We start from the raw sequence: 71,479 nt of genomic DNA, 5'->3' as shown, positions 1-71,479 counted from the left end.
GAACTCTGCTGTGTCGGATCTTTAGAGGAAGCAGTTGCCAGCTATAACTTTTTTCCTTTAGTCTTCAATATTGAGAACACGCCTGTGATATAGATAATTAGTAGTAAAAAGAAGTATTTTGAAAAGGGAGGAGGAAATCATTTTTGCCTGAAACAATTACAGATAATTTTTGCATGTTGAAATACATAAATTGCTGCTTGCTGTAGATACAGATTTATTGTGCATCTGAAGGTTTAGCAATTTGAACCAGAGGTGTGGCCGTGTCCCTCTTGGAGCGCCTTATATTCCCAGGTTAGAGTCCACAAACGCTCTAATCCTGGCCTGTGTGGGAACTCCAGCCCATTTTTCACTTTGTAGTCTCTAAACATTCTACATTCTGGTCCCTCTCCCAAGCTCTGGCTCCAATAGCTTCCCATCGGCCGTGCCCTGCCCTGCCTGGCATTCCTGCACCCCTTTTCTCCACCCCGTACACTCTCGTCCTGCCCCGTGAGAATGTTGCCTCCTTGTGAAACCTTCACAGGCACAGCCGTTGGGGTGGTTTCTTGTGAGCTTTTCAGTCTCTTGTTATCTCGTCTGCCCACGGGCAGGTACAGAGTAGGTGCTCATAGACACTTAATGAATGGATTAATTTATTAATCTCCAAGTTGTCAAGCTTAATAGTTTGTATTAGTTTTTCAAAATAAATCCACTTTAATGTTATTTACAAACATAATTATATTTTAAAAACTGAGCTGGAGAGTGAAGGGAATGTGGTAGATATTTCTTCAATAAGAGAGTAGGTTAGGGCTTGATTCTTTATCCATGATCATTTCCAAGTGCTCTCGCGCCTATATTTTCATCTGCCTTCCCAAACACCCTGAACTGCTCATGCGGTGAACTTTTCATTCTCACAGCAAATGCCAGGGGGCAGTACTGGGGAAGGTGGAGGTGGATGGAGGGTAGCGGACTCTGAGAGGGAGAGACGCGTGTGAAGGAAGTGTCCCAGTGTCTGCGTGTCTTTCAGCAGAGAGTTTGGTGGGTGGGGGATGTTGTTGGTGATTTTTCTCTTGAGTTATTTAAAAAGGAGGTTGAATCTGATTTTCCTTTACCTGATTATCAATTTGTGGGTTTATAGGGCCTAGGTTCGTGGCCAGGTTGTGTGATAAAGAGATTTGTGTGTGTGGCATCTAAGCAGCTCCCTGTCCACAGGAATGCCCTTCCCATGGCTTACAGAGCAAATCCTTTCAGATAAATCGCCGTGGTCGCATTATTTCGTGTTTCTGTGTACCATGTATGAGCTTTACTTTCTCTCCATTGGCAAAATCCTTCTCCGTGGTCAGGAGTTCCCCGACTATGTCAGCCCTAGAACGCTCTAATGGTTAAGAATCTTCCGCACACTTCTGACGGTAGGGACCATGTGTCCTCCCTCCGCTCCATCACCCTGTTAGCTACAATACTACATGTTAAGTAGTATTAGTTAAGCAGGGGGTGATCCATTATGTGTCTGGATGGGGTTAATTTGGGGCTAGCCGGTCTCTGAATGAGACAGACTTGAACACCAGGCCATCTTCTAGGGCTGTATGTCAAATGATGGCTGCTGTATAGAAGTGTAATTTTAGGAATAGTTGAAGGACCATGGAATAAGAATCAATACCATTCTCTGCTCTGTCACTGTTTGTATAAGTCATTGATAGGGCCTAGACTCCGTCTACAAAACGACTAAACCTCTGAGGTCACTTCCAATCCAAAATTATATTAATGCTTCATCTTTTACACTTCACTACCATCCTATTTTATCCTAATAATTATTTTAATCATATTTTGACGTCTCTCTAGTTCATCTGCATGTTTCATGTAGTTTTACCTCCTTTTTGGAAATGTCATTATGAGATAGTTAATCAGTTGGTTTTAGAATTGAGAGACTAGGGTATCAGTGCCCCCCCAAAGCTTGATTGGGGGCCTGTATGACTCCTACAATGCCAGTTGCATCTCTGTAAGCTGTCTTAGTTTGTCTGTTGTAATAGCACACTAAAGAAAACAGTGCCGGCCGGGCGCGGTGGCTCACGCCTGTAATCCCAGCACTTTGGGAGGCCGAGGCGGGTGGATCACAAGGTCAGGAGATTGAGACCATCCTGGCTAACACGGTGAAACCCCGTCTCTACTAAAAATACAAAAATTAGCCGGACGTGGTGGCGGGCGCCTGTAATTCCAGCTACTCCGGGGGCTGAGGCAGGAGAGTGGTGTGAACCCGGGAGGTGGAGGTTGCAGTGAGCAGAGATGGCTCCACTGCGCTCCAGCCTGGGCGACAGAGCGAGATTCCGTCTCTAAAAAAAAAAAAAGAAAGAAAGAAAGAAAAAAAAGAAAGAAAACAGTACCTAGATCCAGGGTTCATTTGCTGGTGATAAACCTCTAGGTGGTACACGTGGCTCAAGCACTGGAGTAAACCCCAGACTGCAGTTTAAAGATGAAGGTTTTAGACCCAGCCTTACCACTTAGTAGCACTTTGAGTTTAGGAAAGCAATTTGTTTCTAAGCTTTAGCCTCCTTGTTGTAGTGCTAATACCTGTTTCACCTGGTAGGGTTGCTGAGCTAGCGAATCCCGAGTCCTGCATGTTAGGGGAACGAGTAGAAACCGAATGCGTGTGTTCTGACACCTGTGTTTCTGCCTTGTGCCACCTTTATAGGAATGCCTGGTCAGCACATCTCTAATGGCACTCGGCTTGCCTCTCAGGCCTTACGCGAAAGGCCTCTTCAGTGAAGGGTCATTGTGCTTCCTAATCTGTGCTTTTCTACCCTGTTCTCAGGTAGCTTTTTTTTCCCCATATGCATCTGTTTGGTTTTCGTCCGTGACTCACGACTGATTTTCCTGAAAGTAGAAGCTCTCACGCGCCCTCTAGTGTTCCCTGGACATGACCAGTATTCCAGCACCACGAACAGTGCCTGGTAGCTCTGGGAAGTTCTTCATAAGTTTGTTGAAATGAGTGGATTCTAGGTCAGCTCGATGAATCGTTTTGCCTGTCTGATTTGTATAACAGGGTTGAAATGTCTGTTACATTTTAATGGTCTCTGAGGAGTATTTTTATTTTCGAGGAAATGTTTATGTTGCATCATATGGGGAAATAGATATTTTTAGTAAGAAAACCAGTCTGATTTTAGGAAGCTGGAGCTTTCCTCACTGAGTAGTAAAAGGGGGCTTGATCCTTCAGCCAGTGAGCCAGTGGCACCATAGGAAACCCCCCTTCTCTTTCCCCCTTGGAAAGGAAACAAAACCAGACGTCATTCAGGGTCCTGGAGGGTTTAAAGGAAATATTTGTTTGGTGCATATAAATAAGAACGAGGAGGGCTTTTGACCCAAAAAAGGTATTTTTTGTTTGTTTGTTTTTGAGACAGGGTCTTGTAGCCTCCCAGGCTGGAGAGCAGTGGCATAATCCCAGCTCACTGCAGCCTCAGTCTCCGGGGCTCAAGCAATCCTTTTGCCTTGGCCTCCCAAAGTGCTGGAATTATACGATGAGCTGCCATGTCTGGCCTCATTTTTATATTTGCAATTTTGATTTATTTTTCCCTGATCATCCCATCTCAAGTCCATTTTCACATTAGTCTCTCTCCTAACATCCTGTTTGTTTTTCTTACAGCTCACACCAGATTGATAATCACATACTTACTTACATCTCTTCCCACAGTATGCTCTGATCTCTATGCAGTCAGGAACAACCTCTATTTTGCTCTAGAGTTTTACTTTTCAAATACGGGGCAAAGTGGTTTGTTTGTTTGTTTGTTTTGAGACAGAGTCTCGCTCTGTTGCCCAGGCTGGAGTGCAGTGGTGCAATCTTGGCTCATTGCAACCTCCACCTCCCAGGTCTCGGTTCATGCAATTCTCCTGCCTCAGCCTCCCCAGTAGCTGGGATTACAGGCACGCTCCACCACACCTAGCTAACTTTTGTATTTTTAGTAGAGACGGGGTTTCACCATGTTGGCCAGGCTGGTCTTGAACTCCTGACCTCGTGACCCTCCTGCTTCGGCCTCCCAAAGTGCTGGGATTACAGGTGTGAGCCACCATGCCTGGCCTGGGCGAAGTGTGTTTAAAAATTTGTTTGGGGCCAGGCGCGATGGCTCACACCTGTAACCTCAGCAGCACTTTGGGAGGCCGAGATGGGTGAATCACGTGGTCAGGAGTTCAAGACCAGCCTGGTCAACATGGTGAAACTCTGTCTCTACTGAAAATACAAAAATCAGCTGGGCATGGTGGTGGGTACCTGTTATTCCTGCTACTCGGGAGGCTGAGACAGAATTCCTTGAACCCGGGAGGCGGAGATTGCGGTGAGCAGAGATTGTGCCACTGCACTCCAGCCTGAGCAACAGAGAGAGACAACGTCTAAAAAAATAAAAAATTTGTTTGGGTCATTATTGTGTGTTGCTTTTTTTTTTTTTTTTTTTTTTTGGGACGGAGTCTCGCTCTGTTGCCCAAGCTGGAGTGCAGTGGTGCAATCTTGGTTCACCACAACCTCTGCCTCCCAGGTTCAAGCGATTCTCCTGCCTCAGCCTCCCGAGTAGCTGGGACTACAGGCAGGTGCCACCATGCCTGGCTAGTTTTTGTATTTTTAGTAGAAATGGGTTTTCACTATGTTCACCAGGCCGGTCTCAATCTCCTGACCTTGCAATCCGCCCACCTCGACCTCCCAAAGTGCTGGGATTACAGGCGTGAGCCACCGTGCCCAGCCTGTGTTGCTTTTTTGTGTGATATTAAGAGTACACAGTCTCTCAGCCTGGACTTAGCTTCAGTTTTTTTTTTCTAATTCTCTAAGTTTTGTTCTTATTTGTAAAATGGAGATGTAGTACTGAGTGTGTGTTAAAGGGCTGTGATGTATTTTCTTTTATAGGATGTGAAGATAATCTGTTTGACCAGGTTTGACCTGTGTTGTAAGAGAGTCTGTAGTCCAGTCTGTAGTCCCTCTGAATGTTTAGGATGGGAGATGTAGCTTGGCATGATTTTTTTTTTTGAAACGGAGTCTCTCTCTGTCACCCAGGCTGGAGTGCAGTGGCGCGGTCTCGGCTCACTGCAAGCTCTGCCTTCTGGGTTCACACCATTCTCCTGCCTCAGCCGCCACCACGCCTGGCTAATTTTTTGTATTTTTAGTAGAGACGGGGTTTCACCGTGTTAGCCAGGATAGTCTTGATCTCCTGACCTCATGATCTGCCCGCCTCAGCCTCCCAAAGTGCTGGGATTACAGACGTGAGCCACCGTGCCTGGCTGCTTGGCATGATTTTTAATCATGTGTGTTGTAGCCAGAAGTTCCGTTCCTTCTCTTTGGGAACTGTAGGGAAAGCAGAACTGGTGCTCAGCCTTGTGTCATAATTATTCTCTTGCACATTTGTTCTTTGTTAAATGGGTGAGGTGATGAGATTTTTTTTTTCATGTGTGAGTTATTGTGGGGAATGGAAGGGAAATTTCTACTTGATTAAAGTTTTGTGAAGAATGTTTCTGGCCTGCCTTGCTTTTGCCTTAGTTACTTGGAAGGGGAGACCTTAATTTGTTAGCAGTTTGTGCTCATTTAAAATATCTTGTGCCAAACCTAGGGAGGCCCTCTTTTCATTGTACTGATGGGGCATCGGTGAAGTTAAATATCTCGCCTGCTCACACTGCTGGGGTAAGGATGAAGCTAGGGTGGGACAGGTGCTTTGACTGCAGAGCCACATCCTTAATCCCTGTGCAGGCTGCCTCTGCAAAGCCCACCAGCTGGCAAACTCAAAGCGGCCTCTAACGTCCAGCCCAAGAACCACCTTTTGGAAGTTTTTCCTCACACTTGTCCTTGCCCAGTAAAAATCTTTGATTTACTTCTTGTAACTTCTGACGGAAACTGTGGGCTGTAAAGGCTGTACTTACAGACATTTGACACTAGGTGGCATCTGTTTCCAGAAACGGGAATGGCTGTTTGAGTCCTAGAGAAAACAATAACAAAGAAAGCATCCTTGATTTTATTTCTAGGCACTGCTGGGTAAGCAGATGGATCAAATGTGGAGAGATGGGGAAGCAGGCATTTTTTGTTTTCTTCTGGAAGTTTTTTTGAGGACTTTCCCTCAACAACCCCATCAGTGAAAACCTTTGTTTTAAAATAACTACTGAGATGAAGACATGAAGTCTTTCTTACATGAAATCCCTCATCGTAAATCGTATTGAATGTGATACTTAAGAATGAAGCAGTATTTTCTGTGATAAGGCAATTCGGAGTTTCTTACATGTCTGGCTGTAGATCAGTAGCCAAATAAGTAAGTCTAAGAATTGCGAATGTCTGGCTGGGCGCGTTGGCTCACGCCTGTAATCCCAGCACTTTGGGAGGCCGAGGTGGGTGGATCTCGAGGTCAGGAGATTGAGACCATCCTGGCTAACACGGTGAAACCCCATCTGTACTAAAAATACAAAAAGTTAGCCAATCGTGGTGGCGGGTGCCTGTAGTCCCAGCTACTCAGGAGGCTGAGGCAGGAGAATGGCTTGAACCCGGGAGGCGGAGCTTGCAGTGATCTGAGATCATGCCTCTGCACTCCAGCCTGGAAGACAGAGCGAGACTCCATCTCAAAAAAAAAGAATTGCGAATGTCTGATCATAAACTTACCAGTAGTGGGTAGTCTGCTCCTTAAAATGTTTTGCTGAATGAGAAATTCTAATAGTTTCAGTTTTTATTGTAAGTTTTAATATAAATAGAAAAATGTTCAATTACAATGCTTTTCAGGAAGACCATGGTTATCTGGCCTAGCACAGTGTGTGAGTAATCAGAGGCGTAATTAAGGGGCTAGCTCTATTTTCAAAATCTATATAACTCAGTAGCTGTATTTTATACCTTCAGTTGAAGGATAGTGTATGATTTAAACTTTTTATTTGTGTTTTTAAAGGTGAGGTCTCACTGTGTCACCCAAGCTGGAGTGCAGTAGCATGATCATAGCTCACTGCAGCCTCTACCTCCTGGGCTCTCATGATCCTTCAGCCTTAGCCTCCTGAGTAGCAGGGACTGAAGTTGCGCACCAGCACAGCTGGCTGCTTTTTTTTTTTTTTTTTTTGGTAGAGATGAGGGTCTCACTTTGTTGCCCAGTCTTTAAAAACTTGTTTTAAATACACTGTTTTAAAAGTTGTTTAAAATCTTTTTTCCTGTGACATGTTGGAATTTTATGTATTTTTGGAGTGTGGTAACTGTAAAGCATTTCTACTTTGGTTTAGTTTTTCATAATCTCTGTTTTGTGGTCGCTGTAACAAATTCCGTAAACTTAGTGGCTTAAAACAACAGAAATGGGCTGGGCACGGTGGCTCACACCTGTAATCCCAGCACTTTGGGAGGCCAAGGTGGGTGGATCACTTGAGGTCAGGAGTTTGAGACCATCCTGGCCAACATGGTGAAACCCCATCTCTACTAAAAATATAAAAATTAGCCAGGCGTGGCAGCAGGTGCCTATAATCCCAGCTACTCAGGAGGCTGAGGCAGGAGGAATTGCTGGAATCCAGGAGGTGGAGGTTACAGTGAGCTGAGATCGCACCACTGCCTCCAGCCTAGGCAACACGTGAGACTCTGTGTCAAAAAACAAAAAAAAAACAAAAAAAAACCAGAAATGTATTCTCTCACAGTTCTCGAGGCCAGAAGTTCAACATCAGTTTCACTGGGCCAAAGTCAAGGCGTTGGCAGGGCTGTGGAGGGAAGTTGCTCTTTGCTTCTTCCAGCCTCTGGTGGGCTGCAGCATTCCCTCACCTGTGGCCACATCACTCCAGTCTGCTTCACCTTCTGTACTTTGTGAGGTGTCAAATCTCCTTCTGCCTCTTATAAAGTCATTTGAGTGGCATTTAAGGCTTACCCAGATAATCTAGGATAATCTCTTTTATCTCAAAATTTTTTATAACATCTTCAAAGACCATTTTCCTTGTAAGGTAGCATTCACAGGCTCCAGAGATTAGGAGCCGATGTCTTTGGGGGCCGTTTTCTACCATACTACAGTCTGCTTTAGCGCTGTTAGTTCAACAAGTTTAGTCTTTTTCAAAACTTAGTGATGGTGTCTGTGGCCATCGTTTTATTCTGAAAGGGCAGTAGGTGAAGCATTCTGCTTTGGTGGTAGGTAAACTGCTCAGCTTCAGACCCCATTCCCTTGGTGGCCTGAGTGAGGGCATTACCACCTGAGGGTACTTGGGAAAGCTGTTGAATTGGGTGAAGCAAAATGCATCCAAGCTTGACCCTATGAAAGCTAGAGAAGGAAAGTAGGAATGATAATATCATGAACATTTGTAATTATTTTATTTTACGAGTATAGAGATGTATTCTTTGCTATGGAGTTGATGGTTCTAGATACCTGATTAGCATTTGAATTAGCATGACACCTCTAGTTTTAAAGTAAAGGCTCTGCCTTAGGTAGAAGCATAATTGTGAATTCAGGGAAATGAAAACCCCAAGGCTTTTCTCTTTTCATAATACTAACACCAGTTGAACTACTCTGACAAGTCACCTAGCTTCTCAGGTCAGACAACAATGTTTATAGGAGCAAGTTTTAAGGTTACAGGTATGAACGTGAATTCATGATAGTTTTCTAACAAATTAGCAACTGAGAAATTGCCCTGTCAAGCAGTGTTATCGTGTTATGATGGAATATTGGTCACAAATGCTTCTGATAGCTTTGCAGGGCTTCTTTTATTGGCCTGATCGCTGGGATTGAGACCATAGAATTCCGTGGAGCCTTAGTTATTGCAATATTGATTGCAGATGGCTTTGGAATAGTTATTGATAAAGACCGATTTGGAATTCTTTGATGTCAAATCCTTTTGTGGTTTCACATTTAGGAGAAAGAACTAAAAACTGATTCTGCTTATGTGTAGCAGTTGGTTTGAGAATAGAAAGGGAAGGTGATATGAATGGACCTATGTCTGGTCTTGTGCTGGATTCTAATCATATGAAAGTGTATAGGGCCGGGTGCAGTGCCTCATGCCTGTAATCCCAGCACTTTGGGAGGCCGAGGCAGGCAGATCACGAAGTCAGGAGTTCTAGGCCAGCCTGACCAACATGGTGAAACCTTGTCTCTACTAAAAATACAAAAATTAGCTGGGCATGATGGCACCCACCTGTAATCCCAGCTACTCAGGAGGCTGAGGCAGGAGAATCCCTTGAACCCAGGAGGCGGAGGTTGCAGTGAGCTGAGATCGTGCCACCGCACTACAGCCTGGGTGACAGAGCAAGATTCCATCTAAAAAGAAAAAGTTTAGCATAGAATTACCATATGACCCGGTAATTCTACTTCTGGGTATATCGTCAAAAGAATTAAAGCAGGTACTGGAACAGGTATTTTGTATACCCACGTTCACAGCAGGATTGTTCAGACAAAACATGGAAATAAGGCCGGGTGCAGTGGCTCATGCCTGTAATCCCAGCACTTTGGGAGGCCAAGGCGGGCAAATCACAAGGTCAGGAGTTCAAGACAAGCCCGACCAACATGGTGAAACCCTGTCTCTACTAAAAATACAAAAATTAGCCAGGCGTAGTGGTGCGCTCCTGTAATCCCAGCTACTCAGGAGGCTGAGGCAGGAGAATCGCTTGAACCCGGGAGGCAGGGGTTGCAGTGAGCTGAGATTGAGCCACTGCACTCCAGCCTGGGCAACAGAGCGAGAGTTTGTCTCAAAAAAAAAAAAAAAAAAAAAGTGTGTCTTAGCTAGTAGGGAAGGCAGATGTTACCAGATAATTACACAGAGTAGTGAGTATGGTTGTAATAAGCACCATGCTGAAACGTTAAGGGTTAAAATGTATAACAAGGAAATCCATGTAGCTGGAGAAGTGGGGTTGGGCAGGGGCTGATGAGCAGTTTGGCAGCACCCGAAGTGCAAAGGCCCTGTGGTGGGAAGCTGCCAAGCTGTTTCCCTTTCTTTTGTGTATATCTTCAATATTTTGTTACAAAAGTCACACATGTTTATTTTGAAAAGTTGAACATATAGCAGGTAAATATTGCTTGTGATGTCATTCTCCATTGTAATCTCAGTCACTGTTAACCAGTGGTGTACTGGATTGTTTTCTTACCAAATTATAACTGAATCACTTGAAAAATGTTTTCTTTGCTTTTCTAAATAAAGATTTATGAAAGTCCTCTAACAGGCTAGAACCTGCTTTTTATTATTTCTTTGAGACAGAGTCTTGCTGTCGCCTAGGCTGGAGTGCAGTGGTGCAATCTCCTGGGCTCAAGCCATCCTCCCACCTCAGCCTCCTGAGTACCTGGGACTACAAGCACACACCACCACACCCGACTAATTTTTTTTTTTTTTTTTTTTGGGGTAGAGACTGGGGTCTGACCATGTTGCGCAGGCTGGTCTTGAACTCCTAGGCTCAAGGAATCCACCTGCTTCGGCCTCCCTAAGTGCTGGGATTACAGGTGTGAGCCACCACACCCAGCCAGAACCTACTTTTTAAAAATGTGTATTGACTTTTCTTTTTCAACCACGTGGGGATTGTTTCCCTGCCACTGGATAATTTCTCTAAGATAAACTGTCTGCAGACAAGTTCAGCGTGTCAGCTGGCTAGAGGGTTCTCGGTAATGTCACAGGAATTATGTTAAAATTCTTTCTAGTCATTCAGAATCAGTGTTTTAACTTTTTTGACAGATTTTTTTTTTTTTTTTAATCTTGGTTTGTTTTTAGGATGTTAAGCAAAAAATGCCTGTGTTTAAGTAAAAATGGATTGGAATCAGAGTTCTCAAATTGGACACAATTTCTCAAAAGTCACTCAACAATTTATAATCTCATAAAGAGACTGGAAAGAGAAGGGCATTGACATTTGTTGAGGGGCCATCACTGGCATAGAACAGACATGGTTATGTGAACTTAGCCCATTTCCTATGAATCAATGCTGCTTTCTTTTGAAACGTGTTAAAGTATTAAGGTTTTCGTTTTTTTTTTCTGATTTTAAGTAAATACGTTCACTGTAAACGTTTGGGGAAAAAATATTTTTAAAAGTTATCCCTCCCCCCACCAACGGTAGCACTGGTGATTTGGAATGCATTGTGGTGGTGCTGGTGGTGGTGGGTGTCGCACTTCTCACCTTAGTGGCATTATGTTATGATTAGGAGTTTCTGCTTTAAATACAACCGGAAATCATTCTTGAAATATTTTCCCCTTTAAATACATTTCTTATTTTAGCAGTTTTCCAGTATATTTTATCTTGATCATAAATTGTCCCCTCACCCCCCACCTCCTTATTTATGTTTGGTACCAGAATCTGCAGTAAGTGCTGCTTTTCCCATCTGTTGATCCATTGAAACCACGTAAGGTGACTCTTCCTGTTGATTTCAGTGTTGGGTAAATCCCTTGGGGAAGTGATACTGCCCATCTTGGAGCAGAATCCCAATTGCATTTTCTTGGAGCCTAATTGCATCATTTCTGTGAATACTCACAAAAGTAGAAGGCGCAAAGCCTTGCACAGTAGTCCTCAGGAATTCCGCCTCATTCTCCTATTCAGATCATCTGTATTACTCCAATCCAGAGATTTAACTAACCTATTAGTTTTAAAAAATTTTTTAACACAGATCCTATAAGCGCTGTGAAGGCTTGCCTTCTCGAATTAACTAACCTATTCCCATCACCTCCCACTCCATAATTTTAATTTACATTTGTCTTTTCTGGCCTGTGAGTCAATCAGTCAATCTCTCTTTCTCTCTCTCTCTCTGTCTGTCTGTCTCTCTCTCATTCCTTATATTGCCCTCTGCCATCTGTTTCTTAAAGCAGAACCCCCTGTCTTCCCCACAAGTGCATGTTTAAGACATTATGTCCGTTTTAGAAGTTCTCTGTTGTTTCCGAGCAAGGCTCACAGATCAGCGATAGCCCATCCTTTCCATGAGTTTAGACTCATAAAATAAAAGTATTTGCTTTCTGGGCACCTACAGTCCTTGCCTGAGTTGGTAATTCTCTTTGCGGAGTGGTCCCTGTCATGCTTGGCTCTGCTTCTCACTCGCTGCTCCTTTTATGATCCTGTGCTGCTTCTCCTCCTCTTGACCTGTACATGTTAAAGTGCCCCCGATACCCAGTCCTTGGACTTCTTTGATCTACACTGATTCCTAGATTTCATCTGATTCCATGGCTTGAAATGCCATTAATACTTTGACTCCAGATTTTTATCTTCAGCTTGGAGCTGGACTCCAGACCCTGGTATCCAGCTGCCGACTCCAGTTGAATCTGTAGTGGGCATCTCAAAAGTGACTAAAACCAAAAAAGACCTCCAAAAAGGAAGAAAAAATGACCAAAACCAAATTCCCACACCGCAGTCTTTGTGAAAACCAATCTTCCTATAGTCTTTGTCACATCCCTAAATATTAATTCCATTCTTCATTTGCAGGTATATTTGAGTGCTCTTTCTCTCACACCCGCATTCAATCTGTCAGCAATTCCTGACTATCAGCAGAACCTTCAGAAAAGATCTCAAAGCCAACCACTTCTTGCCACGTCTGCTGCTGCAGCCACTAATTCTCCTCTGGTTTTATAGCAGTAGTCAGTAAATAGACTGCTACTACTAATAATGTCTCCCTGCATTCTCTTGTCCTAGAAATTATTAGTAGCTTCATTAGAACTGCTTTTTTAAAGTACCATGTAGCAAGCTGCCAGCATGGTCCTTTAAAACTGTGGGTTGGATCGTGTCGCTCCTCTGCTTTCCCTCTCACTGGGAGTAAAGACCCAAGTCTCAGCAGCGGCTTTGAAGCCCTTCTTCCCTGTGGCAGCCTCTCTGACCTCATCCTCCCACTCTCCCCCCATATTTGCCCCAGCCACACCAGCCTCTGGGCCTTGTGTTCGCCCTTCCCTTTGTCTACTGCGTGCTTCTTGCCTGATGCCTGGCTGTCCCCTCACATCCCTTGCTCTCTTAGAAAATAGCCACTATCACCCTCCTTCTCCACCTGAAACACTCCCTGCCACCATAAATGGCTTATTCCCCCCAAAAGGTGCCAACATTTATTTGTTAATTTATTATTTCCTAGTGCTTTTTTCCATTAGAATATAAGCACAGATGAGGGCAGAAGCCTTATTTTGTTCCATGCTGTATCCTCAGTGCCTGCAACAGTGTCTGGAATATAGTAGATGTCTAATTTTCCTGACATTTTTATATTGGGAAATCAGAACACGATTTGTAACTAAAAAAAAAAGCAAAAACCGCAATTACTTTTACACCAAGCTAATACGCCATTTAAGAAGTGGTCAGTAATGGCTGCGCGTGGTGTCTCATGCCTGTAATCCCAGCACTTTGGGAAGCCAAGGCGGGCAGATCACAAGGTCAGGAGATCGAGACCAGCCTGGCTAACATGGTGAAACCCCATCTGTACTAAAAATACAAAAAATCAGCCGGGCGTGATGGCGTGCATCTGCAGTTCCAGCTACTCAGGAGGTTGAGACAGGAGAATGGCTTGAACCCGGGAGGTGGAGGTTGCAGTGAGCCAAGATCGTGCCACTGTCCTCCAGCCTGGACAACAGAGCGAGACTCCGTCTCAAAAAAAAAAAAGAAGCAGTCAGTACTTTCTTGAAATGTTTTTCCCTACAATTTGGGACAAAATTGAGGCAATTTTTACTTCTAAATGTAGTCAGTGGCTAATTAGCTCAAGAGTGTGTCAGCCAAACCATGACCGTGGGAACATTTCCATGTGAGCCAGCTATGTTCCATGGGAGTCTGCACCCTTGTTTGTTTGTTGGGAGGGGGCACCTCTGTGGTAGCGTGAAGCATTTAGGCTTTGCTAGCCACCCCGTCTTGTCTTGTCTTTTTTCCTTTCCTTTCCTTTTGTCTTCTTTCCTCTTCTTTTCTTTTCACAGTCTTGCTATGTCGCCCAGGCTGGATGGAGTGCAGTGGCACAATCTTAGCTCAGTGCAACCTCTGCCTCCTGGGTTGAAGCTATTCTCCTGCCTCAGCCTCCCGAGTAGCTGGGATTACAGGCACGTGACACCACGCCTGGCTAATTTTTGTATTTTTAGCAGGGATGGGGTTTCACCTTGTTGTCCAGGCTGGTCTCGAACTCCTGACCTCAGGTGATCCGCCCGCCTTGGCATCCCAAAGTGCTGGGATGTTTTCAACCCCTATTTGTCTATACTCTACTACAGTGTCGACGTGCTTTTTAAAATCCCATCACTACCTTTAATGTGTAAGCGTGTGATCTTAGAGGAAAGATCATGCCAGCAAGAACAGATTCCACACTTAGGAGGGCAGAACAAATGATGACCTGATCATTAGTAGAACATATATTCATTTTGAGCTAAAAAATTTTTTAAATAGCCCCCAAATTATTGATAGCTTCATTAGAATTGTTTTTACAAATGTTTCACTTATCAGTTTAAGAAAGATCTTTTGATAGCTTTTATCATATGGACATGTGGAGAATCTCTCTCTGCTAGGCTATATCCAGACATGTGCAGTGCATTCATACTAGTGAAATTTAGCCATGTTCTGTGATTGACAGAAGTACCTGTTACATTAAATTACCTTGAGTTCAAATAATATCAGTTGACCACAATATAAATGAGATCTGAGGACACAGATTTTTTCCAGTTTGGATCATTAACCCACATTCAGTTTAAATTATGTACACATTAGAGTGGATCTCAGTCTGTGTTCCATGAATTGAACCAAAGTTTGCTATTACTAAAGTGATTTGTTGGTGAATTTTCATAATTCTCAGAAAAATGTTTGGTTGTTATTATAATTTCCTTAATTTTTTATTCCATAATTTTTCTTAAAATTTTGTATCCTTTGCCCTAACATGATAAAATGAATGAATAAGTAAATTAGAGCAATTGCTCTTACACTGGAGCTTGCATCACCTGGGGGTCTTATTACAACACGGATTGCTGGGCCTCATCCCCAGATTTTCTGCTTTCTATCTCTCGAGTAGACATCTTGGTTGGGACTTAAAGACTTTCCATGTCTGGGCATAGTGGCTCACGCCTGTAATCCCAGCACTTTGGGAGGCCGAGACAGGCAGATAATGAGGTCAGGAGATCGAGACTTTCCTCGCCAACATGGTGAAACCCTGTCTCTACTGAAATAGCAAAAAAAATTAGCCAGGTGTGGTGGTGCGCACCTGTAGTCCTAGCTACTTGGGAGGCTGAGGCAGGAGAATCACTTGAACCCAGGAAGCAGAGGTTGTAGTGAGCCAAGTTCGGGCCACTGCACTCTAACTTGGGGACAGTGCAAGACTCCGTCTCAAAAAAAAAAAAAAAAAAAAAGAAGACTGTCCATGGATAGCCTTTCTATTCCATATATTTTATTTCTATTTCATATAATTATGCTTTACATCTTACTTTTGAGGTATATTAGGACTCCTGAGAAGCCTAAAAGTACATTGTTCCGTGATTATCCATAAGTTGTGTGTTAAACATAGGCATTCTAGAGATGATTTCCTAAAGGACCAAAAGCACTTTTCCTGGTCCTGGTTCTTTTTCTCTGGAGGGCCAAGGACTAGGGACTAAACCAGAAAGTGTAATGGCAAGCGGTAGGGAAGTTAGTGGTGGTAGCAGCTATGATTCCTGCCTTGTTTCTGTCTGTGCAGGAGCTTCTCTCACCCCATTTAACACCATGGACATCTTGAGAAAGGAGAGGATTTGAAGAGGTCAGGAAGTATCTTTACAGTTGTTTGTTTTTTTTTTTAATGCAGAAATATAGTTTCTATGATGCAGTTTAGAATACAACCTATTTATTTCATCAGTTGAGCGCCTCTAGGATGTACTGTGTACTATACTAGATACACAAGGGCCAGAGATAAGAAAAATAGATTCTCAACCTTAGGAACTCTCAATTAAGGAAGCAGACACTTAAACAATATAGTCACATAAGGGCTTTCACTTAAGTTTTATAGCATAAATATATAACTAGATTTGGCAGTGAAGGTCAAGGAACACTTCCTAGAGGATGTGAACACTGAACTGGGGCTTAAGGAATTAGGCAAAGAGATGGTGTTATAACATTCCAGGCAGACAGAGGAGAAAGGCAAGAGGCAGCCATGGTGCATTGCCTTTCCCCACACCCCCAGGAAAAAAATGCATTTTATTGTATTTTATTTTAGACAGGGTCTTGCTCTGTCACTCAGGCTGGAGTCCAGTGGCGCAGTCTTGGCTCACTGCACCCTCTGTCTCCTGGGCTCAAGTGATCTTCCTGCTTCAGCCTCCTGAGTAGCTGGGATTACAGGTGCATACCACCACGCCCAGCTAATTTTTGTATTTTTGGTAGAGACGGGGTGTCACCACGTTGGCGAGGCTGGTCTCAAACTCCTGGATTCAAGTGATCCGCCCACCTGTGCCTCCCAAAGTGTTGGGATTACAGGCATGAGCCACCGCACCTGGCCAAAAATTCGTTTTATTTAATGACTAAGTACACACACGTTTACACATATATAACTAAAATAAAACTTACTGCGTGGGATGCATTGTGAAATATTCTCTGTGTTCTTTCATTAAAAAAAAAATTACTGGTCACAACATAGTAAAAAAAATGTTGCAAACCATTAATATTACAACCCATAATTGCCCTAGAGCACTGTCAATGCTGAGCTATAATTTTAGGGAAAGTTACAGTCTTGCTCCTTAGAATTAGCCCATGGTAGTATTCTGTGTACTCAGAGGAAAATAAAATTAACATAGTCTTGTTACCATGTATCCGCCCTGGACATGGTAGGTGCTTTCTGTGTGCTTAAATCACCTACCTTCCCAGGCCCTAGAGATAAGGGTGTGACTTGCAACTATGTAACAGGACCCTGGATCTATCTGTGTTGTACGTTTTACAGAAACAACTTTTTTAAGTACATTATTTCATGTGATCCTCACAACAACCCTGTGAGGTAGATGGGGAAAATATGATCAGCTTCACTTTCTGGATAATGGAAGTTAAGGTTCAGAGAGGTTAAGTGACTTTGTCGGTTACCAACTGCCTAGTAAGAGACAGAGGTGGGATAGGAGAGGGCTATTTTCTCTAAACCACATAGCTTCTGAGAGTATAATCTAACTTGAAATATAAAATACATTTATATACATTTACTACTTCATCGTTTTCTTTTTTTTCACTCTGTCGCCCAGGCTGCAGTGTAATGGCATGGTCATGGCTCACTGCATCCACAATTTCCTGGGCTGCAGCCATCCTCCTACTTCAGCCTCCTGAGTGTGACTACAGGTGCATACCAGCATCCTTGGCTAATTTTTTAATTTTTATTTTTAGTAGCGATGAGGTCTTGCTGTGTTGCCCAGGCTGGTCTCGAACTCCTGGCCTCAAGCAGTCTTCTTGCTTTGGTCTCCCAAAGGGCTAGGATTATAGGCATAAGCCACCACCTGGCCCATTTGCTTGTTGTTAATGCAGCTTTTTATAGGATACAACAAAAAACCTAATTCTAAGTTTATCATGCCAAGTTTATGCATCTGTACCAATGAAAGCTTATAGCCACAGAACATCTATTTTTCAGAAAGTGCTGTTTCTTTGTCTCTTGTCTAAAGGAGCATAAGTCATATGAAAGATCCTAGGGGTCAAGGAAATTGAAGAAAACTGAGGAAGGGATATAAAATGGAATGCAGTCACGGATTTTAGTCCCTTTAAGCTTTTACTTTTGTGAGATGGCTCAATGATGGAGAGCTTTAATGCAGATGAACCTTGAAGCTTTTAAAGATCTAAGTCTTGATGAGGTTATTCAAACTCAAATCTTGAATGCATTGTGATAGTAGGCTATAATTTTCGAACACTTGGCCGGGCACAATGACTCATGCCTGTAATCCTAGCACTTTGGGAGGCCGAGGTGGGAGGATCGCTTATGGCCAGGAGTTCAAGACTAGCCTGGCCAACATGGTGAAACTCTGTCTCTACTAACAATACAAAAATTAGGCGGGCATGGTGGTGCACACCTGTAATTCCAGCTACTTGGGAGGCTGAGGCATGAGAATAGCTTGAACCTGGGAGGCGGAGGTTGCAGTGAGCCAAGATCGTGGACACTGCACTCCAGCCTGGGTGACAGAGCGAGACTCTGTCTCAAAAAAAAACAAAAAACTTGGTACTTGATACTCTCCCAAAGTGCTAGGATTTGAATGCCACAATTCATATTGTTTTATGTTTTTATCTATTGCTGTTCCATGGGTCTCTTTAAATGAAGTCCATTTTAGAGTCCATAGGCAAAACTGCGGGGGATCCAAGATCCAAGGCTCCCAGTGGACCACCCATTGCTCTTTTTCTCAAGCTTTCTTTGTACTTTATACCTCAAAAGTACACGCTCTTACTGAGTGTGGTGGCTCCTGCTGGTAATCCTAACACTTTGGGAGGCTGAGGTGGAGGATTGCTTGAGCCTAGGACTTCGAGGCCACAGTGAGCTGTGATCACACCACTGCACTCCAACCTGGGTGACAGAGCAAGACCCTGTCCCTTTTAAAAAAAAAAAAAAAAAAGGTATACTGCTCTTGAATTCTATGCCTTTTCTACTAAGTGTAAGATATGTGATCATTAATGAGAGGTCTTAATGTTAAATTTGGTAAAATTTAATAATTGAAAAATCCTTAGCTTATAACTGATGTAGAATAGCTAGAAGACTGTTTAGTGAAACCTATAAGAAAAATCAAAAGGCACGTTAAAAGTTAAATACTATAATCGAATTTAAATAATGAGGGAACCAGAAGAAAAAATTCATGTTAGAAAACAATTGTAAAGTTGTCTTTAGCATTGATCAGATTTTTTTTTGCCATTCCCCTAAGCATACTGCTCACATGCACATCTTACCCTCCAGTGAACTCACACAGATATTCCTGTAACATGAAAGAGATCTGAGATCAAGTAAAAATTCATGTTTTGTGTTTGTGTTGAGTATCATTAAAGGTATGTCCAGGCGTGTATTTTTGTGAATACTTCAAAGTAATTTATCATTTGTACTTTTCTATGTTTGTGGAAGGGAAATTGACCTGCGTCTGGTGTAGTTGAGAATTTGTTGGGCAGCAGTGCTGGGTTCTACTCGTGAGACTGCTGCAAGCGGATCGTGTGGCTTTAGGCATGTGGCCTCAGTTTCATTTGCAAATTGAAAAGTTACACTGGTGATCTTAAGGCATCTTTGGCTCTGAAGTTCTGTATTTTTGCACTTTATCGTAGGGCCTTTTTAGTCTGACTTATACTAACGCATAATTCGATAATGAGGTGTTATCATGGACATCCTTTTTCTCATTCCATTAGTAATGAGTGTGATGTATAATATCCTCATTTCCAAAGGTCGTTATAAATTACAAGCATCCCCCACTATTCAAATCAATCGGTTCCCAAATTCAGATAGTAAGAGGTACATTTACATTACCAAATACAGTAGCTTCTCAGTTTTGTTGCCATTGTGAAGGAATGATAAGGTAGACATTTCCAGATGGGCACTACTTTGATATCTGAATATTGGTTTCTTAAATATCTAGAACAGTGAATTCAAACTAACAATAACAAAGAGATACGAAGTCCTTTACTTTCCTTACTCTTGTCCCTCTGCTAAATTCTGTTTGTGGTGATGAGTAGCCAGCATAACAGTTAGGAGTCTCTTACTGTGATGGACAAAGCTTAGTATAGATGCCTTTTCCTAAGCTTGCCTTGGAACGAAGAGATAAATAACTTTCTTGTAGTTTACTCACCCAGTTCAGAGCATTACCAAAACATGTAGTTTGAGCAGATAGATGATAGAGCTGTACTAGATATCAGTATAACAAGGAGCAAAGATGGTTCTTACTGTTTGGTGAAAGAAATATTTGTTGAGCACCTGCTGTTTGTCAGTACTGTTCTAAACACAAGCAAGGAACAAGTCAGAATGAGTCCCTGCCTTCTGTAGTTTACATTCTGGTCAGTCTGGGGGCACTGTATTCCTGAGCAGGCATCATATGATTGGGGAGCCAAGATTGTCTTTAAAGAGTGGAGACATCAGTTATTAAAGTACAGTCATGCATTGCTTAATGACAGGGTTACCACACATTCTGAGAAATGTGAGGTTAGGTGATTTTGTCGTCGTGCAGATGTCGTAGAGTGCACTCATAGAGTGTGTCTCAGGGACACATTTTAGAAATGTGAGGTTAGGTGGTTTTGTTGTCATGCAGATGTCATAGAGTGTACTTACACAAACCTAGGTAGTCTAGCCCACTACACACCTGGGCCGTTGCTCCTAGGCTACTAACCTGTACAGTATGTTACTGTACTGACTACTGTAGTCACTGGTAACACAATGTTATTTGTTATCTAAACATATATAAACATAAAAAAGGTACAGTAAAAGTACAGAATAAAAGATTTTAAAATGGTGCACACCTGTAAAGGGCACTTCCCGTAAATGGAGCTTGCAGGATTTGAAGTTGCTCTGGGTGAGTCAGTGAGTGAGTGGTGAGTAATTGTGTAGAGCTAGTACATGTATACTACTGTAGACTTTATGAACACCGTACACTTAGGCTACACTAAATTTATTTTGAAATGTTTCTTCAATAATTAACATTAGCTTGTTTTAACCGTTTTACTTTATAAAGTTTTTTTTCCTAAAAACTTTTTGACTCTTTTATGGTAACACTTGGCTTAAAATACAAACACATATAGCTATATAAAAATACATTCTGGCCACATACAGTGGCTCACGCCTATAATCCCAGCACTTTGGGAGGCCAAGGCAGGTGGATCACTTGAGGTTGGGAGTTCGAGACCAGCCTAGCCAACATGGTAAAACCCTGTCTCTACTAAAAATACAAAAATTAGCTGGGTGTGGTGGCGCACACCTGTAATCCCACCTACTCAGGAGACTGAGGCAGGAGAATCGTTTGAACCTGGGAAGGGGAGGTTGCAGTGAGCAGAGATGGCACCACTGCACTCTAGCTGGGGCAACAGAGCAAGGTCCTGTCTCAAATAAATGAATGTATATTCTTTCTTAGCCAGGCACAGTGGCTCATGCCTGTAATCCCAGCACTTTGGGAGGCCAAGGTGGAGGGATTGTTTGAGGCCAGGAGTTTGAGACCAGTCTGGGCAACATAGTAAGACCCCGTCTCTACAAAAAAAAAAAAAAAAAAAGTTTTAAAGTTAACTGGATGTGGTGGCTCCTGCCTGTAGTCCCAGCTACTTGGGAGGCTGAGTGGGAGGATTGGTTGGGTCCTGGAATTTGAGGTTGCAGTGAGCCATAAGCACACCACTGCACTCCAGCCTGGGCCATAGAGTGAGACTGTCTCAAAACACAGACAAAAAGACACAAAAATATATTTTTCTTTTCTTTTCTTTTTTGGGAGACAGGGTTGCTCTGTCACCCAGGCTGGAGTGCAGTGTTGCAATCCTGGCTTCACTGCAGGCTTGACCTCCCATCTCAGCCTCTCAAGTAACTGAAACCACAGGCTCATGCCACCATGCCTGGCTCACTTTTTTATTTTCTGTAGAGTCAGGGTCTTGCCATGTTGCCCAGGCTGGTCTCAACTTCTGGGCTCAAGCAGTCCATCTGCTATGGCCTCCCAAAGTGCTGGGATTACAGGCATGAGCCACCATGCCCAACTATATTCTTTTTAAAATATCTTTATTCTATAACCTTTTCCTACTTTCATTTTTTAAACTTTTTTATTAAAAACTGAAACACAGGTCACACACATTAGCTTCAGCCCACACAGGGTCAGGATTATCCATATCACTGTCTTCTCCCTCTGCATCTTGTCCCACTGGAGCGTCTTCAGGGGCCGTAACATGCATGGAGCTGTCATCTCCTGTGATAACAGTGCCTTCCTCTGGAATATCTCTTGAATAACCTGCCTGGGGCTGTTTTATAGTTAACTTAAAAAAAAGTAGAAGGAATATACTCTAAAATAACAGTAAAACGTATAATACAGTAAATACTAGGCAATACGAATTTTATGAAGTGTATGTCCAGCTCTGTTATAATCTTATGGAACCACCGTTGTTTATGTGGTCTGTCATTGACCAAAACATCATTATGCTGTGAATGACTGTCCTTTTAATATTATATATCTTTCTCAAGGGTCTGTTTAGCATGATCTTTCATGTATTTACCTCCCCATTTTGTTTTGTTTTTCATATTTTGTTTCTGTTAGGAGAGAACATTGAAAGTATTCTCTAAGCTATTTGAAGAGAGTGACTAAATGCACCTGGGTCAGGCTGTCTGTGGGTATGAAGTGGTTGGGAGAATCCAAGAACATGGTGGTGAATGGCAGGAGAAATGGAGGCAAGTTGTCTAATGACCATCAGCAGAATCAATCAAAATTACAGCACACGGGGAAGGACACCCTGAAGGCTGGCAAAAATGCAGTCGAGAGGAGGTCGAACAGATGTATGTACACACTTAAACCTTCAATGTTCTGATTGTGATAAGGGGTAGTAATTCTTTCCAGTTTGTAATGTGTATTCTGTTTTCTTTTGTCTTAAATAATTTTTTTGCATTTTCATAATTAGCAATATAGTCTTTTTACTCTCAAAGTTGTGTCAATTTTTATTCTCATCAAACAATATATAAAACTCAAGTTTAATGCTTCATATAATTATTTTAATCATGCTTTTCTGTCTGTTACTTTATATTTTGTAGAATTTACCTGAATGGTTGATATGTCTTATTAAATTTTTAAAATTTTAATTGAACTTCTTACAGGTTAACCTGTATTTTTTTAATAGATATAAGTATAGGTATGTACTTCTTTGCTAATTCCCACAAATGTTTCAAGGAATAATATGAATAATGACACCAACTGGAATTTACATAAGTAGAATGGAGGATAGATAGAACTGACTGCTTTGGGGCAGCCTCACAAATCGTAGCAATTTATTCTATTTATACAGGGTAGACAGTTGTTCATCCTGACAGTGAAACACTGCTGATAAGTTACTTTATTTCCTCTATACCTCTTGATGGGAAAGAGGCTGCTTTTTGAGAGTTCAGGAAGTTGTAGATTTGGTGCGTATTTCATATTTCCTCTAAAAGTAGTAAAATGACTGAGGACAAGTGTATACCTAACTAGGCAGTTATATGTCCAAATGTATGTCATGTTAAAGAGGACAGCTTTTCTTCTTTTTCTAACCTGAATCTGGCCACTTTTGAATATCCTTAATTCAGATTGGCATTGGCCTGTTTGCAGGGATTTGGATTAGCCTGGGGTTTTCTGTAGTTTCAGATTGTACCAGTTGTGATTGATTTTCTTCTTACCTTTTAGGGTTTATGCGATTCATTGGGCCCAGGCTACCCTTAACCTTTCCATTTCAGATCAGGTCACTGTTGCTATAGAAAACCAGACAGAATTCCTGCTTGGGACAAGAGTAGGAAGAGGCAAGACTGAATGAATGGTCCTCTGCATGGACACCACTCACTCCTGAGGCTGCTGGCAGCATGCACCCTCGTCCTGCCTCACTCTTTAGCAGCTAGTGTGAACGTGAAGAATTGAGAAATATAGTGATCACATCAGTGTGTATTCATTCTGGTCAGTAAACTAGGCATATCTTAAGTTTTTTAGGAAATCACTGTTGGCCTCCTTTTGTGTATCATAGTGCAAAACAGTTTTAATTAGTTGAATTATTATAGATACACAAGAATTTAGAAAATGCGTCTGGGCGTGGTAGCTCACACCTGTAATCCCGGCACCTTGGGAGTCCAAGGCAAATGGATCTGCTTGAGTCCAGGAGTTTGAGACCAGCCTGGGCAACATGGTGAAACCCCGTGTCTACAAAAAATACCGTGTCTACAAAAAAATTAGCCAATCATGGTGTTGCACGCCTGTGGTTCCAACTACTTTGAGAGGCTGTGGTTGGAAAGATCACTTGAGCCCAGGAGTTAGAGGTTGCAGTGAGCCGAGATCACACCACTGCACTCCAGCATGGGCAAAAAAATGAGACTCTTGTTAGAGAAAAAAAAAAGCCCATTACGGGCTGGGCGTGGTGGCTTACGCCTGTAATCCCAGCACTTTGGGAGGCTGAGGTGGGTGGATCATGAGGTCAGGAGATCGAGACCATCCTGGCTAACACGGTGAAACCCTGCCTCTACTAAAAATACAAAAAATTAGCTGGGCGTGGTGGCAGGCGCCTGTAGTCCCAACTAGTGGTGAGGCTGAGGCAGGAGAATGGTGTGAACCCGGGAGGCAGAGCTTGCAGTGAGCCGAGATTGCGTGACTGCACTCCAGTCTGGGCGACAGAGCGAGACTCCATCTCAAAAAAAAAAAAAGAAAGAAAAAGGAAAATGGCCATTACGTTGGTTGCACTTTACCAAGCATAGATAAATATAGAGGGCTAGGTTGGGAAAACCCAGTGTGTGAAGATGACATAGCCTTACATTGAATGTTATTGGGCCAGAATGGTGCAGAAAGAGAGCCAGCGATGAGGAGAAATGGGAGAGCACAGAGCAGTGCCCCATCTCAGATACAATCAGTGACTTTCCCAGCAGCAGAGCCTTAAGATACAGGAAAGAAAAACTGACAAAATTGAAGGGAAAAATCGACAATTCAGCAATAATTTGGAGACTTTGATATGCCACTTTTAATAATGGATAGAACAGCTTAAGACTATAAACCAGTGAGACCTAACAGACATCTATTGAACCTCATCAGAATACACATTCATCTCAAGTGCAAGTGCAGCATTCTCCAGGATAGACCATATGCTAGACAGTATAACAAGCTTCCATAAACTTCAAAGGATTGAAATCATAAAAGGTATGTTCTGTGACCCCAATGGAGGAAAATTAGAAATTAACAAGGAAATTTGGGAATTTCACAAATACATGCAAATGAAACAACACACTTCTAAATAATCAGTGGGTCAAAGAAGAAATCAAAAAGGAAATCAGAAAACATTTTGAAGTGAATGAAAAGAAAGATAAAACATACTAAAACTTACAGGATGCAGCCAAAGCGGTGGTTTAGAGGGAAATTTATACTTGTAAATGCCTGTGTGAAAAAAAGAAGACTGGGCATGGTGGCTCACGCCTGTAATCCCAGCAGTTTGGGAGGCTGAGGCAGGAGGATGGCTTGAGCTCAGAAATTCGAGACCAGCCTGGACAATATGGCGAGACCCCACTTTTACAAAAAAATACAAAAATTAACCAGGTTTGATGATGCATGCCTGTGGTCCCAGTTACTAGGGAAGCTGAGGCAGGATGATTCCTTGAGCCCAGGAATTCAAGACTGCAGTGAGCTGTGATCATGCCACTGCACTCCAGGCTGGGTGGCAGAGCAAGACCCTGTCTTCAAAAAAAAAAAAAAAAAGTGAGTTGTATCATGTGTGAATTGTATTTCAATAAAGCTATTATGCTGTTACAAAAAATTTAACAACGTTGATAGCTTTTCACATACCTACATGCAACTAATTTGATTGCAAAATTATATGTCTACCCTTGGCAGGAACTTACATTTAAGTATTTGTTCTGTGAAAGAGTGGATGAAAAGGTTAAACTTTACTCTGCGTGTCATTCTTCCCCATTTTGGTTTTGAGAGCCTGAAAGTTACATTGCTGTTGTCCTCCATAAATGATGTGCTAATTCCATGGAAGGACTGTCAGTGGCATATACATCAAACTTAATCAGCTCTGATGAAACTTCTTACAGAGTTGGACTTCATTTCCTTCTGTACATTGCTTTTCTTTCACAGTTAAACCCAGTTATTTCAGTTATATATTTCAGTCTGTATTTTTATCCATTCATTCATAATTGCTTCAAACAGAGGTCAGTAGAAACAGGTCTGTCATTCTCTCTCCACTTCTTTCCCCACTTCTACTGCCCAGCTCTGGAATTGTGGACAAGTTTCTTTTTGTCTGGGCCTCAGTTGCCTGCAAAGTGGGGATAATAATCATTCACCTGCCCAAAAGCAGGAAGCTGAACTTCATGAGATTCCTTTTGATACTTGAGATCTGGAGTTCTGGCACTTCTTGCAGAAACTATCTTGTGTTCCTCTTTCCTTTTCAGCCGAGTCCTATCTGTAATGGCCCTGTGTATTGTCTTGTTAAAATAGTGAACATCCTCCCGTCACCTGTTTCTCAGTGTTCCTTAGAGAGAAGGGGGTGGGGGAGAGTCAAGCATTTGAACCAAATTCTCACAACTACCCAGACCCCATTCTTGGGAACCTGCTATTACTACCTGCTAACAAAAATACTCTCAGTAATGGAGATAGTTTACTGCATTTGGTTTTCTGTCTTATGCAAAGATTGTTAAATTCTTAATTACTAAAAGTGATTGATTTTTCAGTTCTTTATTACCAGCTTGAATGGACAATGCCGCTAAAGATTTTAAGACAGATTTAAGTAGTTTTCAATTTGAGTAATTTTTCTTGCTTTTGTTTTTCACAGGTAATGGTAACTCGGGATTTGAAGGACAGAGTCGCTATGTACCATCTTCTGGAATGTCTGCCAAGGAACTCTGTGAAAATGATGACCTAGCAACCAGTTTGGTTCTTGATCCCTATTTAGGTTTTCAAACACACAAAATGAATACTAGGTAATTTTCAGTCTTTATCCTGAATGGAACAGATGATTATGTTGAATTCAAGAACGTAGATGGCTAATTTTACTTTTGCTCAAAATTTAAAATGACATTAAAGGAAAGTTCTTTGCAGTGGAAGGGTTTTCTGTATGTGAGCCAAGAGAAGCAGAGAAAAGACTCCAGGAATCTTGTCAGTTCTAACTCTGTGTTCTTATTTTACCTCAGAACATTTCTATTAACATATAAAGCTGGAGGAGCATCCTCATGTTCTATTTTAAAAGTTGATGATGCCAGGCATGGTGGCTCACGCCTGTAATCCCCACACTTTGGGAGGCCAAGATGGGTGGATCACCTGAGGTCAGGAGTTTGAGACCAGCCTGACCAACATGGTGAAACCCTGTCTCTACTAAAAGTACAAAAAAAATTAGCCAGGCGTGGTGGCGCATGCCTGTAATCCCAGCTACTTGGGAGGCTGGGCAGGAGAATCACTTGAACCCGGGAGGCGGAGGTTGCGGTGAGCCGAGGTCGTGCCATTGCACTCCAGTCTGGGCAGCAAGAGCGAAACTCCATCTCAAAAAAAAAAAAAAAAGATGATGACAATTATCTTAGTGAAAAGAAAAATCTGACAGGCATCCTGTAAAACCTTGAGAATGTATTTCCAACTTAAAGTAGGGTACATCCCTTCTTTTCATGATTTTATTATAGACTTTTCTCTTACACGTTGTCTCTGAATAGATGGGGAATTTTGTCATCATGTTTAATCTGGGATTCAGCTAATCATTGTAAGAGTGAATAGTTTTAAAGACATGTTTATATTCAGTATGCAGGTAAGAAAGTGGATGCGTGAGTATCAAATGCTGTGTATAAAAAACATTATTACATTAATCTTGAAATCTGTCATCTTTTAACAGCAAAGGTCTCTCTCTAATTCTCTTAAATACCATTTCTCCCTCAAAAAAGACCATTAGATCATTTCACAAATGTATCTGCCACCAAACAGATCAGAGCTTTGCAACTTTGCTTTATCTCTTAACCTCTATGGCAAAGGGTTTTTTAGTCTGGTGGAAAAGCATAACAGCAGGGATTTCGAAGATAGAGCTAGTTCTGGCCCATCACTTTCATCTCCATCACACCCGGACTGGGGTTATATAGTTCCGATTTCAGTGGCAACCCTGGGGGAACTTGATACCCAGGTAGGTGGTCACTGATCAGTAGTTGGGAGAGGTAGGAATTGGTGAGTACAGGTAATTAGAGGAAAGTCTTCTGTCCTATTTCCCACCTTTTACTTTTATCCCTTGCTAGAATTAAGATACTGTATGCTTCACTTATCAATTATAGTCTAAGTCCAAAAGAAGTAATTCAGGTAAAAATGTGCTGTTTTTTTCATAAATTTTTTTTTCTTTTCTTTTTTAGATGGAGTCTCACTCTGTCGCCCAGACTGGAGTGCAGTGGCACGATCTCAGCTCACTGCAACCTCCACCTTCCAGGTTCAAGTGATTCTCCTGCCTCAGTTTCCCAAGTAGCTGGGATTACAGGCGTGCGCCACTGCACCCAGCTAATTTTTGTATTTTTAGTGTAGACGAGGTTTCACCATGTTGACCAGGCTGGTCTTGAACTCCTGACCTCAGGTGATCGGCCTGCCTCAGCCTCAGCCTCAGCCTCCCAAAGTGCTGGGATTATAGGCGTGAGCCACCATGTCTGATCATAAAATTTTCTATCATATATCTTTACCTACTAAAATGAAGTGTGAAATATTGGAATGGAGTTGGGAGATTATTTAAATAGTTCCCTGCCAAATGACTGCCATTGGATGCCCTGATTGATTAAGATCCAGGCTGGACGCGGTGGCTCATGCCTATAATCTCAGCACTTTGGGAGGCCGAGCTGGGTGGATCACCAGAGGTCAGGAGTTCGAGACCAGCCTGGCCAACATGGTGAAATCCCATCTCTACTAAAAATGGAAAAATTAGCTGGGTGTGGTGGTGCACACCTGTAGTCCTGGCTACTCAGGAGGCTGAGGCAGGAGAATCACGTGAACCCGGGAGACAGAAGTTGCAGTGAGCCAAGACCACATCACTGCACTCCAGCCTGGGTAACAAAGTGAGACTGCCTCAAAAAAATACAGGGCCGGGCATGGTGGCTCATGCCTGTAATCCCAGCACTTTGGGAGGCCAAGGTGGGTGGATCACCTGAGCGCAGGAGTTCGAGACCAGCCTGGCCAACATGCTGAAACCCCATCTCTTCTAAAAATACAAAAAATTAGCTGGGCATGGCCACATGCGCCTGTAGTCCCAGCTACTCGGAAGGCTGAGGCAGGAGAATCCCTTGAACCTGGGAGGTGGAAGTTGCCGTGAGCCGGGATCGCGCCACTGCACTCCAGCCTGGGTAACAGAGTGTGACTCCGGCTAAAAAAAACCAAAAAAACAAAAAACACTAATTTGCATTATTTTAAGTCCATTTTCTTTTTTTTTTTTTTTGCCCATTGAACATGAGACCAGTGCTCATTCTCCTCCTAGAAGATGCTGATAATATTTGTCACCCTGTAGCACCCCCAGTGTTTTTTTTTTTTTTTGGTTTTTTTTGGGTTTTTTTTGAGTTAAGAAATGTGAATGTGTGAATGAATCACTCTTTGACACAATAGTCTAGTGGCATTCAGAATGTCACCACAAAGGCCCAGAATCTTGACCTGGGGTCATCAAGAAAGTTATATTGATTATGCCTTATTACTAAGATATGGAAGCATATAAAAGTGTTGTATCAGAATTACAATGGGCCAGGTGTGGTGGCTCACACCTGTAATCCCAGCACTTTGGGAGGCTGAGGTGGGCGGATCACCTGAGGTCAGGAGTTCAAGACCAGCCTGACCAACACGGAAAACCCCATCTCTACTAAAAATACAAAATTAGCCAGGCGTGGTGGCACATGCCTGTACTCCCAGCTACTCAGGAGGCTGAGGCAGGAGAATCGCTTGAACCCGGGAGGCAGAGGTTGCGGTGAGCCAAGATTGTACCACTGTACTCCAGCCTGGGCAACAAGAGCGAAACTCAGTGTCAAAGAAAAAACAAAATTACAATGAAAGTTTTAGTGGCTTATGACAGAACTTCATGTACTCTAAAATCCCTGTGCCGTATTCCAGAAGGCTGCCTGTTATTGGCATCTTCAATAGTAAATACTCCAGTTTTCTGCTGCAGTGGCTCACGCCTGTAATCCTAGCACTTTGGGAGGGCAAGGTGGGAGGATCACTTGAGCCCAGGAGCTCGAGGCTGCAATGAGCTGTATTCGTACCACTGCACTCCAGCCTGGGCCACAGAGTGAAACCCTATATCAAAAAACAAAAGGAAGCACTCCAGTTTTCTATAAAAGTCCTCCTATACCATTGCTTCTCATAATCAGTTTACATGAGAGTCACCTGGGAGTTTGTTGAAATGCAGGTTCTGATTCAGTAGCTTTGGACTGGGGCCTGAGATTCTGCATTTCTAACAAGCTCCCAGACTACACTTGGAATAGCTAGGTCCTAAAACATCTGGCCTCTCAGTTTCACTGTGATGTAATAAGTGGATAAAAATACCTTAGGAGTTTCCTAGGACTCACGTAAAACTATGTAGTCATAAATGTAAACTTCAGATTTACCACACAAATATTTTTAGAACTCAAGACATTAACTGAGGACTCCTAAGTTAAAATGCATCCAGTGCCTAAGATTTTTCCCCATAGAAATTGAAGCATCTAAAATTAAAGCTGGTTAAACTTGCAGAAGAAATCATTTTTTAAATATTTTTTGGTGCAACATTTAATTATACAGTTCCTAAAATAACCTGTGGAAGTACAGACGATTCTATTGCCCTGGTTAGAGCAGCCTGGGTTCATAGCAATGCCAGCACTTCAGGCCGGTGTGGCAGTGCAGGGGACGGCCTGCCTACTTCCTACCAGAGTGTTCCGTTTACGTGTGCTTTTACACTCTTGTGTATGCTGATATTTGGGAACAGAAACTTTATTAATGACCTTTACATTAATCTTGGTGAAAGGTATATGTTTTCATTTAACCTTAGTGAATTTACTTGAAAATAAAACTATCCCTTCTAGCTCTTCATCTCTTGAGCAAGAATTTACCAGAGTGTGACTTTAGAAAGTAAGGAAAACTGATAATGTTTAATTAGGGTAGTAAATAGCCAATAAATACTTCTTAAATTTTTAGTTTATGGACTTCTCTCTCTTTGGGGTGCAAAAGAAGTGACCAGAAGATGTACTGCTCTTGGATTTTAATTTTCTAAGCTCTCTGCCTGTTCCTTGTATAGCGCACTCTTTGTTCATATGTTTATGCACCTGTAATTTGTCACTTTTTAGTTTCTCTTTTTTTATATTCTTTTCCCTTCCTTTTACTTCTTTCAGTCTACCAACAGGAAGAATGTTTAGAAACAGTAGATGTTTAGCCCGGGCGTGATGACTCACGCCTGTAATTCCAGCACTTTGGGAGGCCGAGGCGGGTGGATCACGAGGTCAGGTGTTCGAGACCAGCCTGACCAACATGGTGAAACCCCATCTCTACTAAAAATACAAAAATTAGCTGGGCATGGTGGTGCGTGCCCTTAATCCCAGCTACTCAAGAGTTTGAGGCAAGAGAATAACTTGAACTTGGGAGGCAGAGGTTGCAGTGAGCCTAGATCACACCACTGCACTCCAGCCTGGGCAACAGAGTGAGACTCTTATCTCCAAAAAAAAAAAAAAAAGAAAAAGAAACAGTAGATGTTTAATGATTGGAGAATTTTCAAAGCTGGCTATATTTTGAGTGCATAGGTTTTAATCTTAATATATCCTTACATTTACTAACAAGCAAGAGTTGTAGCATGAATACTTAGAAATAGTACGAACAAAATACTAATTTCAATTTATTGGGAGAAATTTGAACTTAATTGACTTTTGTCAATTATGAAACCTAAAGTTTTCTTTTTAACAAGAAAAAAAGTTGTTTATACCTCTGGTTTTTAAATGGAGCGGGAGTGGGATATTGTAAGAAAGGGATCGATGCTTTCACTAATGCCCCCTTTTTGAGGCTGCATGACCCTGAGATGTCACAGTATCCTGAGGCGCGAAGGAGACTTAGGCCAGCAGTGAGCTGAGCAGGAGACAGCATTTAAACATCAGGGGAGTCACCTCAGGGCACTGAGTTTCTCTTTTGAACTTTTCTTGGTTTTTCTAATCAGAATGTCAGCCTGTACAGTCCTTACTCATTTTTCTACTGTTATAACCGTCTAATTTTTATTTCACTTATATATGTATTTGATTATTCATATCCACTATTGGATATGAATATGAATCACTTTAAATATCATTTTAAAATTAAGTGCTTGACTAGAATCCATAAAGAATGTTTTCAAAGCTTCTAACTTCATGGTGAGGTGTGTTCTATGGGAAGCAGAGAATTTTAGCAGCATGGCTTCTATCCTGCCACGCCCATCTGTGGCATCTTAAAGTTCTTAAGTATCACAGAGTTTTAAAGATTTTTGCAGCAACGAATATTGTAAGTCTGTTTAGAAATTACAAGTACAGATTATACAAATAGCTTTTTATTTTTGTTGTTTGTTTTTGCATTTATATAGCGCCTTTCCTTCGAGGAGCTCAAGGCATTTTTCAAAATCTGACAGTTTTTCTCACAACAACCCTGTGAGGTAGGTAGTGTGTGTTAAAAACAATGAGATACTGACTAACCCATTCCAGCCTTTTAAAATGTTCTTTTATGTTAAGTAATTTGAAGTGTCAGCATAAATTTGAGTTTTAGAACATTTTACAAACCTTTTCAAGTAGTTTGATAATAGTTGTATTTTTTAAAAAACCACTTGTACTTCATAACAGGGTGATTTTAAGAGAAACAAATCATCAAAAGATCAGGAGTCACTCCATGTGATTAGCTGAGCACTGGTTGCAGGACTCAGCCAGGTATGTTTCTGGTTCTCATTTATTTTCAGGTCAAGAAGGAATGAAGAGCTGCTCTGTGACTCCTCACTCGGCGTCTACAAACTGTCGATTTGCAGCTAAACTTTCTTCAGAGGGGGAAATGTGTTCACTATGTTGCCTCATGGTTTTATTTTATATCTTAAATATTTGAGCATTTTTCTCTCTTCCTCTCTCCTTCCCTGTCTCCCTTTTTTCTGTTCCCCTTCCTGTTCCCCACCCCTCCAGTCAGCTCTTGATTGTGCATGCTAATGAAGGGCACAGTAGCACAGCTAATACAGTCTACAACTTTTCTTCACTGCCACAGTGGGGAGACAGAAAAACCAAATAGCAAGAAAACCTGGGAAGTGAGTCTCTGGAAAGAGTGGGGAACAGGTGTGTGGGAGTGTGAATTCATATGTTTTTTTCCTGCCCCTTTAATAATAACCAATTGTAAATGACATTTTTATTTTTCTTATACCAGCCATTGATCAGAAGTGTAAGAAGAGAAAAAATAGATATGTTTGGTTGATTTAAAGTAGCAAGTTTTCTATTAAGGGAGGGAGGACGGGGCATATTGGTTTGGAAATGCCAAATAACTGTTTTTCTTACCTCCCTTGCCACCCACCCCCCCCACCCAAATACAAAATTTTAAAATTTACATTTGCATCCATCCCTTCCACTATATTGTCAGTATACAAGCTAGAGCTGTCTCTGTCTGGGCCCAGTGCTGATGCTCAATGGCAAATGCAAGTCAAATCCTCTTCTAATCATGAAACGATGTGAGGAAGGCTCTCCTGAGCCAGGTCATATAACGGAAACCAGAAAGGCCAGGGTAAATCCCGGGTCTTCCATTCATTAGCCCGAAGTCATTGGCAATCTACTCAGCCTTGTTGGGCCTTATTTTCCTCATTTGTGGAACAAAAGGGCTGTTCTAAATTATCTGGCCTTTAAGTGCCAGAGTAAAAGGATAGTTTTATGCAGTTTGTATGGGAGATTTAGAGTGATTATAGTTAAGGAGAGAGGGTATTTTTCTGTTCAATAATAGGAAAAAAAAAATTCCCCTAAGGTTCTCAGTGCGTTTGCCCTGGCCCTAGTAGGTGTAACAGTCTTAACTTTTATTTTCCACAGTATTTGTTACAATGGGATTTGATTTGGACTGTCAGCCAGCTGACTTTTACATACTTCTGTAGGATTATTGAAAACAACTCTCATCTCCTGCCTGTTTGCACCCATAACCATTTTCTTCCCCCTTTTCCTTACTGTCATTTCATGCCCATGGCAGCCAAGTGTGACAGTAAGTTTTAACAGGTTTGGGACCAGCAACTTATATTTTTAGTGAAATAGAGGTTCTTGCTATGGGTAGCAAGGGATAGTTTCAGGGGTTTTATTTATGTTTGAGGCAATAAAGTCAGAAAAGCAGAAACAGAAGTCAACACAGGGAAGGTAGGCAGAATACTACTAAATCAAGAGTTGACTGTTTTGTGTTGGTTTTAGCATATAAATTGTTTGGCATTATGAATAAAAAGTAAACAAAACTAAGGGTACCTGAAGGCATTTTTAAATAGGCATGAACTTGTTTCAGGAAGCATAGAACACACATAAAGCCTATTAAAAATAGCCAAGTTTCATTCCAGGTCTATAACTTATTTTTGTATAATGTTCCCATTGGTCACTTTCACATTGAACGTGTAAAGATAGCTTGGCCCTTTCTGTCGTTTGTGGCCCTGTCATTTAACGGCATGGATAATTTATTGCATTTGCTTAAAGTGAACTATTGCTTTTCTGATTGCCACACAAAACATGGGTTATCTGTTTCCCACCATTTCATATTTCATATTGCTCAACAGGTCATGCCTTAGCTGAGAGCTGCTTTGTTGTCTTATCTGTCCTTCATATGCAAATAACCATGTAGTGTAGGATTGCAGTAGGATTGCAGCAAAATTGGATTTCTTGGAGATGGTATCTTGACACAATCAGTTGTGATGGCTACAAGTAGTTGAGTATGGATATTTGGATGCTTTCCCAATTCTGCAGCTCTTTATTTTCATGGTGGTTCTCTGACATCATATGTCGACAGCCTAGTAAGACGTTCTGAATTGTTTAAAGGACTTGCATTCATCTGTCTGTAAAGGCTTGTATACCAGTTGATTGAAAATGGAAAATAGGGCCCCGTTCATTTCTTCAGTATTATCTCTAGGATATGTTTAACTTACAGATGGTTCAGCTAATAGTTGTGAGAATTCAGGATTACTGAATTAAAAAAAAAAATGACTAGAGTGTGTAGCTAGTAAGTTCCTGGTAGTATCAGTATGCATTAATACACCTGAAGTCTTCCAGTGATCCTGTCCAGTAAACAGTATGATACCTGTTCAAGACCTCATGTCTTCCCTCTTCCTGATTCTGGTACTTCACTTTATTATTGCTAACTAGCTGACCCTGGTCAGCTCTTTGAATCCAGCTTGATTAAGATCTTCTGCTTAGACTACCCCTCACTCTTCCTTACTTTTGATTCTTAGCTGCATGTAATGTGCTTTTCTTAAACCTTTCCCGTGTAGATTTTACACCCTAGTTACAATTTCCATACTTTTAGGTGCTATAGCAATGCAGTTTTTAGCATATTAACATGCATTTGCACATTGATCGCTTACTTAACTGTTTGATGCATATATATGTCTTCTAGTCCCAATTAAATTTTCCATTCAAGAACAGTGGCCATGTCTTCTCTTGTATTTTTCACCATAGCGCTTCATATGCCACTGTATACACAACACAGCACCTAATAATCCTTTGAAATATTGTGGCTTGAAATCTTACTGAAATACTATGAATACATGTATGATAGCTTCTCTAGGAAAAAAAATTCTGCTGAATGCTTCCTTTGCTGGAGTTTGTGCTAGATATTACCTCAATTTTAGCATATTCAGGTTTATGAAATGTACAATTTTAAATGTCAGAGTAAGACACATAAAGGTTTTTTTCTCCTGAACCACTAATATTTTTTCTTAATGTATTTTATTTGAATGGCAATCTGTGATTCCTTTTTTCTGTTGGATGATTTTGTTTTGTTTTTGTTCTGTTTTGTTTTGTTTTTTTTGATAGAGTCTCACTCTGTCACCAGGCTGAAGTGCAGTGGTGCAATCTTGGCTCACTCCAACTTCGCCTCTCGAGTTCAAGCAATTCCCCTGCCTCAGCCTCCTGAGTAGCTAGGACTACAGGCGTGTGCCACTACGTGGGCCTGGCACATTTTTTGTATTTTAGTAGAGATGGGGTTTCACCAGGTTGGCCAGGACGGTCTCGATCTCCTGACCTCGTGATCCATCTGCCTCGACCTCCCAAAGTGCTGGGATTATAGGCGAGAGCCACCACACCTGGCCATAATCCGGGGAGAATTAGCTTTATGAAAATAAAATAAAACTTTTTTTTTAAAATAAAAACTTTATTTGGGAGAATTAGCTTTATGAAATTTACATGAAAAGAAAATGTGAAATTAAGATGCGAGTAACTTTATAGTACACGTTTTACTGAAAACACAGCTTTAGAATGAGGGGTTCACAAATTTGTCTTGCTTGGGCCATGATTGCATCATGCATTAATATAGACCTAATCGTATAATATTCTGAAGGTGTCATTATGGCTGATTCTACAATGGAAGCCTTTTCAATTCTACCCCTGCAGGCCAGGCGCAGTGGCTCACACCTGTAATTGCAGCACTTGGGGAGGCCAAGGCAAGCAGACCACTTGAGGTCAGGAGTTCAAGACCAGCCTGGCCAACATGGTCTCTACTAAAAATAGAAAAATTAGCTGGGCATGGTGGCACACGCCTGTCATCCCAGCTACATGGGAGGCTGAGGCAAGAGAATCGCTTGAACCCGGGAGGCAGAGGTTGCAGTGAGCCGAGATCACAGCACTGCACTCCAGCCTGGGCCACAGAGTGAGACTCCATCTCAAAAAAAAAAAAAAAAAAAACCTCTACCCCATCAGTTTTCCTACATTACCAGTATAGCAGTTTCACCACTAGAGTTACACTGCTTGTACTCATTTTGTTCTCTGAATGCAGTCATCAAAGATGACTTTGACATGGGTGATTAGAACATCAAGGTGTGTTTCAAAGCCTGTTGGAATACTTAGTTTGGGGTTTTTTCTAACTGTGTACATAAAGAATGTTTTTGTGTATGGCATGGTTTTGTTTACATCATCATACTTCTGAAATTCATTGCCTGGCACTCTTCCAGCTTGATTTTGCATGTTTTAAAAAGATTCTTGTCATTCTAATTCTAAATTTGGTGTGCTGTATTCTAGAGCTTTGATTTTGTGTCTCCCAAAGTTGACAACTAGTGTAAGTCTGAATCAGACAGCTTTTGTTTGAATCCTCTGCTCACCTCACAGTTAATAACAGTGAAATAAAAATATTAAAATAACAGATTGAAAAAAGAGAAGTTACTGAGATAACAGTGAAATAAAAATATTAAAATAACAGATTGAAAAAAGAGAAGTTACGTATCCAGGTGATCAGTATTACTTGAATGGTAGTAATCAAGACTATTGATTGTTGTTCTCTTCTCTTAGATCTTTGCTGTGATAACCATGGCTGTTTTTAGGGTATTAGCTCTTTCTCAAGATCTCTTAAGATGGATCAGTGGCGCAAGGATTGTGGCAGATAACCCATTCATTGTTTTGATTTCTTTCAGATTTCGGCCTATTAAAGGAAGACAGGAAGAACTAAAGGAAGTAATTGAACGTTTTAAGAAAGATGAACACTTGGAGAAAGCCTTCAAATGTTTGACTTCAGGCGAATGGGCACGGCACTATTTTCTCAACAAGAATAAAATGCAGGAGAAATTATTCAAAGAACATGTAAGTTTATTAAGACTGATGCTGTTAACCTATTTGGATAAGAATAGTGAAGTAAATTAAAACCCTAAATGTTAGTTAATACTGAAATTTTAAATTTATTTTTCATAAAACTAATCAGTCTGAAGATCTTGTAACACATACAGTCATTTGCATGACAGTCCAGAGAAAAACTGGGCCATTCTCAGTGGCTAATGCTTGTAATCCCAGCACTTTGGGGGGCTAAGGCGGGAGTATTGCTTGAGGCCAGGACTTCGAGACCAGCCTGGGCAACATAGCAAGACTCCATCTCTAAAAAAATAAGAATAAAAAAATTAGCTAGGCATGGTAGTGTGTACCTTTGTAGTTTGTAGTTCCGGCTACTCAGGAAGCAGAGCCAGAAGCATTGCTTGTGCCCAAGAGTTAGAGGCTGCACTGAGCTATGATCATGCCACTGCGCTCCAGCCCTGGGAGACAGAGCAAGACCATGTCTCTAAAACCAAAAAAAGAGAGAAAACTTTGTCATATAGAGGTGAAATTCATTATGAGCCTTAAGGGAAACAAACCATTAGGTACTCATACAGAGTGAGTACCCTTAACCCAAAAATTTGAAATGCTCCAAAATCTGAAACTTTTTGAACACTGACGTGACACTCAAAGGAAATGCTCACGGGAGAATTTTGAATTTTTTGGTTAGAGGTGTTCAGCTAGTTACCGTAATGCAAATATTGCAAAATGAGAAAAATTGTGACATTCAAAACTCTTGAGTAACAATAAAGTTTGTTACTTAATGATCTTACTTTTTTTGTTTATTTTATTGTTTTTTTTAGAGGCAGAATCTTGCTCTGTCACCCAGGCTGGAGTGCAGTGGCCTGATTATATGGCTCACTGCAGCTTCCATCTCTTGGGCTCAAGTGATTCTTCCTCTCAGCCTCCCATGTAGCTGGCACTAAAGGTACATGCCACCATGTTTGGCTAATGTTTTTTGTAGAGACAGGGTCTCGCTATGTTGCTCAGGCTAGATCTTACATTTTTTCATCATTGCGGGTGGTTTGCTTTTATAATTCTAAGAAAGTCTAGCAGGGTATACCGTTTAAAGTCATTATCAATTTTTTTTTCCTGTTTTAGGTATTTATTTATTTGCGAATGTTTGCAACTGACAGTGGATTTGAAATATTGCCATGTAATAGATACTCATCAGAACAAAATGGAGCCAAAATAGTTGCAACAAAAGAGTGGTAACTATTCTACTAGTATAAACCTTTAATTTAATTTAAAGTTCTCTTTTAAATTATTGTTGAAGTGCTGAGAAATTCATGGTAAGGAATGAAGCCGGAGTTTACCCTGAAGTAGCCAGTGCATCGCTGTTGCCTTGGCCCATCAGCTAGAGTCAGAGTGGGGAAATCGGAAGTCTCAGTTGAACCAGATCCCGTCTCTAGGCCAAATTGCTTTTCATTTTCCTTTATTGACTCTGGATGCCTGTTCAGTGATGTGATTGCTGAAGGGTTGTAGACACCATTATTAGATAACCTGGCTTCCACAGTCAGTCTTCTACTGGCCTAGAAGAAAGGTTGGGGCTAAAGTCTTAATGATCCTAGTTTTATGGGTGGAAACCTCCCTAAAGCATTAGTTGCTTAAAAATACATACGTACACACACACACATATATATATATGTATATATGCCAGCTTCAATAAAAGTAGTAGAGTTGGTGGGGGACATTGGCTCACGCCTATAATCCCAGCACTTTGGGAGGCCGAAGCAGGCGGATCACTTTAGGTCAGGAGTTCAAGACCAGCCTGGCCAACATGGTGAAAGCCCATCTCTACTAAAAATACAAAAATTAGCTGGGCGTGGTGGCGCACACCTGTAGTCCTAGCTACTTGGGTGGCTGAGGCAGGAGAATCACTTGAACCCAGGAGACAGGCTATAGTGAGCTGAGATCGCACCACTGCACTCCAGCCTGGGCAATAGAGTGAGACTCTATCTCAAAAAAGTCAGAGTTGAGCCCAGCTAAAAGGGATAAAAGTTACAGACGAAAGAGAATGTACTACTGTATCTTCTTTCCTATCATGCCTGTTCCTTATGTTATCTCCCAGGAAAAACATGTAGCTCCTCATGTACCCACCCCCCGATATTTCTACCACAAAAATTTGGGGGGGTCAGATATCTGAAAATGGATAAGTAAAAGAACCTTATTGCCAGGCCTCTGGAGTGAGTGTGTGTACATGAAATGTGCTTCATTTACCTCAGGATGTATTGAGCCTGCTAGTTGGATTATGTGGCTCCGTGTGTTGCAGATGGGTGTGTAGGTTTGAGATCTAAGGTCCTAGAACTGTACCGTCCAGTACAGTAGCCACCAGCCCTTGAGTCCTTGAAATGTGGCTAGTCTGAATTGAGAAGTGCTGTAAGTGTGCTATACACACCAGATTTTGTATTAAATTTTATTCCCATTCATAGTTCTTATATTATCTACTGAAATCGTATTTTGGATATTGGGTTAAAATATATTGTTGGCCGGGCACGGTGGCTCACCTGTAGTCCCAGCACTTTGGGAGGCCCAGGTGGGCGGAGCATGACGTCAAGAAATCAAGACCATCCTGGCCAACATGGTGAAACCCCGTCTCTAGTAAAAATACAAAAAAAATTAGCTAGGTGTGGTGGCACGCACCTGTAGTCCCAGCTACTTGGGAGGCTGAGGCAGGAGAATCACTTGAACCCAGGAGGCAGAGGTTGCAGTGAGCCGAGATCACGCCACTGCACTCCAGCCTGGGCAACAGAGCAAGATTCCATCTCAAATAAAATAAAATAAAAAATTGTTAAAGTAATTTCACCTATATTCACTTAACTTTCTCAATGTGGCTGCTAAAAAATTTAAGATCGAAAATTTGGCTTGCATTATATTCCTAGTGGATGGTGTGCTCTAAAGAGTGGCACCGCAATTCCAGATCCTCATAACCCTTACTGCCACTGGTCCCTGCCTGCTTCATCCAGCAGTTAGAAAGTTTAATTCAGTCCCGCAAGGATTTGAGTACTTTCTGCTTGCAAAACACCACACCAGGGGTTTCAGAGACATAGGTGGCATAGTCCCTGTCCTGGCTGAGTTTCCGTTCTCTTGCAGGAATAAGATAGGTACACAAGTAACCATGGCACAAGGCTGTGGAGCTCCAAGGTGAAAGAGAAGATAGCCAGGTGGGGATCCCAGTGAGCTAACTAAAGTATAGACAGCTAGGCCTTTTCAGTTTCTGATATTTATTGTCAGGATTATTTTATTAAAAGAAGCCTTACTATATTTAATTACTAGTAATTTTTAACACATCACATATTTTAAATAGGAAACGAAATGACAAAATAGAATTACTGGTGGGTTGTATTGCCGAACTTTCAGAAATTGAGGAGAACATGCTACTTAGACATGGAGAAAACGACTTCAGTGTCATGTATTCCACAAGGAAAAACTGTGCTCAACTCTGGCTGGGTCCTGCTGCGTTTATAAACCATGGTAAGCTGTATTTCCAAGGTGTTGGCGCTAGCGTTGGGCAATTCCTGCTAACTGCTAGAATGGCCTTGTCAACCTCAGTCAAATCTTTATCTTCCTTTAAAGGAGAATTTGAAATAGAAATTTTTCCACAAACTTATTAAAATAAATGTATATTCCTTTAGTTGAACCTGAGACCTAAACTCCTATCAAAAGTTGTAAAGTTATATGGAAAGCTTATTTCAGATTTCTATAATTGTTCGTGTTTCAGATCTTATCAACAGTTAATTGACTTTATCTTTTGGACATTTTTCAGATTGCAGACCTAATTGTAAGGTAAGCATTAAAAAATTTTTCTTCAAGTATTTTGTTTTTGCTTCAGGTGTGAGTTTCTTACTGAGTTACTTTTATTTTAGTTTGTGTCTACTGGTCGAGATACAGCATGTGTGAAGGCTCTAAGAGACATTGAACCTGGAGAAGAAATTTCTTGTTATTATGGAGATGGGTTCTTTGGAGAAAATAATGAGTTCTGTGAGTGTTACACTTGCGAAAGGTAAGGTATTACCAGTAAAATGTTCAGCCTAAACATTTTTTGTTAACAACCTGATTATGGGGATTAAACTCACATTATCTCTTCATTGTTTAAATGCAGAGATAGTCTTTATGTTCTTCAGCATAGCAGCCGGTGCAGTGTATATGAACAAAGTCACATGCTGCACAAGTATTTAGGGACACTGGAATGTCCCTAAATAAATTTAAAATTTCCCTTTAAAATCTCAATATTACCAGCTAAGAGTAGGCCAGCATACAGATGTGCTTAAGGAGAGAATGGTTAACAGCTCACACACATGCACACACGCAATGCCAGAATGGGGCTGCCCCTACTCAAAATGTCAAGTGGAGTTCACCGCTGATAGTCATCTTGCATATTATCAAGCTATGTCTTCTGGAATTTTGGTTTCACAGTTCTTAAAGAGTTGTTCCCTGATGTCAGTCATTCAATAAGGAACCTCTTTTTATGTCTCATCAAGAGTCCTGGAGTCTTTACAGAAATCCCCCAAATCTTCATTGGCAGGACCACCAGTTCATATTGCTCATTATAGTGACTTCTGTATGTGAGAGCACCATGAAGGGAGTGTCACAGACTCAGGCAGGCAAGGGCTGCAGGAAGAGTCCCCTTAAAGGCAGTACAGACCACACAGGCCACAGAGAAGGAAACCTGGAGTCAATTGTGCGCATCTTGCACTGTGCCAGGCACTTTACTCACCCCACCTTGTTCGGTTCTCACAGATATTCATGAGAGAGCTAGGAGGTGCCCACATTGCAAGTACCAGAACATAAGTATCAGACCCTAGTCAGCCTAACTTCAGAGTCCTCATTCTTTCCACTTCATACTGCTTTTGGAGTTATGATCAAAGTTATTAGTGTCACTTCTCCCACTTTAAAACACCTACAAATAGCCAGCCTAGAGGTTGCAGTGGGCAGGTACCCCAGTCGCCATTTCCCTCCTTTCTGGATAGCCAGGGATTTCCACCTGTGTGGTGAGAGAGGACGGAGTCATAAAGTCACAGTGCTACCGTAGCCATTTCTCTCCCAGCATTGAGTGGGCTCCTTGCCATAAAGATGTGGCAGAAAACCAGTTCCTAGTGCTGCTGCCCCTCTGTCCCAGGGCAGAGGGACATAAAATTTATCTTTTTCTACATAAAAATTACTCACATGTTGGTTAGATCTTCGACCAGTCCACAGAATACCCTTTAATCTATAAAGTAGTTTAATTGTAGTTCAATAATTCTTCAAAATCATTTTGTAGAGGAAACAGTATAACAGTTAAGTGCCTGTCATCTGAAATCAGACTGCCTGGGTTGGAATCCTGCAACTCTGCATTTCATTAGCTATGTGATGTGTAGGGAAAGTCACTTAGCTGCTTTGTGCCTTAATTTCCCCATCTGTAAAATGGGGATAACATCAGAACCTATTTTGTAGGGTTGATGTGAAGATTAAATTTGTTATTTCCTGTAAAGCATGTAGAATAGCACACAGTTAATACACAAATGTTAACTACAATAATTGGTTTCTGGTTATTTTCCCATTAGAATATAAGCTCCATGAAGGCAGGGGCTTGTATCTGTTTCATTTTCCGCTATATCCCCAGAATACAGAACAGTATCCTGATGCATAGTAAGTCCTTGATAAATATTTGGTAAATGAATGAATAGAGTAAATATATATAAAGCAGTTTTTGGAGGCGGTCCTGAAAAACCTAACCACAATCTCAGGATTCCAAACCAACACCGAAACCGCTCTTTACCTGGTTTGGAACTGCAGGTATAGTCATTTTCCTTGAGCAGATTAGTTCTCTTTCATGAGCCTCTGTTTTCTCACTGGTGAAAATGAGGATAATCCCACCTACTCCACAGGGTTAGTGTGAGAAGTAGATAGAAACGTGTGTAAGTCCTTTTTAAATGGAACAGCATGATGGAGAATAGTGGCCATGGCTCTTGTCAGACTGTTTGAGCAGTTTGATTTCAAGATTGGCTGCATATATTCTTGAAGTACTCAGAAACACCAAATTGTTTCTGCCTTTACAGAAATTAGCTGGGAAGATGCATCTAGGAGCTCATTCCGTTATTCATTACATATTAACTAAACAGTTACTTTGTGTTAGGCCAAGTGCATGCAGGATAAACAAGACCAGCACAGTGCCAGCTGTCAGGGCAGTTCAGTGAAGGGGACACACACACTGTGCTGAGAGCCAAGGGTAAAAGGAAGAGGCTCCGTGAAGAAGTGAGAATGGACAGAATCGCGTGTGCAGAGACACTGAGTCTCGCTAGACTCTCCAGGATACATTTGAAGCGTGTTTCTCTGCTACACTATACTGACAATAGTAATTGTAATATGTTCATAAGTACTGCACATTTTACTCTAGAAAACTTAAAGCAAAGGCCACGCACATGTGACTCACGCCTATAGTCCCAGCACTTTGGGAGGCTGAGGCAGGTGGATCACCTGAGGTCAGGAGTTCGAGACCAGCCTGGCCAACATGGCAAAACCCCGTCTCTACTAAAAATATAAAAATTAGCCAGGTGTGGTGGTGCGCACCTGTAATTCCAGCTACTCAGGAGGCTGAGGCAGGAGAATCACTTGCACCCTGGAGGCACGGGTTGCAGTGAGCCAAGATCACACCATTGCACTCCAGCCTGGGCGACACAGCAAGACTGTGTCTCAAAAAAAAATAAAAAATCCTAATAACAAAAAGCTCCTATAAGCTTATAAGGAAAAGACATAGTCAAATAGGAAAAAAGGTAAAGGAAAAAGAGATGCAGAGATGCTTCACAGGAAAAAAATGGCCATAAATGAAATTAAAACGAGATTAGGTATTCATTTTCACTCATCACTTTGGCAAAAAAGAATTTTTTTCTTTTTTTTGTAGACGGAGTCTTGCTCTGCCTAAGTTTTGATCTCGACTCACTGCAACCTTCACCTTCCAGGTTCACGCAATTCTTCTGCCTCAGCCTCCCGAGTAGCTGGGACTACAGGTGCCCGCCATCACACCAGGCTAATTTTTTTGTGTGTTTTTAGTAGAGTTAGGGTTTCATCATGTTCACCAGGATGGTCTCTTTATCTCTTGACCTCGTGATCCACCTGCCTCAGCCTCCCAAGGTGCTGGGATTACTGGTGTGAGCCACCACGCCTGACCCACTTTGGCAAAATTTAAGGGGTACAATGTACCGTTGATGAGGATGTGGAGAAGCAGGAACTCACACCATACCAGTAGGACCATGATTTGCTCTATCCCTTTGGCAAAGTAATCTGGCAATGTTTATTAAAGGGCTGGGCGTGGTAAATCCAACAGGCTCATGCCTGTAAATCCAACACTTTGGGAGACCCACCTGGGAAGATCCCTTGAGCCCAGCAGTTAAGAGACCAGCCTGGGCAACATAGTGAGACCCCATCTCTACAAAAAAAATTTAAAAATTAGTCGGTGGTGGTGGTACACTCTTACGGTCCCAGATACACAGGATGCTGAGGTGGGACGACTCCGTGAGCCTGAGAGGTTGAGGCTGCAGTGAGCCATGATCATGCCACTGCACTCCAGCCTGGGCGGTAGAGTGAGACCCTGTCTCAAAAAAAAAAAAAAGAAAAGAAAAGAAAAAAATTTTACAAGGTCCAGTAGTTTCTCATAGGCAATTAGCAATTGATAATAGTCATAGCAAGTTGTTTTATTATTTTAAGTATAGATTTAAAGTTAATTTTATAATATAGATAATTTCCTTTGTGAGTTCTAGTCTTGGGTTTCCAGTGGTGATTAAGGCCTCAGCAGCTCATCACATCTGTTAACCTGTAGCCAAGTACCCTCAGCAGTTAAGCTTATTATAAGAAAGTGCGTTCTGTTTGTTTAATCTGTGCTATTTTCTCTTTCAGACGGGGAACTGGTGCTTTTAAATCCAGAGTGGGACTGCCTGCGCCTGCTCCTGTTATCAATAGCAAATATGGACTCAGAGAAACAGATAAACGTTTAAATAGGCTTAAAAAGTTAGGTGACAGCAGCAAAAATTCAGACAGTCAATCTGTCAGCTCTAACACTGATGCAGATACCACTCAGGAAAAAAACAATGCAAGTAAGTAAGGGAGATTTGATAAGCATATCTTTTAAAAGTATTTTCACACAATTTGCTTTATAAAGTTTGCTTCAGTAGTTTTAAACTTTTAAATACTCAGAGAGACTGGGACTTGTAAGCTTTGGCAGCACTTCAAGGCTCTAGACGTGATTTGAGTAGAGGCACAGTCTGTATCCCACCTCTAACTTCAGTACCGTCCTCTAGACTATTTTGCTTGAATACCTTGGTAACTGGATATGAGTTCTTCATCATATGTTCCAAGGTCATCATATGTTTTAAAGATTTTCAAGGTGTTAGAGACTGTGATGATGTCGCTAGGTCCTGCAAGAAGACAAAAGGACTGAGTAGAATTATTAGACTCTATACATTCCAATGCCTAGCCAGTTTGTTAGAAAAGATGATGGACTTGGGGAATTCATAGCTTCTGGCCTCAAGGCTTCCACCTTTTCATTGCTTGCTGACCTTTTTCAAAACGAACTGACTCAGTTCAGCAGACCACCAGTACCAGACTCAGAATTGTGATAGAGGAGCATTTTGAACAGTGCCGTATTGTGACATGCTGTATTGGCTACTCCAGAAAGTAGGAGTAAAGATGGAAAGGAGAAAGAAGCAACCTCTGAGATTCCAGTGGTGTGTGGGGGCAAGATCTGATGGAAACTGAAAAAGAACGAAGACTAAACAAAGAAAGGAAAGAGAAGAAACCCTAAATGGGCAAAGGAAAGCACATCCTGTTTGTGGAGCTTTGAAATATTGGAACCATTTCTAATTGCTCCTGTTTTTCTGGGTAACACCAGTTTTCTGTAGTTGCCACTAAAGCAGTAGACTCTTGAGTCTCGCTTGTCTCTGAGAGAGACAGAAGTTAGAAAGTTTTGACTTGGCGATTCTGAAAGTATGCCTTTGTTGGCACTTAAATGTCCAGTGAGACTTCTTGGCACCTTAGAGCCCTCTGAGATACTGATTATTTTAGGTTCTTCTCCCTACTTTCAGATGTTCTCAGCCCACCACTGGGCACTCTCTTCCACTACAGAGAATCCTGAAGAAAAGGGAAGGTGTTTCCCATGATGGTGAATGTCACTGCCATGAATTCCTGAATCTACCTGCTGCTGGGAGTCAGAGTCCAAGCATAACCCGTGTAGCGTAAAAGCAGTGCTGTAGCCCTATTCCAGTCTTTTTCGTTAATGTCCAGAGTGAACAACAAGAGTTAGTCAATCATTAACTGTTGACTGTTGATTCTCATAATAAATGCAGCATAACGACCATTTGTTTTCTGAGTCTGGTTCCTTGGTGAAACTGGAGACTTGTGAAGCCCATTTTATAAATGCAGACATAAAAACACTTAAAAGCCAGGCATGGTGGCACGCCTGTAGCCCCAGCTACATGGGAGGCTGAGGTGGGAGGGTCACTTGAGCCCGGGAGTTTGAGACCAGCCTGGGCAACATAGTAAGACCTGGTTTTTTTTTTGTTTTTGTTTTTGTTTTTGTTTTTGAGACAGTCTCGCTCTGTCCCCAGGCTGGAGTGCAGTGGCGCACTCTCAGCTCACTGCAGCCTCCACCTCCCAGGTTCAAGTGATTCTCCTGCCTCAGCCTCCCAAGTAGCTGGGATTACAGGCACGTGTCACCACATCCAGCTAATTTTTGTATTTTTAGTAGAGACAGGGTTTCACCATGTTGTCCAGGATGGTCTGAATCTCCTGACCTCAGGTGATCCGCCTTGCCTCGGCCTCCCAAAGTGCTGGGATTATAGGCGTGAGCCACTGCACCTGGCCAGAGACCTGTGATTTTTAAACAAAAACACTTAGGTTCGTGCTGCCATCTGTATATGGAGACAGCCACAAAGTTGCCCATGTTGAATGGCTATGTGACATAGGTGTTTTATGCTTTAAGTAGTAACTTTATTACTAGTGTATAGCTACTGAACTCAATATACTACTTAGTTTAAAAGATAAGAATACAAATAATTTTTGGAAGATGTTGGGTGTACTAATATTTATTAATATTTATTAAACCAAATATTTGGGAATATATGTTAATAAACTAAATACTTACTGAAATCCTGCTAGTTCTTGAAGACATACAAAGATGTTTGAGACTTGGGCCCTTTCCTCGGGGAGCTTTATGCCTTAGCTCCAGGATAAGACAGGTGCACAAGTAAGCAGAACAAACTGGAGGAACGGGCTTTCAAGTTCAGAGGGACTGAATAATCGCTTTAAGCTGGAGTCTCAGCATTACAGAAGAAAGGTGCACATTTTGCAGTGACTGCTGATACTGGGGTGCTTGGCTTATTCAAATTCCCTTTCTGCAGCGTGATTGGAGCAATCCAAGGGTCAGTATGACTAACTGAGGTCATGGGCAGAGTGGATAGGCATGGCTCAGTGCTCTCTGAAGGAGCTCAAGGCTTTAGTTGTCTCTGAGACCATTGTATGTTAAGTCATGTTCACATAAGGATTTCTTGAGTTCTTACATGCGTTCTCTTAGGCTGTATTTCTTTTAGTGTTTGTCTCAGCCATCCCCTCCACCTGTCTGAAAGAAAGGCTCTGGAAGCCACAGCTTGCAGGAAAGCAGCACTGCCAGGCCCTCCTCCCAGGGTGGTGGGTGCACATTGCTGTGTGTGTGTTTGCGGAGTGCTTTTTCTGTGTGGCTGCTCATCTTTTTCCTGTGGTGCGTTTAGAATTTAGCAGCTGATAGAGGAACCGCTTTCTTTGAACGCATGTATAAAGAAATGTTCTGAGTAGTTGGAAGAAAAATTTTCTTCCATACAGGTGCTTTTTCGGAAAGTGCCTTGAGAGCTGCAGTGTGACTTTGCTTTAGCATCCAGAAGTAGAGACAACAAGGAATCCGTTTTCACAAATCCAGTCCACAGGTCTGAATTAGAATGCCAGGACTGGAGGATTCTGGTTTTTCAGGCCTTTTATGCCTCGCTGACTGGGCTGCCCCCTCTGAAGTTAGTGCTGTGATAGGGAAGGTGAGACCAGAGAGGGGCTCACGAGCAGTCTGTGAAGATACGGACACGGATCTCTGCAGGTGCCACAAGTCAGGACAAGCCCCAGAAGAATCGGCCAGAGGGAGAAGTTGATCTTAACTATGGAGCACCTGTCTTAGATGCAGAGGCTGGGGCACTGCTCCTCACTCCTGCCCTGTCACTCATGTCAAGAGTTGATCTGAACACTCTTCTCTGCTGAGCCTTCGGGCTGCTTCTGAGTTCTAACACCCCGTTCTAGGTAGCCATTGGCAGTCTGTGCTGGTCACGTCAGATGAAAGCTGCTTGTGCCGAGTAAACTCCTTGAGACCGAGGTCTTTAAAGACCTGTCAAAGGCCTTCTGGATCCTCAAGCTCTGGAGATGCTCAGCTGTGGCCCTTGTATTATCTTAGTTGACGCTGATCGTGTGCATTTCCAGTGCAGCCTGAATGCTCAAGAAGGCTTTGGTGTCGGTCACAGCTCTTTTGTCTGACTGGAAGTCTTGTGCCACCCTGCCTTATGATTTTGAGGACACCCTGAAATGACCATAATAGGCATGCAGTGGGGCCTTTATTTACCCAGAAGTTGAGGCCAACACCATAATTCTTCTGTAGTACACCTTATAGGCAGCATAAGAGTGATTTTAATGCTCAGGAAGGCCTAACAAGTCCCATCTCTGCCATTCACCAGATGGATGACCTTAGGCACGCTAGTCCGTGTAAGCTTGGTTTTCACAAAGCTTTAATCGCATTCCCTTCCAACAGCGTTCATTAGGATGAATGTGGCCATTTTGCACAGCACCTAGCATGTAGTAATTGCTGAGAAGAATGTGTACCCCCACCTAAAATTACTGTCCGGGTCCATGCATTTGAGATTCATCCCAGCCACTAGGGAAAGAGTCATACAAGGCATATAAGTCATATGAGGCAAGCTCAAACACAGGCGCATCTTACCCCTTAGGTCATAGTCCTTGGTTTCTTGATGGACTTTTTAAAATCATTGACTTTTAGTTCGTCGTTGTGGCCACTGTCTTCCTCCTTTAGCCTTCACTGTCTGAAATTCTCAACCCCTGCCAGGACAGTGCAGCTTCTTTGGACAGTGAAGGACTCTTGTCACTCTACTGGACCCTCATCTTTGTCACATTTCTCAAATTCTTTGCCTGTCTTTTTTTTCCTTTGATTTGATGAGCATACCTTTTGACAGGGCTTTTGATGAGATAATGCTTTTCAAACAAAATTAGAATACATTGGTAACATGTAAGTGAAATCTCTGTGTTGATGTAATACATAGCATCAAATACATACCCATTTTGTGCTCAAAAATGGAGACTTTATGTTAGTTTAGACACAAACACATACAAGTGCTTTGGTTTTCTGTTGTCAACAGTGAATGTTTTGGAAGGAGGGATGGGATGGGGAGAGCCGAATTCAGAATCACCATAAAATGGGAGTCATCCAACAGGTAAAAATAAGAAGTACCAAGGAAGGAGCTTCTTGGGTGCTGTGAGAAGACATAGGAAAGGCATTGCGGAGAAAGTCCCGAGAGGCTCCCTCAGAGAGGTGTTGCCTAAGCTGAGTCTTACAGGGGGATGAGAAGTTGGCCAAGTGAAGCCTATTCAAAGCAGAGGGCCTTTCAGACAGCTCTATAGACAGAGAGGAGTTTGAGTCAAATCTTTTCTTCATGGCAAAGTACAGGCTAAGAAGAGATGTGAGCACAGGTTAAAATTTTAGACTTCATTCTTAGGGCATTAGGTTGCTGAAAGGTTTAAAGCCCAGAACCTGCATGATACACTAGGAAAGTCATCCTGGCTATGTGGTGGTAAACAGATTGTTGGGAAAACAATAGGAAAAAGAAAACTGCCATAGTTCATGCAGGAGGCTGTGACATTCGAGACAGGGAAGAGTAGACAGGTTGCAGTGACATTGCAGGGGTGGACTCCTTGGCACATGGTGATTGGCTTAGTGAGGCAGTTAAGGAGAGCAGGAGTCAAGGAGGACCTTCAGCTTTCTGCTTTGGCAGCTGGGCATGTGGTGATATTGACCAAGATGGAGACCTCGAAAGGGGACGTCGTCAGGAGACTTGATGGTGAGTTCCATTTAGGGGCTTAGAGACAGTCGGTATTTGGTGACCTGGTTCTGTAATTTAGGAGCGAGTCTGGCCAGAGTTTGGGAACTGTCAGCCTGTAAGTGGTAATAGCCGTGCGAGAATGGGTGCTTGTCACCTGGGGCCTAGGACTACGCAGACCTGAAGAAGAACATTCTAAGGGGCTGATGAAGGAGGGTGCCAGGGATGGAGAAGGGAACCAGGAGAGTGTGCTCTCTTTGACAGCCAAGAGAAGAAAGGTTTTCTCAAGAAAAAGTGGTTATCAGTGTCACATTTTCAGAGAAATGAAGAAAGGGAAGGGCTGAAGAGTGTATGCTGGGTTTGACGACAAGAAGTTGTCAGATCACCAAAGGCTGTCTCATTGGAGGAGCAGGCTGGATCCAGATGGCAGGGATTGCTGTTGAGAATATGACATAGATGTGAGTGTTGTGTAAGGGTGCTTACAGGTACGTCATGAGAGTGGAATGGAAAGAGGAGAAATCAAAGGTTGGAAACCACTAAGTTTGGTCATAAATTAGTCCTTGAGAAGGCATAGAATGAGCAAAGGATCATCGTAGCCACATCTGAGAGAGCCAAGCAAAGGGAAGCCAAGCAGTGCAGTCGTTTCTTCACTAGTGTCTATATTGGCAGCACGTCCACTCAGTCCACCTTGTAGGCAAGCAGAAAGAAACCCTTTAGCCAAAGAGTTCCCTATTTTTTCTTATTTTCTAAATTTATTATTAAAAAAAAAAATTTGCTATCACATAGTTCTGTATAGTTCCAGTGGATAATAAATCACTCATTCTCAAATTGAATCACATTCAAACTCCACCACTCCTACTATTCCGAAAAGAGGCGCCACCTTGGTAGCAGCCCACATGTGTAAGTATGTTCTTGGTTCAAACTGTGAATCCCCTTGCTGTGAATTCTGCTGGTTTATGTACCCTGAAGCCATTTATGAGCCAGTCTATGCGTGCAGGACCTTCTTTGTTTTTGTTTTTGTTTTTCTGAGAGGAAGTTTCACTCCTGTCACCCAGGCTGGAGTACAGTCGTGCGATTTTGGCTCACTGCAACCTCTGCCTCCCAGGTTCAAGTGCTTCTCCTGCCTCAGCCTCCCCAGTAGCTGGGATTACAGGCACGTGCCACCGTGCCCGATTAATGTTTGTATTTTTAGTAGAGATAGGGTTTCACCATATTGGCCAGGTTGGTCTCAAACTCCTGACCTCAGATGCAGAGCCTTCTATTCTTGGTGGTTTGATATTTTTGGAATGCTTGTGATGCATTCTTTCTCCTCTTACGGTAACTTACTTGCTTAGCTGGGCGGAAGGAATGGCAGTTGCCCTGGCAACCTGAGGCATGTAGAAAGCGACAGAGATTTTTCTGCAGGATCCTGGTCCTCACTTGGGTGGGCAGTGTGCTGAGCTTACCCGTATTTTATTGTTTTTATTCTCCCTGTTCTGGTGACAGGTGGTGATGATTCATTTTGTTATCGTGGCTTCTCTAGTGAATCTGTAAATGGAGTGTTTTGATTAGGAAGAAGTTTTTCAACTGGACATGCAAGAACTAAGTAATTGAGAAACTGACTTGTGTAGACTTCTATAAATAATAGTCCGGAATGTCAATACAGAGGAAAAATTAACATAGCAGAAAGTCAGTGGCAAGGTCAGAGACACTACAGAAGCAACTTAAGCTTGAGTCACAAATGAAGCCTTTTGAGAAGCCATTCAACTTTATTCTTCATATTGACGGCACGTCTACTCAATCCATATTGTAGGCAAGCCTCGTAAGCATAAAGAAATTCTGTAGCAAAAGAATTATCTAAATATCCTTATGTTTAAAAAAATATTTTCTACCTAGTAGTTCTGTATAATTCCAGTGGATAAGAATACACTCATTCTCAAATTGAATCATATTCATCACTACTCAGGTTGTCATTACCATTAGGGTCATTGTAACCCTTTTCTATCCTGGCCATGGAGGAAAGACGTTGGATCACCCTTTGTCCTGAGAGTGTACAATTGTAGCAGCGTTCATCTTCCTTCACTGTGATTGTTGGCATTGGGCAGTCACTGAAGGGATGGGGCTGAGTAAGCTTTGCAGCTCTTCTAAGTTGACAGCCCACTGGTTGCCTCTTCTGGTCCTCAGGGGGTTGAAGGGGACAACTTAGAATAGTGCACTTCTTTTTTGGTAGTGACTGTACTTTTCAGAGTGATAACATATGGTTCTTAGCATCTGTTTTTCTTGTTTGAAACCATTGGGATAGAATTTGTTCCTTAGAGCCCGTGAGTATTATATTTCTATTCTATGTTAATGGCCAAGTGCCGTACTTCCTTTGGGTTAATGAGTAATGGATTTTAGAAACATTTTAAATGACTAAGGAGAATCTGTGAAAGGAAAAAACCATGTTAACTTTCTTTGAAATCTTTTATGTGGGAAACTACTAAATCAGGAGAAGAAAGCATTCGTTTGGGCCAGTGTCATGACAGATTAAGAAGCTTAGAGTGGAATCTAGGTCCCTGCTGTGAAAAGCTCCTTAAGCATACAACCACTTACCTCGAAAATGAGTAGATGCCCCATAAATTAGAAAAGAACTTCAAAGAGAAGCAGTGCAGGGAATGCAGGTGCGCTGGCAGGATCTGCAGCAGGAGCCGTGGTGTTGGCGTTTGTGTAATCTAAACGTGCTGTAGTTAATAGCCTGGGTTTGGGCATTCTTTTCTTGAACTCTGCTGTTACCAAGGCTTTTCACCTTTTTCTCTTTAACCTTACAGCTTCTAACCGAAAATCTTCAGTTGTCGTAAAAAAGAATAGCAAGAGCAGAACGTTAACGAGGCAATCTATGTCAAGAATTCCAGCTTCTTCCAACTCTACCTCATCTAAGCTTACTCATATAAATAATTCCAGGGTACCAAAGAAACTGAAGAAGCCTGCAAAGCCTTTACTTTCAAAGATAAAATTGAGAAATCATTGCAAGCGGCTGGAGCAAAAGAATGCTTCAAGAAAACTCGAAATGGGAAACTTAGTACTGAAAGAGCCTAAAGTAGTTCTATATAAAAATTTGCCCATTAAAAAAGATAAGGAGCCAGAGGGACCAGCCCAAGCCGCAGTTGCCAGCGGGTGCTTGACTAGACACGCGGCGAGAGAACACAGACAGAATCCTGTGAGAGGTGCTCATTCGCAGGGGGAGAGCTCGCCCTGCACCTACATAACTCGGCGGTCAGTGAGGACAAGAACAAATCTGAAGGAGGCCTCTGACATCAAGCTTGAACCAAATACATTGGATGGCTATAAAAGCAGTGTGACGGAACCTTGCCCCGACAGTGGTGAACAGCCACAGCCATCTCCCATGGTGCAGGAGGAAGAACTGGTTCATGAGACTGCACAAAAGGGGGAGGCAAAGTGTCATAAGAGTGACATAGGCATGTCCAAAAAGAAGTCACGACAAGGGAAACTTGTGAAACAGTTTGCGAAAATAGAGGAATCTACTTCAGTGCACGATTCTCCTGGAAAAGACGACGCGGTACCAGATTTGATGGGGCCCCACGCTGACCAGGGTGAGCACAGTGGCACTGTGGGCATGCCTGTGAGCTACACAGACTCTGCTCCTTCACCCGTCGGTTGTTCAGTTGTGACATCAGATAGCTTCAAAACAAAAGACAGCTTTAGAACTGCAAAAAGTAAAAAGAAGAGGCGAATCACAAGGTATGACGCGCAGTTAATCCTAGAAAATAACTCTGGGATTCCCAAATTGACTCTTCGTAGGCGTCATGATAGCAGCAGCAAGACAAATGACCAAGAGAATGATGGAATGAATTCTTCAAAAATAAGCATCAAGTTAAGCAAAGACCATGACAATGATAACAATCTCTATGTAGCAAAGCTTAATAATGGATTTAACTCAGGATCAGGCAGTAGTTCCACAAAATTAAAAATCCAGCTAAAACGAGATGAGGAAAATAGGGGGTCTTATACAGAGGGGCTTCATGAAAATGGGGTGTGCTGCAGTGATCCTCTTTCTCTCTTGGAGTCTCGAATGGAGGTGGATGACTATAGTCAGTATGAGGAAGAAAGTACAGATGATTCCTCCTCTTCTGAGGGCGATGAAGAGGAGGATGACTATGATGATGACTTTGAAGACGATTTTATTCCTCTTCCTCCAGCTAAGCGATTGAGGTTAATAGTTGGAAAAGACTCTATAGATATTGACATTTCTTCAAGGAGAAGAGAGGATCAGTCTTTAAGGCTTAATGCCTAAGCTCTTGGTCTTAACTTGACCTGCGATAACTACTTTAAAGAAATAAACAATTCCAGTCAATTATTCCTCAACTGAAAGTTTAGTGGCAGCACTTCTATTGTCCCTTCACTTATCAGCATACTATTGTAGAAAGTGTACAGCATACTGACTCAATTCTGAAGTCTGATTTGTGCAAATTTTTATCGTACTTTTTAAATAGCCTTCTTACGTGCAATTCTGAGTTAGAGGTAAAGCCCTGTTGTAAAATAAAGGCTCAAGCAAAATTGTACAGTGATAGCAACTTTCCACACAGGACGTTGAAAACAGTAATGTGGCTACACAGTTTTTTTAACTGTAAGAGCATCAGCTGGCTCTTTAATATATGACTAAACAATAATTTAAAACAAATCATAGTAGCAGCATATTAAGGGTTTCTAGTATGCTAATATCACCAGCAATGATCTTTGGCTTTTTGATTTATTTGCTAGATGTTTCCCCCTTGGAGTTTTGTCAGTTTCACACTGTTTGCTGGCCCAGGTGTACTGTTTGTGGCCTTTGTTAATATCGCAAACCATTGGTTGGGAGTCAGATTGGTTTCTTTAAAAAAAAAAAAAAAAAATACAATGACATACGTGACAGCTCACTTTTCAGTACATTGTATGTACGAGGGTAGCAGTGTGTGGGATGAGGTTCGATACAGCGTATTTATTGCTTGTCATGTAAATTAAAAACCTTGTATTTAACTTTTCAATCCTTTTAGATAAAATTGTTCTTTGCAAGAATGATTGGTGCTTATTTTTTCAAAAATTTGCTGTGAACAACGTGATGACAACAAGCAACATTTATCTAATGAACTACAGCTATCTTAATTTGGTTCTTCAAGTTTTCTGTTGCACTTGTAAAATGCTACAAGGAATATTAAAAAAAATCTATTCACTTTAACTTATAATAGTTTATGAAATAAAAACATGAGTCACAGCTTTTGTTCTGTGGTAACCTATAAAAAAAGTTTGTCTTTGAGATTCAATGTAAAGAACTGAAAACAATGTACATGTTGTAAATATTTGTGTGTTGTGAGAAATTTTTGTCATAAGAAATTAAAAGAACTTACCAGGAAGGTTTTTAAGTTTAGAAATATTCATGCCAATAAATAGGAAATTATAAATATATAGTTTTAAGCACTGCATCAGTGGGAGTTCTTGGCTTATGTTAGTTTATGTTAGTTTATTATGAAAATATCAAAGATTTTTTTGACTAAATTATCAGTTAAACAAAAAGGAGTCAGATTTAATTTGTTTTTTGAAGCACTTTGAGAAAATTAACTTAATGAGCAAATTTTTATTACTACTTTATGTTCAGTACCAGGTTCTTTTCATTTCTCTGGATTATTTTGCAAATCATTGGACAGAGAATTTGGGAATATAAATCTGTAACAGGGGTTTGACACCCGTAGGTCTCTTTATTTCTGGGAAATGTGTACATGTACTTTCTGATATACAGTGTTCCTAAGTAAAAATCAATTTAGGGGATTTGTATAGTGTCTATAGGAAAGTAGCCCATGTCTTGAAATATGAAAAGGAATCTGAAGGTAATGAAAAGTCCAGTGGAGAAAATCTCCACTAACTTACCGTTACTACTAATTGATTCCTACTAGTTTCCAGGTTTGGGGGGATACTATTTAAATGATGCTCCTTAAGACTGTTAATTGCCCATAGGTTCCAAATAGAAATTAATAAGACTCATGAACATTTTTAGAAAGTAGATTGTTTTCTCCTGGTTCTCTAAGGAACTACTTCTGCAGTCTTACATAGTCTCATCCTTGTTTGTTGTGGTGCAGTTGAACTCCTCAGGCATTTGGAAAGCATGTGGTAGACCTCCTTCCACACCCCCCCACACCCCCCTTTGCTGCGTCTGGAGGTCTTCACCAGTGAAGTAGGGCAGGCCACACAGCCTCTCAGGAGCACCTGTCTGAGGCACCTGGAGCACTTTGCAGAGCATATCCAGCCCTCATGGGGTCCCCGCATAGAATTGTAAACCCCTGCCACTGAGGAAGATGAAGGTAGACCCCGTGTCTGGAGGTGCTGGAGGGCAGTGGGTCGCCTCTTGTATTCCCACCTTAGTTTGGGATGTTTTGGAGAGGTTCAGAGACTAAATCTTAAACCTTATTTGAATACCAACAATAGCTTTTTTGGGAATTTCAATCTTAAAAAGTGACAAAACACATTTCCCATTTTTCTTCATTTTTCAGCTGAATTTTAGTAACTTATTTATGATGTTTTAATTTTATCATGGCCTCCTCTTTGGAGGCTGACCTTCCCATGGGTCTCAAAGCAGTGACATTTGGTAGTAAATCACTGCCTCTCAGGAGTCGGTATGCACAAGCACTCAGCAGCCACTGTTGATGCCTTCTAGGAAAACCTAATTTCCGCTGGTAAAGGTAGGAGCCTCGGAACTGTTCCGGATCTGCTGTAGAACTTCACCGTGTGGAATGGTGACATCCACACACCGTTGACCAGTTTGGAAGAGGTTGCATTCAATAAAACTCTTAGCTTGAGCTTATGCAATGATTGGTTAAGATTTTGGCATTGTAAGAATTAGGAGATGATTATAGAAACATATGTAAAGTATTCAATTTTCAATCATTTTCAAATTACTGTTATAAATTGTTTTTGCTGAGTTGTAATACTTTTGAGATACAATGTATTCCTTGTACTGAAAGAATGAAAAAGGACTTTTTCAGCATTTGAGGTAAGTTCTTTAACGTTTCATTAAAAACATTTTTTACAAATATTTTGTACATGCACTTGCAGTATTGAGGTTAATCATTTTAATAAATTCGGAAATTAAAACAATTTGGCCGGTGTTCACTGTATCTGGAAAAAAAAAAAATCAAAGTGGTGACTTTCTCCACAAAATTTTCATGTAAAACAGAATTTGTAAAATCAGTTTCTAAAGCTTTTCAATACCTGTGAGTGTTGAGTTCTCTGGGCCCTGGTCTCTTGTGTCTGGTACCACTCATTTTTAAGAGAAGAGGGGGTAAACATTCATTCTTCTTTTAGTAGGGAGACTTAAACTACATACCTTCCTAGTCCTTGAACCCAAGAAATGTTTGCCCTCAATATGGAGCACAATAACATTGAAGGCTTTTGCAACCCAAACGCATTAATAGTTCCTGATTACTTGGAGTTGTTTTTTTTCCCCCCTCACCGTATTGGTCAAAGTTAGCATGCTCATAACTGGCCTGGATCCTTTTTTCTCCCATTTACTGTTGAAATATGACTGTACAGGAGGGAGGAAACCTGAATTTGCCCAGCTCTGCAACATCTGAGTATCCCTGAGCAAGCTGCTTAATCTCCACATCTCTTTCCTAGCACCTTGCACCATTCTGTGTCAGAGGTCAGTGTGGACGCCTGGTCCCATCATCAGTTAAGTTTCTGGTTGAGCTGCATTCACTCTTGAGGATAATCTGGGTGAGTGGTGCACACACTGGACTAGTCAAGCATTGATTATTGATTTTTCCTAATTGATTGAAGTATCCACCCAAACTTGGGTTCCCAGTATGGAAAAAGGCTAAGCGTGGCATGTCTGTTAAGTACTTAGGAGTCTTATTCAGCATCTCAGGTTTTCTCTCTACTCTTCCAATAGCCAATGGCAGCTAACTTGCTGGGAGCCCTTGTGTGACTCGTTTCTCAAACGTCAACTTTCTGTCACTGACATGCTGCACCGTCGCGCACTGTGCTGCAGAACCCAGTCGCACCCAGAGCAGAGTACAAGCAAGTCGCCAGCTCCAGGGCACTCCCTGTGACTATGGCACGTGTGACCCTCGCATGCAAGGGAAGGTGAGGTCTCCAGCCTTCTACTCCCTCCCTGATGTCCTAGAGCACATGGGCATTACTTGTGTTTGCTAATGATAGAGCCCAGGTTAAAAGGGAATTTATTGATTTAGAGGCGGAGTCTCACTGTTGCCCAGGCTGGAGTGCAGTGGCACAATCTGGACTCACTGCAACCTCCACCTCCCAGGTTCAAGCGGTTCTTCTGCCTCAGCCTCCCAAGTAGCTGGGACTACAGGCACCCACCACCACGCTGGGTTAATTTTTGTTTTTTTTGGTAGAGATGGAGTTTAACCATGTTGGCCAGGCTGGTCTCGAACTCCTGACCTCAAGTGATCTGCCCGTCTCAGCCTCCCAAAGTGCTGGGATTACAGGCATGAGCCACCATGCCTGGCTGAAAAGTAAATTTGGATTCTTCAGAAAGGGTACCAGGATTGCTAGGGGCAGTGTGTGTGAAGACTGGGAAAGGGGGTTGCTCACTAACACTGCTTCCACCGTCTGCCACTCATTTTCTCCCAGGCCGTTAAGCTTAACACATATTCATGGAAACTGTTGTAAAGCTGCTAATCTGGAGGACGGAAGACAGACGCAGGCCCGTAGAGACTGCTTTGGTAATGTTCTGAAAAAGCCAGATCTGTTGCTAGATCCCGTGTCCTCCTTGCCAGGTTTGTGGGGTTTTCAGCTGACTCGCGGTAAACAGTGACTTAGGTCTTTTTGGGGCAGCCCACCTTGTTGAGTCTGCTCTGGCTGAAGGGAGGCAGAGCGCTGCTGGGCCTGCTCAGGCACACCAGACTGCTGGAACCGGTGCGAGGCCCTGAGCAGCTGCGGCCCAGTGTGGCAGGAGTGAAGGTGCACTTCAGTGTTGTCTGAGCACCTAGTACGTTCTTGGGGTTTGGGGCAGGGAACAAGATTTGAGTCTTCAATGTGGGGTAAAATCAAAGCCATGGGAGTGGGTGTCTTGGTCTCTTTGTGCTGCTATCACAATATCACAGACTGGGCAATTTAGAACCAATAGACGTTTATTTGGTTCATGGTTCTGGAGGCTGGGAAGTTCAAGATGGAGGGGCCAATTCTGGTGAGGAAGACCTTTCTGCTGCATCATCCCATGCTACAGAGAGGGGAAGGGGCTTGACTTCTTTTATCGGGAGCCCACTCCCACAATAACGGCATTAATCCATTCATGAGGCAGGGCCTTCATGAACTAATTGCCTCTTAGACCCCACTTCTCAACACACTGTTGCACTGGGGGCTGAGTTTCCAGCGTGAACCTGGATCCACGCTCAGACCACAGCAGTGAGCTAGCCTAGGGAGCTGGCTGAGGGCAGCCCCTGCACCCACCCTCACTGAGGCATGGGGGCGGCAGGAAAGGCTGCTCCCCCGCCATTGGTCCTCGACCTCGGAGAGCTGAGCTTAGGCCAGTGCTTCAAGGAAGAGCCAGATGGGTTGAGAGGGTGGAGGCAAAGTTTGTCTGTGAAGGAGGAACGAGGGAGGATGACCACTGGGAAGGGAGGAGGTTCATTTCATTAATAGGAGACGCAAGTTTAATCTTGGAGGCGGGGAACTTGCATAGGGCTACGTGTGTTCTGAGAAAGAAAGTGAAGGAGTTACTCGGAGTAGGGCCTCGGGGGGGTCTTCAGAGACTAGATCTGTCTTCCTTCCAGGAGGAAAAGAGGATTTGGGATGTGGTGAGGGAGCTGGTCCAGAGTGAGGCTTTCTCTCTTGTCTGGAAAGTAGGAGGCATCTGAGAGTGAAGACAGGAGGGCCAGGAGGTTTGAGGGGTAAGAAGGAGGTTTGAAATTGAGAATGGGAAAGGATGCTGACTGTGGAAACCTAGTCATCATTCATTAAGGAAATATCTACTCATCACTTTCAAGGTACCAGTCAGTGTCCTGAGCCCAGGCTGGTGGCCAGCACTTCCCTGCACAGGTGCGAGCCTCTCAGGCACACGTGGGCCTTTACCCAGGTGGAGACCACAGAAGACAGCAGGGCTGGGGGCCCTAGGGTTCAGGTTGGCAGGAGAAGGGGGTTGCATGAGAAGCCATACATACCTGCAGGTCAGGGAAGAAACGGTGAGTCTGTGAGCTGAGTGTGTCACTAGACAGGTGAAGGTGGAGGTGTTTGAGTCCTGGAGGCTCCCCGTGGGCAGAGGACTGCCAAGCATTGGAGCAGTAAGCACGTGTGGAGGGCAGGCGGAGGATGGGCGCTCAGAGCTCTGGAGGGGCCACGCTTTCCTCTGAGAACAAGGTCCTAGACGGGGCCCTGGTAGTGGAGTGGTCACAGTTGTGAGAAATCACGGCATTGGTCACCGAAGATGATGGCAGACAACCTTCATGGTGGGCCTCCAGTGCACTTCCAATGAGTGCAGGCTTCTGGGGCCCAGAGCCCCGGGAACAAAGCAACACGCCCCGGGGGGCTACCACACTCCATACAGGCAGCCAGACAGAAACTGGGCCTGTGGGGAAACGAACGGGGAATGCCCCACTCAGGGTGGTGGTGCTCTGGGGCAAATATGTTCTTAATAAACAAGGAAATCGGCCTGCCTGAGATCGTGCAGCTGGTGGCAAGTGACAGAGCCAGACATTAACCCCAGGCTCTAAGGCACCAGCTTGTTTGTTTTTGTTTTTGTTTTTATTTTGAGACAGGGTTTCACTCTGTCACCCAGGCTGGAGTACAGTGGTGTGACCATGACTGACTATAGCCTTGACCTCCCAGACCCGAGCAGTCCTCCTGCCTCAGCCTCCTGCTGAGGAGCTGGAACAACAGGTGCATACCACCATGCCCCACTAAATTTTTTACTTTTTGTAGAGACAGGGGGTCTCCCTATATTGCCCAGGCTCGTCTCAAACATCTAGAGAGCACAGGTAAGGACCACAGAGCTGTCATTGCTCCAGAGACCCCCAGCCCCAGCTGCACAGCCCCACCTTTGCCAGGGTGATTCTGGAAGTCTCTGTCTCCTCGGCATTCCTGTGGGTCTACTTGGGAGGCTGAGGCTGGAGGATCGCTTGAGCCCAGGAGTCCAGCCTGGGCAACATAGCAAGACCAATCCATCTCTTTAAAAGAAAAAAAAGGCCAGGTGCGGTGGCTCACGCCTGTAATCCCAGCACTTTGGGAGGCCGAGGCAGGCAGATCACGAGGTCAGGAGCTCGAGACCAAACTGGCTAACATGGTGAAACCCCGTCTCTACTAAAAATACAAAAAATTAGCCGGGTGTGGTGGCGGGCGCCTGCAGTCCCAGCTACTTGGGAGGCTGAGGCAGGAGAATCACTTGAACCTGGGAGGCAGAGGTTGCAGTGAGCCGAGATCGTGCCACTGCACTCCAGCGTGGTGACAGAGCGAGACTCTGTCTCAAAAAAAAAAAAAAAAGAAGAATCCCTGTGGGCGAAAAATAGGAATCATTGCTTTCTACCCACTTTCCATGCAGTTATGTGGGGCCAAAAGTCTGTCTAAAGATTATGGCCCAGATAAGTGGGGTGATCCACACCCATTGTCAAATATACTTAAGGAGCTTGAGAAGTGGGAGAGGTGCCACTGCCCAAAGCACAGGCTCCTGGGAAGCCACAGGTGTTTGCTGGCCCTCACGCACTCCATGGGGGCAGGCCTCTTGTTATCCAAAAGGGTGAGTCAAACACCCTGAGTGTTTTTTCGTTTTGTTTTGTTTTTCTTTTTTTCTTTTTCTTTTTCTTTTTTTTTTTTTTTTTTTTTTGAGACAAGGTCTCACTTTGTTGCCCAAGATTGGAGTGCAGTGGTGAAATCTTGGCTCACCACAGCCTCGACCTCCTGGGTTCAGGTGATCCTCCCACCTCAGTCTCCCAAGTAGCTGGGACTATAGGCACAGACCACCACACCCAGCTAATTTTCTGTGTTTTTAGTAGAGATGGGGTGGGGGGGTCTCATCTCACCGTGTTCCCCAAGCTGGTCTTGAACTCATGACCTCAAGTGATCCACCCACCTTGGCCTCTCAAACTGCTGGGATTACAGGTGTGAGCCAGCATGCCCAGCCTGGACTTGGTGATTTTAATAGCAACTTGACAGAAATGTCATCCAGGGGCAAAGGAATAACTGCATTTGATGAGGAGAAGGTTTCCTGTGTTATTCTCTAAATTATTACTGTGATTCCCCTCAGGACAAGTGTTTTCTCTCATGGGGCAGATGCTGGAAGCTATAATTACACGAATGGGAAGCAGGATTCTATTTACAGAAAGGCAATTTACATCTCAGAAGCACGTCTGCAAAGCACATTACACTTTTGCCACTCTTCATGTGTGTGGTTACTCCCTGAGCAGCAGGCTGGGGTTGGGTAATTTTGATTTCATCACACCAGCCTCAGTGGGGATGGCAAGCTGGGCACTGATTGGAAGTGACTGGGAGCTACAGGCCAGGAATCTTGGACTTAGCTGTTCTCCAGAATGACTCTTCTTTTTCCTTTTTTTTTTTTTCTGAGACAGAGTCTCACTCTGTCGCCCGGGCTGGAGTGCAGTGGTGCGATCTCGGGGGCACTGCAATCTCCGTCTCCCGGTTCAAGCGATTCTCCTGCCTCAGCCTCCTGAGTAGCTGGGACTACCAGTGTGCACCACCGTACCCAGCTAGTTTTTGTATTTTTAGTAGAGAAAGGGTTTCACCATGTTGGCCAGGCTGGTCTCAGACTCCTGACCTCAAGTGATCCACCCACCCTTGGCCTCTCAAAGTTCTGGGATTACAGGTGTGAGCCACTGCGCCTGGCCCAGAGTGACTCTTCTATACACAAAACTCTAATATCCTCCTCCTGCCAGTCAAACCACATTTTTCTTCTGCAGTAAGCGGCACGCTGGGGAGGCTGAGCTAGGTGTGGTGGCACATGACTGTCATCCAAGTGGACCAGAGCTGACTCAGGCACCCACTTGGCCTGGGGCAAGGCTGGGGGGCACCTGCCCTGCCTCACTTGTTCCCAAACCTCAGGTTTCTAACTTGTAAAGCAGGGGGAGTGAAAGCACTCTGGGTTTGTTGAGGATTCAGCAGGAGAGTGCCCATCGTGCCCTTCACATGGGTCTGCACCTGAGTCAGTTGGTACCCATGTCCTGCCTCAACAGTCTGTGGGTGCACCCCAGACACCTCATGCACCCTGCTCTGCCTCTAACCTCTGCCCTCCTCAGCTGACACCTACTCAAGCTGCCTTGATCACAACCTTCTCCAGCCCAGCTTCAGTACTCAGACGATCCTGGATCCCGGTTCTGTTTTCCCCTGGCTGATGCCCCTCTGTCAGTCACGCCGCCTCTGTTTACCCGAAACCTCTGCTCCAACCCCAGGCCTCTCCTCCTTCCAAGGGAGTCTCTCTGGAGTCATCTGCTCCCTTGACAGCCTTCCCTATTTGACTGCCGAATAAGGGCTGCTCACTCAAAAGGCACAGGGGATATGGGGGTGATTGAAACCCACTCCTTTCCCTCCAGGGAAACACACACGAACATCAGTAAAATGTGGTAATTGCCAGGATGCGTGTGTGGAAGAAGCGTGGCAGGAGGACCAAGGAGAGTGTCCCCTGTTTCTGCCAGGGAACCAAGCAAAGCAGGCTTCATGGAGGAGGTAAAATTAAGAAGGGTCCTGAGAGATGAATAGGAGTTCATAAGCCCAAAGGGCAGAGATGGTGGACACCTGCAAAGTCCTGGAGACATGGAAGGACAGGGTGTCTTATGGAAAGGGGGATGAGAAATTCAGCGTGGCCAATCCAGAAAGTTTAAAAGGGGATGATAGCTGGCCGGACACAGTGGCTCACGCCTATAATCCCAGCACTTTGGGAGGCTGAGGTGGGCAGGAGATCGAGACCATCCTGGCTAACACGGTGAAACCCTGTCTCTACTAAAAATACAAAAAATTAGCCGGGCGTGGTGGCGGCCGCCTGTGTCCCAGCTACTCAGGAGGCTGAGGCAAGAGAATGGTGTGAATCCGGGAGGTGGAGCTTACAGTGAGCCGAGATCGTGCCACTGTACTCCAGCCTGGGCGACAGAGCGAGACTCCATTTCGAAAACAAAAAACAAAAAACAAAAAAACAAAAAGGATGATAGCTGAGGACCATTGACCTTAGGAGACAGGGGGGCATCTGCCTCTAGGTGAGGGCCCTGATCAGGCACCCTAGGGGCAGATTCTGTCTTCACCACCTCCTGATTTTGCAGCTTTTCCTATCTGAGCCTTAGTTTCTGATCTGTAAAATGGAGAGATAATAGTACCCAACTCACTGAGGATGAAATAAAACAGCAAAAGATGCGTGAACACCACGTTGGGTGCGTGGTAAGCGTTCGGTAACTGTTAGCAGCTTTTGTTATTTCCTGGAATCTAATAGCAAAGCCTGTACTTTTCCACTGGCTTCAACTAATCAGCCCCAGCCCCAGCCCAGCCTTCCAACTTCCTCCTGGCCCCCAGCCCCAGCCCAGTCTTCCAACTTCCTCCTGGCCCCCAGCCCCAAGTGTGGCCCAACCATTCCAGGGCTGGGTGTCTTCCCAGAGCAGAGAGATCCAGGCCTCCCACAGTAGAGAGGCAGGGACAGTGACTTGCCTGGGGGCACACAGTGAACAGGAGCAGGGGTAGCCAGGGCTTGAACCCAGGGCAGTAGCTGCCCTTCCCTGACTGTCGGCTGTGGCAGGCAGTGCCCCAGAAGGTCTGCTCTGGGCTCTGAGCCAGCAGCAGCCCAGCCAGCAAGGAGGTGGCCGCTGTTGACACATGATAACATGTGTTTGTTTAGCTAGAGCCACTCACCAAAGGGGCATTCAACTCCCTGCAGCAGGGAGCTGAGCTTGAGGCCAGAGTCTTTCTGCCCTTCCTCCCTGACACCCACAAGGGCTGCTCTGGCCTTAGAGGTCGCCTGGCTGGAAACTCACAACTGTGTGTCTCCTGGATGTTTGGGAACACGCAAATCCAACAAGGTTCCACATCGCTGCTCCTGGGCGGTGTAGCCCGAGGCTCCAAGTGGGACAGCAGTCCCAGTGTCCCCCAGCCTACCAGCTCTACCACATGGAGTGCTCCAGGCTGGGGACCCCTGGGAGTCCCTGAGGAGTGGTGGCTTAAAGAAGTGGGGGCACTGCTGGTCGGTGGTCTCAGTGCTCCCCTGGGTCATGAAGGTCTTTGCACTTGCTTCTCCCTCTGCCTGGGACCCCCTCTCTGCCCCACCCGCTCAGGTCTCTTTGTAGATGTCACCTCCCGAATCTTCCCTTACCCCTTACTGCCATCCCGGGGCTTCCCTCCCCTTAGCCCTGAGCCCTCCAGCCACATGGGGTCCTTGGGGCCAATGTCAGGCTGATGGGGAAGGGGCTTCTTCTCTGGGAAAGGAGCCCCCAGAGACTCCAGCCTCCATAATTCGGCAGGATTCAGGTCACCCTGAAGTCAAAACCTCAGGCTGCCAGCCGCTGTCAGAGCCCCTGGGCCAGCCCAGACCCCTCCCACCCAGGAGGAGTGCATGGAGCCCAGGAGGCCATGTTGGGCATGGAGCCCAGGAGGCCATGTTGGGCAAACAGGCTGTGCCCAGACAGTGCCCCAAGACCATCTCATCACACCCAGTGAGTCCTGGCAGAGAAGGAGCCAGAAGCCGGGGGCAGAGCTTTCTCTGGGTTGGGCAAATGACGTGGCGTGAGGTCTGAGCAGCCTCTGGCTTCACCCTGCTGCTGCCACAGCCTGTGTGCCAGGAGAGCTCAGGGGACTGGCAAGAAAAGAACTGTCCTTGGGCTGGCCCTCTGCCTACTTCCTGGTATAGAACTCCCTGCCCCGGGGGTTCCCACACAGCCCTGAGGGCTGGGCCCCAACAGCACAAAGCTCAAAAACCCAGCCTCCCAAGGTGGGCGGATCACCTGAGGTCAGGAGTTCAAGACCAGCCTGCCCAACATGGCAAAACCCCGTCTCTACTAAAAATACAAAAAATTTGCTGAGTGTGGTGGTGGGCGCCTGTAATCCCAGCTACGCGGGAGGCTGAGGCAGGAGAATCGCTTGAACCTGGGAGGTGGAGGTTGCACTGAGCCAAGATCGTACCATTGCACTCCAGCCTGGGCAACAGAGCGAGACTTCGTCTCAAAAAAACAAAAAACAAAAAACACCAGCCTCATCCAGCTTCAAGGGGCCAGCCTCCCCCAACTGCCTTTGCACAGCCAAGAAATACAGAGAGGGAAACTGAGGCCCAGTGACGGGCCAAGCATGTGTGTCAGGCAGGGGCAGAGCTGGCACAAGGCCCCGTCTCTCCTCCAGACGAGAAGAAGGGAAAGTGTGCTCTGGTCGGGGAGTAGCGCTGCAGGCTCAAAAGAAGGAATGAGAGAGAGAGGTGCAGGGTGCCCAGTGATGGGCCCAGTAGGGAGATGGGGCCTGGCACGGCCCCATCCTGAAGTTGCTCCTCCCACCCCCAGTGGGGCAGCCAGGTTAGCATGTGACCCCTTGGCTGGCAGACACGCAGAACAGGGCTGTCCTGGAGATGAGCCAGGTGTGACCCATGCCCCCATACCAGGCAGCATTCTGGGCACTGAGTCACAGACCTGAGGTTCCCAGCCATTACGTCAGGTAAACAGACTGCAGTAAGGGTGACAGCATGTTACTGACCACGTGGCTTCCAAAGGCCATGGTGTCAGCCGGGTTCAGAGGGGTCCTGTTGAGAGAGGCTGACCTTGGACTCTGGCCTCCAGAAGCTGCAAAGGACTGGCCTCTTTCCCTCCTCCAGCTTCAGCCACCCCCAGACCAAGGCACTAGACAGTCCAGCTCCTACAGCCACAGCACCCTGGGGCTGTGTGCAGGGAAACTCACTCCAAGATTCCATGCATTCATTCACTCACTCATTCATTCATTTATGCTCTGTTTGCTGAGCCTCCACTCTGTACCATCATCTACATGGGGCACTCCTTGGGCATCAGGGAATTCCCTCTCCTTGCCCTCAGGTTGTCCCAGTCTGACCGGGGAGACAGACAGACAGACAGACACACACACACCATACACATCACACACACACTATGGTTGGGGCTTTGATGAGTACAACGTAGGTTATGGAGTACACAGAGAAGTTGCGCGCGCGTGTGTGTGTGTGTGTGTGTCTGTGTCTTCCTGGGGTCGGGGGAGGATTGTAGGCACAGCAGAGAAGACTTCTGGGAGGAAGTGTCCTTTGAGCTGGGTTTTGAGGGAGAAAGAAGAGTTGGGCCACAGTGGTGAGGAAGGGTCCTACGGCCTTCAACACTGCCTCAGCAGCTGCAGCAAAGCAGCAGTAGAGCCCCTCCCACATCCTTCACCTCCACCTCACTCACTCACAACAGCCTTACCTCCTGGGCTGAGAGCTGAGGCCTCAGACATGGCCCACAACCTCACACTAACTCGTTTACAACTAGAACAGCACTACTTTAACAAGACACTGATGATGTTTTATGTGTTTTTATTTTATTTTATTTATTTTTTTTTTTTAGACAGAGTCTTACTCTGTCGCCCAGGCTGGAGTGCAGTGGTGCAATCTCCGCTCACTGCAAGCTCTGCCTCCCGGGTTCATGCCATTCTCCTGCCTCAGCCTCCCGAGTAGCCGGGACTACAGGCGCCCATCACCATGTCTGGCTAATTTTTTTGTATTTTTAGTAGAGACGGGGTTTCACCGTGTTAGCCAGGATGGTCTCGATCTCCTAACCTCGTGATCTGCCTGCCTCGGCCTCCCAAAGTGCTGGGATTACAGGCGTGAGCCACCGTGCCCAGCCCACCTGGCTATTTTTAGTTATTTATGTATCTTGAGTCAGGGTCTCATTCTGTTGCCTAGGCTGGGGTGCAGTGGCATGATCACGGCTCATTGGAGCCTCAACCTCCAGGGCTCAGGTGATCGTCCCACCTCAGCCTCCCAAGAAGCTGGGACCACAGGCATGTGCCACCATGCCTGGGTAATTTTTGTATTTTCTGTAGAGACGGGATTTTGCCATATTACCCAGGGTGGACTGATGATGTTTTTAAAAGAAGATAGGCCGGTGCGGTGGCTCTTGCCTGTAATCCCAGCACTTTGAGAGGCCGAGGTGGGCAGATCACGAGGTCAGGAGATTGAGACCATCCTGGCCAACATGGTGAAACCCCGTCTCTACTAAAAATACAAAAATTAGCTGGGTGTGGTGGTGTGCGTCTTTAGTCCCAGCTACTCGGGAGGGTGAGGCAGGAGAATCACTTGAACCCGGGAGGCAGAGAGGAGCTGAGATTGCGCCACTGCACTCCAGCCTGGGCAACAGAATGAGACTCCGTCTAAAAATAAATAAATAAATAATAAATAAATAAAAGAAGATAAAGAGGAGTTTTTGGTGGAATTGTAGAATTCAGGGTCTGGGATCACACAGACCTAGGTTTGAGCATAGATTCAGCCACTTATTGGCTGAAACGTTTGTCTTTCTGAGCCTCCATTTCTTCATCTGTGAAATGGGTGCTCATGAAGCTTTGGCAAGGCTGAAGTGAGGTAACTCATCGGATGTGTCCAGCATAGTGCCTGGCCTTGGGTCAGCTCTCCGTAAGGCCCTGATCTTGGCTGTTAGAGAGGTTCCTGAGACAGAGGCTGGGCTGGGCACTTGCTGTTTGGAGAAGGGGAGGAGACATTATTCTCCCCTCTCCAAGAGAACATTCCGTCCTCAACTGTTTCTCACACTCTGAGCTCCAGCATGTACCTGCCCCCTCTCCAGACTCCATCCAGCTCCTGCTGCCAAGGTGAGGAAGAAAGGATGGCCACCATCAGCAGGGCTGGCAACAGCGGGGCCTGCGTTCCCCCGTCAGGGTCATTCACTACTTCTGACTCCTGGAGTCCATTACCCCCTCTTTGGAAAGGTCACCTCCCCATTCTCAGTTCATGTGGCTCAGGGAGGACAGGCCTTTCCTGACCCCAGCCTACTCCATGGCTGGCCTCTGAGAGGGCGCACCCCCCGGGCACTGTGACTGGTCAGGGATGAACATATCACCAAGCCTGGCCAATGAGACACAGCCTGGGGACTTCAGCTGGGACCCTGAGGCAAGGTGACCTCTCTCTCCACTGGGGTAGCCTCATGGGCAGGACGTGAGCCTGAAGCTGGAGGCCACCATCTTGCTGTCGCAGGGGAGAGGCTGCCAGGGAGGTAGCTGGACCGCCAGATGTGCATCTGAAAGCCCAGGTGCCTCAACCTGCAGCCCAGAGAAAACCTCCAGGCCTCTGCCAACCTGCCTCGGTGCAGCAAGAGTCCAGCCTGGGCAAGGGGATTCGGAGGCTTGAGCTCAGGCCCCAGGCCAGCCCCAGCACTGATCTGCTGCACAACCCAGGGCCAAGCACTTCCTTGTTCTGAACTTCTGTCAACAGCAGGCCCTGTCCCTGCCCTGTGGAGTGCACAGGGCTGACAAGGCCCAGGCAAGGAGACAAGGTGGACAGGTGAGGGCCACGGCAGTCCCCTACCCCACAGGGCAGCAGCCCTAGGAGAGGGAGGGGAGGCAGGCTGGCCCGCCCTGCTTCCCTCACCCTGCCATGCCAGTTCCCCAACCGGCGTCCTGGCCTCCCACGGGGCACTGACCCACAGCCAGGGAGAAACAGACAAGCTGGAAGCTTCACACTCCTGGGTTTGAATTCACACCCCACCACCTCCCAACTGTGTGACTCGGGGCAAATGACATCACCTTTTTGAACCTCACTTTCCTCATCTGTTACCAGGAAATGGAAAGAGCGCCTCGTCGGCCATCACCGCAGGCACTGGGCTTGTGTGTCCCCAGTGTCGCCCTGGTTTATCTCCAGGTCCCCATGAGAGACGCCACCACTGCCTGTTCCAAATGAGGAAACAGGAAAATGAGACTCAGGCACATGAAGTGACCAAAAAACCACAAACCCACAGAACTGGCAGAGCCGGGCTCGCACCCCCAGCTTTCCTGTTCTAAAACCAGTCCTGCCTCAGCCTCCTGGGGCCTGGCACCCGGTGAGTGCTTGGCACAGGGGCTTGGCACCAGTGAGTGCTTGGCAAATGCTGGCTATTAACCTAGAAGGACGTTTCTTGGGGTAGGAGGCCCTGGCTGCTTGTTGAGCTGCCCCACACCTGGTGTCCCTTCTGCAATGTGGAATTCCCCACTGAGGGGGTCTTGTTGAGCGCAGGGACCAGAGTCTTGTTCCTCCATTCCCCAGCCTCTAGAGCTCAGGCCTATAGGCCCAACTGCTTTGCCTTAACACCTCTGTCTCATCAAGGTTCAGTTGGGAAAATGGCATTTCAAGCAGGAAAGGACTGAACATGGGGAATTTGAGGCTTGCAAAACCATCCAAAGAGCTGAGGGGCAGCCACACCTGGTCCAGAAGTTAGGATTTGTAGCCGGGCATGGTGGCGCATGCCTGCGGTCCCAGCTACTCAGGAGGCTGGGGCAGGAGGACTGCTTGAGCCTGGGAGGTCAAGGCTGAAATGAGCCATGATTGCACCACTGCACTCCAGCCTGCGTGACAGAGAGAGACCCTGTCTTAAGAAAAAGAAAGAAAAGAAACTAGGACTGGAGGAATTGCAGGAGCATGCACCACTGTGGAGGGCTGGTCAGCCCCAGGAGACCCCCAGAAGTCACTGGCAAAGTGTCACATCTGGCAAAGCCCACTCCTGCCTGCCACGGCACCTCCCCACAGCCTTCCAGGTGTCAGGCAAATGCCCACGACTGACAGGCTGTAACCCAGAACCCTGCTGCAGGGGCTTCGAGGAAACGTGGCTGTCAGGCTTCCAGCCCCTGCAGCCCCCGGCAGCCACAGAGCAGGGAAAATGGTGCTGAGTGTCCAAGGCCCTCAGCCCTAAGAGGACTGCAAAGTGCCCTGCACTGACCTGGCACACAGGTGCCCCCAATGCAATGCCGCCTCCTCCTCCTCATGTGTGTGGTCCTGGGCAGGTTGCCAGATTGCTCTGTGCCTGCCTCTTTGTCTGCAAAATCAAGATAATAATAACCCCCACCCCACAGGGCTAACGTAAGGATTATTTGTGATAATCCATGTAGAAAGTTTGGCACAGGGGCCTGGCACCCCAGTGACAGCTCAACAAATGCTGGCTGTTATTATCTTAGAGGACATTTCTCAGGATAGGAGCCCCTGGCTGCTTGTTTAGCTGCCCCGCATCTGGTGCCCCTTCTGCAATGAGGAATTCCCCACTGAGGGGGTCTTGTTGAGCATGGGGACCAGAGACTTGTCCCTCCATTTCCCAGCCTCTAGAGCTCAGGCCTATAGGTTCCTCCACAAAGAATCAGGGC

The 71,479-nt window shown here is 44.1% G+C and overlaps 1 protein-coding gene across 3 annotated transcripts; it reads left to right on the top strand.

Annotated features, from left to right (window-relative positions):
- Positions 1–21,838: 21,838 nt before the first annotated feature.
- KMT5B (lysine methyltransferase 5B) lies at positions 21,839–55,109 on the top strand. Of its 3 annotated transcripts, XM_032153688.2 has the most exons (10): positions 21,841–22,238; positions 26,228–26,375; positions 31,958–32,026; positions 36,980–37,145; positions 38,250–38,359; positions 40,456–40,622; positions 40,915–40,934; positions 41,015–41,151; positions 45,021–45,217; positions 53,023–55,109. In XM_032153688.2, exons 1-10 carry the CDS (start codon positions 22,079–22,081, stop codon positions 54,504–54,506), a joined length of 2,658 nt encoding a protein of 885 aa, XP_032009579.1. In that variant the 5' UTR covers positions 21,841–22,078; the 3' UTR covers positions 54,507–55,109. The 3 variants fall into 3 exon arrangements, with proteins under 3 accessions (XP_032009580.1, XP_032009579.1, XP_058295002.1); XM_032153689.3 differs by lacking the exon at positions 31,958–32,026 and having other exon boundaries at positions 21,839–22,238; XM_058439019.1 differs by lacking the exons at positions 21,841–22,238; positions 26,228–26,375; positions 31,958–32,026 and adding an exon at positions 32,040–32,684.
- Positions 55,110–71,479: the final 16,370 nt, after the last annotated feature.

This window comes from Hylobates moloch, unplaced genomic scaffold (assembly GCF_009828535.3).
Source record: "Hylobates moloch isolate HMO894 unplaced genomic scaffold, HMol_V3 SCAFFOLD_5, whole genome shotgun sequence".
NCBI lineage: Eukaryota > Metazoa > Chordata > Mammalia > Primates > Hylobatidae > Hylobates > Hylobates moloch.
This window is presented reverse-complemented; position numbering and strand designations above follow the sequence as displayed.

Bases quoted from the DNA above. Each gene is read 5' to 3' on its own strand.
- KMT5B (XM_032153688.2), top strand. From the start codon at position 22,079: ATGAAGTGGTTGGGAGAATCCAAGAACATGGTGGTGAATGGCAGGAGA. The intron at 26,376-31,957 runs GTAATTTTCAGT...GCATTTATATAG, and splicing joins ACACACAAAATGAATACTAG to CGCCTTTCCTTCGAGGAGCT. The intron at 37,146-38,249 runs GTAAGTTTATTA...TTCCTGTTTTAG, and splicing joins AGAAATTATTCAAAGAACAT to GTATTTATTTATTTGCGAAT.